At 38.9% G+C, this 60,948-nt stretch overlaps 6 protein-coding genes, 2 long non-coding RNA genes and 1 pseudogene across 25 annotated transcripts; 4 read left to right on the top strand and 5 right to left on the bottom strand.

Moving 5' to 3' along the window:
* The first annotated feature begins 8,618 nt into the window (after positions 1–8,618).
* On the top strand, positions 8,619–11,615 carry LOC112274995 (F-box/kelch-repeat protein At5g15710). Of its 3 annotated transcripts, XM_073530282.2 has the most exons (5): positions 8,619–8,737; positions 8,880–9,138; positions 9,407–9,763; positions 9,883–9,990; positions 10,111–11,615. In XM_073530282.2, exons 3-5 carry the CDS (start codon positions 9,694–9,696, stop codon positions 11,379–11,381), a joined length of 1,449 nt encoding a protein of 482 aa, XP_073386383.1. In that variant the 5' UTR covers positions 8,619–8,737; positions 8,880–9,138; positions 9,407–9,693; the 3' UTR covers positions 11,382–11,615. The 3 variants fall into 3 exon arrangements, with proteins under 3 accessions (XP_073386383.1, XP_073386382.1, XP_024360675.1); XM_073530281.2 differs by lacking the exon at positions 8,619–8,737 and having other exon boundaries at positions 8,822–9,138; XM_024504907.3 differs by lacking the exon at positions 8,619–8,737 and having other exon boundaries at positions 8,822–9,138; positions 10,183–11,615.
* Positions 11,450–17,426, bottom strand: LOC112275108 (uncharacterized). 5 transcript variants are annotated; one of them, XM_024505136.3, is made up of 7 exons: positions 16,238–17,426; positions 15,318–15,527; positions 15,107–15,142; positions 14,761–14,906; positions 13,029–14,655; positions 12,625–12,926; positions 11,450–12,490 (listed from the first exon to the last, which is right to left on the bottom strand). In XM_024505136.3, the coding sequence occupies exons 1-7, from the start codon at positions 16,329–16,331 to the stop codon at positions 12,197–12,199; spliced, it is 2,709 nt and encodes a 902-aa protein (XP_024360904.1). In that variant the 5' UTR covers positions 16,332–17,426; the 3' UTR covers positions 11,450–12,196. The 5 variants fall into 5 exon arrangements, with proteins under 5 accessions (XP_024360904.1, XP_024360905.1, XP_090102218.1 ...); XM_024505137.3 differs by having other exon boundaries at positions 12,625–12,923; positions 16,238–17,412; XM_090246092.1 differs by having other exon boundaries at positions 12,625–12,923; positions 14,761–14,898; positions 16,238–17,403.
* A 7,694-nt stretch (positions 17,427–25,120) lies between these two features.
* Positions 25,121–27,335, bottom strand: LOC149986643 (uncharacterized). Its single transcript, XR_016500082.1, has 2 exons — positions 27,034–27,335; positions 25,121–26,834 (listed from the first exon to the last, which is right to left on the bottom strand). It is a non-coding gene; the product is annotated as an uncharacterized LOC149986643 (long non-coding RNA).
* A 1,151-nt stretch (positions 27,336–28,486) lies between these two features.
* On the bottom strand, positions 28,487–30,236 carry LOC112274901 (uncharacterized). 4 transcript variants are annotated; one of them, XR_012216406.2, is made up of 4 exons: positions 30,057–30,236; positions 29,643–29,715; positions 29,302–29,415; positions 28,487–29,145 (listed from the first exon to the last, which is right to left on the bottom strand). It is a non-coding gene; the product is annotated as an uncharacterized LOC112274901 (long non-coding RNA). The 4 variants fall into 4 exon arrangements; XR_016500081.1 differs by having other exon boundaries at positions 28,487–28,649; positions 28,804–29,145; positions 29,643–30,226; XR_016500080.1 differs by having other exon boundaries at positions 28,487–28,649; positions 28,787–29,145; positions 29,643–30,224.
* Positions 30,237–31,900: 1,664 nt separating this feature from the next.
* On the top strand, positions 31,901–36,776 carry LOC112274996 (conserved oligomeric Golgi complex subunit 1-like; annotated as a pseudogene). The gene is made up of 6 exons (XR_016500027.1): positions 31,901–34,172; positions 34,368–34,624; positions 34,913–35,199; positions 35,395–35,577; positions 35,738–35,918; positions 36,146–36,776. The product of XR_016500027.1 is annotated as a conserved oligomeric Golgi complex subunit 1-like (transcript).
* Positions 36,777–39,824: 3,048 nt separating this feature from the next.
* LOC112274881 (putative xyloglucan 6-xylosyltransferase 3) lies at positions 39,825–42,755 on the top strand. 6 transcript variants are annotated; one of them, XR_002967535.3, is made up of 4 exons: positions 39,825–40,161; positions 40,427–41,410; positions 41,568–42,170; positions 42,533–42,755. XR_002967535.3 is itself a non-coding variant. In XM_024504714.3 (3 exons), the coding sequence occupies exons 2-3, from the start codon at positions 40,534–40,536 to the stop codon at positions 42,098–42,100; spliced, it is 1,410 nt and encodes a 469-aa protein (XP_024360482.1). In that variant the 5' UTR covers positions 39,825–40,161; positions 40,427–40,533; the 3' UTR covers positions 42,101–42,519. The 6 variants fall into 6 exon arrangements, 2 of the variants coding, with proteins under 2 accessions (XP_024360482.1, XP_073386252.1); XR_002967534.3 differs by lacking the exon at positions 42,533–42,755 and adding an exon at positions 42,374–42,519; XR_016500157.1 differs by lacking the exon at positions 42,533–42,755 and adding an exon at positions 42,374–42,519 and having other exon boundaries at positions 39,825–41,410.
* Positions 42,756–43,287: 532 nt separating this feature from the next.
* On the bottom strand, positions 43,288–51,552 carry LOC112274880 (uncharacterized). 2 transcript variants are annotated; one of them, XM_024504713.3, is made up of 17 exons: positions 50,614–51,552; positions 49,651–49,854; positions 49,396–49,541; positions 48,986–49,254; positions 48,802–48,890; positions 48,396–48,543; positions 47,973–48,173; positions 47,494–47,741; positions 47,007–47,267; positions 46,629–46,915; positions 46,172–46,232; positions 45,830–46,069; positions 45,455–45,588; positions 45,202–45,329; positions 44,735–44,842; positions 44,235–44,516; positions 43,288–43,956 (listed from the first exon to the last, which is right to left on the bottom strand). In XM_024504713.3, the coding sequence occupies exons 1-17, from the start codon at positions 50,998–51,000 to the stop codon at positions 43,535–43,537; spliced, it is 3,615 nt and encodes a 1,204-aa protein (XP_024360481.1). In that variant the 5' UTR covers positions 51,001–51,552; the 3' UTR covers positions 43,288–43,534. The 2 variants fall into 2 exon arrangements, with proteins under 2 accessions (XP_024360481.1, XP_024360480.1); XM_024504712.3 differs by having other exon boundaries at positions 43,288–43,962; positions 50,614–51,542.
* Positions 51,553–51,780: 228 nt separating this feature from the next.
* Positions 51,781–54,537, bottom strand: LOC141044753 (uncharacterized). Its single transcript, XM_073530157.2, has 3 exons — positions 54,433–54,537; positions 52,708–52,914; positions 51,781–52,066 (listed from the first exon to the last, which is right to left on the bottom strand). The coding sequence occupies exons 1-3, from the start codon at positions 54,535–54,537 to the stop codon at positions 51,920–51,922; spliced, it is 459 nt and encodes a 152-aa protein (XP_073386258.1). The 3' UTR covers positions 51,781–51,919.
* Positions 54,538–56,448: 1,911 nt separating this feature from the next.
* Positions 56,449–60,309, top strand: LOC112274809 (uncharacterized). Of its 2 annotated transcripts, none has more exons than XM_024504579.3 (6): positions 56,449–56,697; positions 57,074–57,253; positions 57,488–57,754; positions 57,960–58,734; positions 58,984–59,402; positions 59,660–59,831. In XM_024504579.3, the coding sequence occupies exons 2-6, from the start codon at positions 57,077–57,079 to the stop codon at positions 59,681–59,683; spliced, it is 1,662 nt and encodes a 553-aa protein (XP_024360347.1). In that variant the 5' UTR covers positions 56,449–56,697; positions 57,074–57,076; the 3' UTR covers positions 59,684–59,831. The 2 variants fall into 2 exon arrangements, with proteins under 2 accessions (XP_024360347.1, XP_090102391.1); XM_090246265.1 differs by lacking the exon at positions 59,660–59,831 and adding an exon at positions 60,058–60,309 and having other exon boundaries at positions 56,470–56,697.
* Positions 60,310–60,948: the final 639 nt, after the last annotated feature.

Below are 60,948 nucleotides of genomic sequence, written 5' to 3' on the forward strand. Positions count from 1 at the left end.
TATGACATGTGTTTAATTTGTAAGATACATGTCTAATTTATAAAACAAATTTTTGACATGTATGCCATGTAACCAACTTATATTATGACTAAATTTATAATATATAACTAATTTATTGGCCAAGTTGTTAACCTATCAATCACTTATATATATATGTATATATATATATGTATATATATATATATATATATATATATATGTTTAAAGTCTATATAGCTTCAAGGAAGCTTTTTAACAAGATATCAACAATTTAACCTACTTCTATTCATTTCTATATAATTCTCATTATTTAGATAATATATACTAGTAAATATGACAATCCATTATATTACACCCTTGTCTAGATAACAAGTTCTACAAAAAGTTGTATCATTGCTTCATAAGTTGATGAAGTGAAAAATCCAACAAATAGCATTAGCAACAAATTCTAATCTTTGTTTCCCACAAAAGTAGTTAATAAGTGCTTTTAACCATTAATAATATCCCATGTCAAGACAAAAAGACTACAAAGTTATTTGATCATTATTGAAGTCTTCATAGCCATCTTCAAACCATATGTTTTGTATTCCATCAAGTATAGTACTCACCTTTAATAATATCACTAAGCATTAAGATTGTTGTACCAAACATATTATATTTTGCCATCTATTGAAGGTAGAACATATTTCTCTTGAAGATCTTTGACACAATTGCAACGTCATTCATATTTAAACAATCTAAGTACTTCATATAATAATTATACAAGTGACAACTTTTGAAATAATTTACTAGTTATTGATTCTCCATGTTTACAAAAGAATTCTACAAATTGATTCTTGAATTAGTTTCTCTTATATTAATATCATCTTTTTTTCAATAATTCGTTCTTATTTTTTATGGAAGTTGTTGCTAAAAAATAAAGACAAATTTTGATGTGTTTGCTACATTCTTACATGGCTTCCATTAAATTTATTAATATCATATCTTATACATATATTTTTATATTATATAATGTATTTTTTTACTTAAGAATGTATGAGGCACTTGAATATAGAAGATAAATTAAAAATTGTAAAAATAAAAAAAATAAAAAACCTAATAATTCCAATAGAATTCTAAATAAATTTTAATTAAACTTCAATAATTCTAATAAAATCTTAATAAGTAATTTGAATTAAACATTAAAAAAAAATTATTATAAAAGATTTGATTAAATAAAATAGAAATAAAAATAATGACTACTTTTATATCTTAGAATCTATTGAGAATAAGAACTTGAAGAATATAATTAAACAAGTAAAATTTATCTTAAAAAAAGATGACTTAAAAGAAAAGAAAAAGTATTTATATTCAAGAAGAAACTAGAATGGCTATTACCAAAGAAAAAAATGCCATAGATTCTTGAAACTAGACTAAAAGCAAGAAATAAATTAACAAGAGTGGAAAATGCTTTATTCTTGCTTCTATATATACTATCTAACTAAAGAAATATATGGCATTGTTCTACAGGTCATCCAACATGTGTCCAACTTATAAAATTCATGTTTAACTTACAAAGAAAGTTTTCCATAAGTATGCTATATGTCCAACTTGTATAATAAGTAGTCAACATGTGCAACATGTGGCAAACTTGTTGGCATATCAATCACCTATGTAGGAAGTCAAATCCATGTTTTAGAGCTTATAAGGAACTACTCTATAAGATATTATTAAATTTATTTACTTTAATTTTATTTATTTTATCTAAATAAATATTAGAATTAATTTTTATATTTTTAAAAAAATCTTGCTTGTGTATTTTTACTTTATTCTAAAAAAATAGAAATTCATTGGATGAACAAAGAAGCAATTTAGAAAAAAAAATCTTAATAAATATTTAATAATGTTTTATAAATCTTTAAAAAAATGATGTAAAATTTTTGGAATTTTTAAATTTATAATAATTTAGATATTCTTAGAATCTATTTATAGATTTTTATTTGAAATAATCTATTCCAAAAATTCTAGTTGAGTTGTTTAAAAGATACATTTTAATATTTTGGCATATAATCTTGCAACTTTAGGTTTTTACATTACAAGAAAAATATGTTATTCATTTTTTAAAATAAAAAAAATAAAAAAAATTAACTAGATAGCTTATAAAAAAATTATCTAAAAATTCTTAAAATGCATTATTTAATAAATGTTAAAAATCAATCGGAGCACTTGTAAGTCCAAAAGGAATGAAATCGTATTTAATATGGCCATACTTAGTTCAAAAGATAATATTCTATTCATATTTTTTTATAAAAATCTATCAAATTATAGTCTCTTTATCAATTTATTTTAGCATAAATCATAATTTTACTTTGTTAATCAAAGAATTTCAATATTAAAGTCAAAATATAATATTTTTTTATAACCAATATGTTAAGTCCATGATAATCTACATATATTTATAAAGATCCATCTTATTTCTTTATAAAACAAATTTACATATTTGTAAGAGATTTTGAATGTTGAATAAAATTCTTTGTAAGGTTTATATTAATATATTCTTTCAAAACAACAAGTTCACTCTCCAATAAGTTGAAAATTGGTCCAAATGGTAGTTGAGCTCTTTTTTAAAGATCAATTGTACAATCATTAGATTGATATTTTGGCAATATATCAATATTTGTTTTTCAAATGCATCTTATTATTCTTTACATTGATTCAAGATTCAATTGCAAACTTTATTCGTATGAAGACTTGGTACTACAAAAAAAATATGTTGTTATTTTTTGCAACTTGCATAAATACCTTAGCTTCTACAATTAAAGGTCCAAATAGTTAGTTGTTATTAAAATTAGACCTTAAAGTGATCTTTTGTGATTTTGAATTAATATTATAATTAGGTAATTTAAATCATTGAAGACCAATTACTATTAGATTTGAAGGATATTGAATAATATTAAAGATAATATTAGTTATATGATTTTTTTATGTTACTTTTAATAGATTAGTTTCTTCTAAGATGTCTCTAAATACATATGATTGTCTATCAATAACTTCTATTGGAGCTAGTTAGATCTTCTTTGAAAGTACTAATTCTTATTTTAATGCAAAGTCTTTATTCATAAAACATATTAAGACTATAGTGTCTAAAAATGATTAAATTAGAAATTTATGATTTGAAGTTGTAAAAATTATAGGAAGTATAAATCAAGATGTAGGATGTAGTGGTAGTATAAGTTTTATATTTGATAGTTTAAAGTTAACTAACTCTAAGGTCTCTATTGCAATTAGATGTCTTTATTTTCTATCTTTTTTATATTCAACTTTATATTCTTTACTTTGAATCTTATTGATTTGATGCAACAACCTTATACCTTATGACATATTTTTTTATAATTTAAACATAATTTTTTTACAAGAACATCTATCTTTTTTCTTTTTTTTTTCATTCTAACTACTTAAATTGGATTATATCAATTTGCATGGGTTCTAGCTTTGATGAAAAAAAATTAAAAACTTGAGAGTTTTTGTCATGACTCAATTTTTTCTTTTTTTTATCAAATTTTTATTCTTAGCACCTTTCAAAGATATAATTATCCTATAGAATGGCTTGAATAATAAATTATTCCAATGAATTTACTTTTTTTATTATTAATAATAAATCTTTGATATTATCTTTTAATCTATATCAAAAATGATAAATAAGGGTTTTATCATTCTAATCGAAGTCATAAGTAAGGATTTGATGTTTTCCATCATATATAGTAGATTATTTTGATTCTCATCCCAAAAACAAGAATTTTATTTTAAATTATTATTTTTTAATCTATCTTTGAATATTATAGATCATGTAGGAGTTTTAAATTTTTTTCTATTAAAAATTAAAACCAAAAAAAATACTTTCAAATAGAAGTGTACTTATAAATTCAACTTAATTAAATTTTTCATGCTCTTAAAAAATATGTAATCTAAAATAGAGCTTCATTTATTGTAAAAAAACTTCAAATTTTTTATCTTATTCTATTAAACTTCTTTAGCATGGTAATCTTAGATCCTTTTCAAAGATAAGAACTTAAATTTTTTTTTAAATAAACTAAAATATATATCATAGAGAGACAATTAAAAAAAATTAAAAATATTTTAGATTGAAAAAAAACTAAAATGGCTATTTTCAAAGACAACAAGATCAAAGATCCTTAAAACTAAATTAAAAGAAAAAAAGTCTTTGATAGAAGTAAAAAGGCTTCACTCTTATTTCCATATATACAATTGAATTAAAAAAACTATGTAGCAATTTTTTACAGGTCATTCAATATGTGTCTAACTTGCAAAATAAATTTCTGAGATGTATTCTATGTAACCAAATTGTACTACAAGTAGTCAACATATGCAACATGTGGCAAACTTAGTACCCAAGTTTTCAACTTACTAATCACTTTCAAATACTTATAAAATCAAATTTACATTTGTAAAGCTTCTAAGAAGCTACTCACTAAGATATTATCAAATTAATTTACTTTTACATACTTCTATCTAATTCTTCTTATTATCTTAATTATCAATATTAATATTGATGTTTGTGATACCTCCTTCATATTTGTAATAGTAAAAATTTTCGGATTCACTTGTGAAGCTGATCTACTTGCTTATTTCAATTAGATAACTTTTTAGTATATAAAATGGACCTTATTGTTGATTTCTTTTACATACATAAAATCAAGATAGAATTTAATATAAGCATTAAAAAGAATAAAAAATACCTCATTTTTGTCTCCATACATATTATTTTATAAAAAATTATGTGGTCATGTCTTATAGGTGTAAAGGACATGAATCATAAAGAACCAAAAGATCAATACATTCTTATTTTACTAAAAAAGAATAGATAATTATTCAAAAATGATATAATATTAAAATTAGAATGGCTTTTGTCAAAGACAAGAAGAGTAGAGAATCTTTAAACAAGACTAAGCATAAGAAAGGCATTGGCATAAGTAAGAAAGGCCTCACTCTTTCTTCTATATATACTATCTAAATAGGAGCTACGTGCCAATGTTTTATAGTACCTTCAATACATGTCTAACTTGCAAGATAAGTTTCTTATGTATGCACCATATGGCTAATTTGTACCACAAGTCACCAACATGTACAACATGTTGGCTAAGTTTTCAACCTATCAATCACCTATAAAAATATATAAAGTCAAATCCATGTCTTTAAAGCTTCTAAAAAGCTCTTCTATAAGATATTATTAAATTTATTTATTTCTATTTATTTTTATTTAATTCTATATATATATATATATATTCATAACAATAGATCATATAATACATACTTAACTTTAAAAACAAGTTTTTGACTTGTGTTCAATATGACCAATCTATATTGTAAGGGACTAAATGTGCATTATGTACAATATGTGACCAACTTATTGATCTAATTGTCAACCTTTCAATTACTTATTAAAATTAAATGAACTCATGTCGTTCTTGTAGAAAGTTTGATTAAAGAGTTCAAAAGTCAGTGTTGACAAGCGCCATGAACTTATCGTCTAATCATAGTAGATCCTCAGTGGCAGGTTACAGCTCATATTTGTTGCATACTTCCACTTGTAAGTCTTTGTTCGCATGGTACAGGAGATGTTTGTGTTATACTGCGGCATTCAGCATTGCAACTAGAGCTGGGTTGTTTCAGTTTTTCATTGTGCCCATTTGCATGCAGAGGTTACTTCTAGTTTTCGTTTCCTTAATAGCATTGCAATTGGGGCTGAATAGAAAGTTCACCTTCATGTTTCTTTGGTTCAGGCGAAAACTCAACTTACATCTCTCAAGTAATGCTCACTACTTTCACTCTGGAGAATCTCCCTGGAATAATTTGTATCTTGATACAAAATGCCGATGCTTCTCTCACTGATAAGGACGAGAACGTGGACTCGTCCTTGATCTGCCAAATATAGAACGCGGGTTTCAATGAAGGCGATATTGCACCGAAATCCTCAAAATGTCATTACCGAAAGATCACTGCTTGTGAATGCGCAATAGGGAAGAGGTAAGGAAACATTGAACACTTTTCTTGGGGCTATCAAGTAGTTTCAAGGAATTCAGTGCCGATGGCTCGAATAAGCTCTGAACGTGGACACATTGCTTCTATAGATAACATCCAGTCTTCGTAGCAGTATGATAATTTCTGCTAAGATGGTAGTGATCTAAAATAGATTCAAGACAAGAACAAAAAGTTAACGGAAAGAATAGATGAACCATAGGGTATTTGAGAAATATGAACTTTGGTTGAGAAAAGAGCGCCAGAAACAAACCGCCTACATCTCCGCAAAAAATGACACTGCTTCGAGAGCAGGAGGAGATTCTCTCTTCATTTCTCCATATGCACCACACCTCATAGGTTGGCATATGCAACTCCAAACCAAGTCCGTGACTGCACCCAACTTCAACATTGAGGATACAGTGTAGGGCGGGTCTGGTATAATACCCAGCCCACCTCCTGCCAGTCCAGACACTCCAAAGATCTTAGCACATCAAGTGGACCTGGAGCCTCTGCAGCACTCAACCATGTCAGTAGTTGGTTGCGGCATGAGCACCAGTGTCAGCTCCTCAGAAAGCTTCATCGCTTTGACCGGACTCACCACACAAGAGATTCACGACATGCTCTCTGTCTAGAAAAGGGTACGACAGCGAAGGATCGAAGCTGTCGAGATCACAGCGTATCCGAGCATCTAGATCCTGCGACTATGAAGTCATTCCTCCAGCACACACCTGGTGCCAACTGCAAATCCATACTCTCTTCTTGTTTCACAAGCATCGAAGCTGTGGACAGATGTGCACAGCACTGAACAAGGTAGACAACCCATTTCTTATAACTTGAGCATTTCAACGTATTTTTCAACAAATGAAAAAATGTTTTCACACAATTTGGCCTAAAAACGGAATTTGTATAAATGTTTCAGCTGAAGATTCTCTTCGCCCCATTTTGGACATATAGGTCTACCTAATTTTGACCGGTGGTGGATTACAAAACCAATAATCAAACTTTTACAAAACCCTGATGTGTGGCAACTATTAATGCTGTCAAGATAAGTGTGGCACCTAATTATACTATTATTTGACCCCAACCAATCAACAATTGTCACCTATTTATAATTCATGCATATCCATTTCAAGTACGATGAATTTTATTTATTGCTCACAACTTAACATCATTTTAACTAGCCCTTGACCAATTTCAAATCAATAAAATGTCCAATCTAGTCCCCAGACTAATAGAATTAAGTGGGCCCATATGTTGGAAATGTGGGGGGTGGTCAACAATGGGTCGGCTACCTTAGTTTCGACATTGTGTTGTTTTGCTTGCAATACAATACAATGCTTGTCTTGCAATATTTTTTTATATGCCCACTTTGGAGTGCTTGTTTGGACCCTCAATTTTGATACTTTCACTATTTGTTTCCCTTTGGAGTGCTCCAACTAAACATATCAATTTGTAATACACTTTGCAATACAGTAAAAAGAAATAGATAGACAGAGAGAATGTGTGTTAGTATTTTTAGAAAGAAATATGAATATTATATATTATTTTTTCTATTATTATCATTTTCAATCTTCAATTATATTGAATGTATTTTAAAATGAATTTTGTTGGAATAAAAGATTTTGTTGAAGATTTTTTTGTTAAAGTTTTGTTTGTGGGTCCTAAATGTTTTTAGGCAATTATTTCATATTCTTTCTTGCAAATATAGGTAGCACAATGAAAAGAGAAAAATCAAGAAAATAATTGAGAGAAATGAGCATAGAAAGAATAAATTTTTTTTTCAAAGTAGGATGCTATATCAATTTTCTTTTCATGTAAAAATAAATAAATAAAAATAATAGAGTTTAAAAAAAATTAAAAAATAAATTATTCAAGAATAAGTATCATCACTACCTTATTTTAATCTGATTATTATTAAAATTATTTTGGATAATTTTACCTACATTCCTTTTGTAAATATAGTGACAACAAACACTGCCAAAACTATGCAATAAAAATACAAAATTATACAATTAACTGAAAGAGAAAATAGAATATCCTTTGCAGAAATGGTCTATTGAAATGAATAAAAATAAAAGTATTAAAAAATACCCTAATCATGTTCTAAATTTAGAAATAAAATAAAATAAAATAAATCTCTCTCTTTAATGTTACACAAACCAATCCTCACAAGATTATCTTACCAAGTAATAAAACACCTTTCAGAATAACCATATTTTTTAACCAAAAAAACCAACCTACTTGTCACCTACTTAACTATTTAAACATATTTTGTCATGTGTATTTATCATTTTGTACATGTATTTTTTTATCTATATTAAATGAAGTATACAATAGGAATTAATATTTTCTTTTCGTTAAATAAGTAAAAAAACAAGATTAACAATCATACAGATTATGTGTGTGTGAGACTGGGAATGCATATGAACTCAAGTGAACACGCACGAACTCTTGTGAACGCATGTGAACGAATGTAAACTCATATGAACTCATGTGAACTCTTGTGAATGCGTTTGAACTAATGTGAACGAATGTGAACGCATTTGAACGCATGCGAACTCATTTGAACGTCTCGCTCCAACCAACACGTAGAATCTGTGAGTATGAAGCAAAACCCGAAGGGTTGGCTCATGAAGACACTGCATGATGCGAAGCAATTCAAAGCTCCGTGGTGGTGATAAAGGGAATGGAAGCTTGTGTTGTTACAGACAGATGTTGTGGCATGTAAACCACCAGTTCGGTACTGAACCATTCTGAACCGACTTGGTACCGTTTGTGACTCCAGGAAGCCCGGGAGTTATGAGGTGAAGGCTCTTCATCAGCCTCATAAACCCTTCGTTTTGCTGTTTCAGAGATTTCACAGTAATTTTTAATCCTTGCAGGATGAATTACGCTCAATAGAGAGCTCGATTGCAAATTGGTTTTAGAGCCTATTTGAATCCGTGGCTTTCTCGATTGGTCTTCCGTTAGAGGAGACGCTGGACTCATTGCACTTTAGGCGAGAATGCTGATGTTGGAGCCTGATAGGTCCTGTGCAATTCAGTCTTGCAAATTGAGTGAATGGCCGAAAGGTCGTGCTTCTGTTGACATTGTCGTTCGTAGAGGATCCTCCAAAAAGGCTCATCAATACATCCGCTGCAGGTTTTTCCCCTCCGTGCACTCTGATTCATCGTCGGTGACGTGATTGAACTTGCCATCGGCATGCATGTTGGTTGTCTTGTGTTGCTTCTCTTAGGAGACTCACAGCAAGAGATTGGATAGTGTAAGAGGAAATTGAAACCAAGTTTTGGTAAAGACAGTGCAAGCCCTAGAATTGGATGTGTATCGATGGAGCTTCACGATTTACGCAAATTCTCGCTACTTGCGAAACCAAAACCCCAATCCGACAAGGTTTACATGACTTGTGCAGGTCTGGACTCAAATGGAATTTGTAAGGCCGTTAGCTGGTTGAACAAGTTTGTGAGCAAGTGCAGTGACAGGCAAGGCAATTACACAGACCGACAGAATGTACAGCAAGGTTATTGCATCTTGGAACATCGTGAAAGGCCGATTTCAGATGCCGCCATGTATAGAATTTGTTTTCCAAGAAGGTTTGGCAAGGTTGAGCTGCAATGAAGAATATGGATTCGTTCAGCATTAGTCTTCTGGAGCCGGGTGTGAACTTGTCTTTGAGGATCAGACAAGGCGGATGTTACAATGGACCCAAAATATGAGACGGAAAGGTTTACAGCAGCAGAGTCTATGAAAAGTCTCTCTCTTGGAGATGGTACATGATTCATTTTACGTAATCCAGTGTTGAATTGTACACGAGTTCGATCGCGAGATTAATTCATGCGGCATTTTGACTAACCTTGAGTCGTTGCTGGTCGTGGAATGGGCGTTTAGAGGCAGCAGAGCACTCAACCATTGAAGGCCATGATGATGAAATGAGAGAACATTCAAAAAGTGATGAGCATCGACAAAAAGAAACTTCCGAACGAGCAAGGGACACAGGTGACTGATCCTACTTCACTGAAATGTGCACCCAGCTCTAAATTGGAAACATCGAAGTTGCTCAAAACTATTGAATTCTGTGCAGTTCATTTTCTCACCGTGTCATAGTGGATTCAACAGATGCAGCTGCTGCGCTGCATGAAACCAATTCAGAAAACACAATAACCTCGCTAACAATGCTTGCTCCTCCAGCCAGGGCAAGCATACAACAGATAGTCCTCCGGGGGAAGGCGCTCCTGAAGGTGAATGAGGCCCCTGCAAAGGACCTAATCGAGAACATATGGAGCAGGCTGCCGGAAGAGGTGATGGATTTGGTCCTGGCATGGCTCCCTCTCTCTGCATTCTTCCGCATGCGCTGCGTGTGCAAGAAGTGGAATCACATCATCTCCTCCCCAAACTTCCTCAACACATACTCCCGGGTACCATTTCGGACAGCTTTCTTCTTGCACCTGATAAAGTTGAACGGTGTGTTGACGGCGGCGTGCCATGATCCAACCAACAACCGTTGGCAGCGCCTTCCTCTCGATTCCATCCCCGTAAATGCTTATATTCATGGGGGCGCGGGGGGATTGTTCTGTTGCCAACGAGTCGTGAACTCGTTTCTTGTGCTCTCTGTATGCAACCCCTTGACCAAGAAATGGCGGGACCTGCCTCCTATGCCGAACCTCAACGCCTCAACGTGCTTTGTGAAGATGATAGCCAACCCCAGGAACAACACATACAAAATTGTTCGCGTGGGGCAATTGCAGCCCCTGCCAACAGTCCGTAACAACGGCGCGCGCATTGAGCTTTGCACTGAGGTTTACGAATCGGCAACCGATTCATGGGGGACGGTTGAGCACACTCCAACTGACCTCAGGTTCATTCAAGGCAGCTCCATTTGTGATGGCGCTGTCCAATGCCGGACGTCAACAACCAGACGTATGATTGCATTTGACACAGCACGGAAGCGGTGGATTGAAGTATTTGCAAGGAACTTGGGTCCAATCCTTGACTCCAAGCTAGTGGATTGCGATGGCCTACCTCACCTCGTCACACGTGCCTGGAAGGGTGGTCAGATGGAGAGCATTGATGTGTGGAGGCAGAAACCAAGGTTTGCTTCATCCTCAGGAAATGGGGCTGTGGATCCGTTCTCTGACGTGGAGTGGGAAGAAGTTGACAGAATGCCCCCATCCTTGTTCCGGCAATGGTGCTCAATCGCAGGTCCCTTCTACCATGTTGGCGTGGGATGTTACATTTACTCCACATGCTTAGCTCGCAACGATACGAAGCTCGTCACATACAATTTGCTCACAAAAAAATGGCAGCTCGTTGAAGGCTTCCCCGTCAGTCACATCAACACTTTCCTGGGAGGATATGAGTTCCGACCTCGTTTGGACGCAGCAGTTTAAGGCCATATAAACTGCCGTCGTAGGTAAGGTTTTGCAAGACAATCCATTCGTATCCGAAAATGAACAAGTTCGTGAAAATGATAGGGTTGTTTTCATAGATAAGTTACAAACCTTTCGTAGCATACATGTGCGAGCGATGAATATGTTTTGCTTTGGAGTACAGTACAATTCATATCATTTGAAGAATTCACAATTGTCCTACTTAATGACAAATGCGTGAAACTGGGACCAGAAGCTTCGTGAGTCGGCAGCAATACTGAGGTAATACACGTACAGTATCAAACTTGTAATGTCGGCATTAAGATGCCCGGAGAAGAGCCTCTGTCAAATCACTGAAGACAGCCTCTGCATTCTCCATGCTTGAAAAGCACGTTAGAGATTGAACCGCTTCGCAATCAGTATTACGACTTAACAGTAAATCAGGCGATGGCTGAGCATTAACTGCGATGGCAAGCGTTGTCGATCAACATGGATCAATTGACCGCAGCGGGCTCTACACGATTTCACGTGTCGTCAGGCTCGTCCTGGCAGCAGATCCCGCCTTAGCAAGCAAGAAAAGTTGCATTATCAGATATCACGTGATGGACCGCAACGTTCAACCAGCAATCGCCAGCATCTTCTCACTGACAAACCTTGTGACATTGATGGAGTCTTTCCGCGTTTGCCAGAGAGAGAAATTGCTGGACCCAATTCTGACTTGCAGATTGGATTCATGAAGTGTAGAAACTCCGCGGGAAAGGGAACAGAGCAACTGCTGACCATATCTAAGCTTGAATTCTGCTTTCCTGAGGATCAAAGTGAGGGGAGAGCAATTGTTATTTCCGACGCTGAGAGTGCATTCGAAATTCTGCAAGGGAAGCGGCTAATGCAGCCGGAGGAAGCATCTCGCCTCGATCATTCAATATGCCTGACATTCGTAAGGCCATCTCTCCAGGTCCGTCGAAGTAAGGCGTGCTTTGCACTGAGTATGGCTCTCGGACAGGAGGCGACTCGGCATAGGAGGAGGGCAAGCCTGACATGGCGCGACGACACCAGTCCTCCATCTTCCTTTGGAACATAATATCTTTTAACCGATTCCGCATGCCTTTGTAAAATCGGTCCAACTTTACCTGAACAAATTTGAATTTCAAACCTTCAGCAACACGTGACCAGAACTATCGGCTAGAAACTCTTACACTTGCCAAGATGGCTCCGAGCAGCAAACTCAAAAACGTGGGGCAGAAACAGGGCTTTAGCAACTGACCAACTCTTCAAGAGATGCATCCTCGACGTGCTGCTGCCAATCCTGAAGTGCAGAGCTCTTTGTTCCCAACCCGTCTGCTTTCATGCCTTCGACACTGGAGTCATAATTATTTGAACTGTTACCTGGGAGTTGAAGGGTGAACATCTCTTGCCCCCCGTAAACTGCCACATGCAACCTCTCAGCATAGCGACGACACTCGGCCAACTCAAGTTTCAAGGCATTAAGGTCCTCCTCAGTCTGCGGGTCGCCTCCGATCTGATACTTGAAAGCTCTCATGCTTGTGACCGACGGCTCTGTTCCTGCTAGACACTCCATGGCTCAGATAACAGAGCAACTGCTGGCCAGGTAGCCAACGTTCGAAAACCTGAGGAATTCAGAATTTGTGATTGCACATACTGGCATACCTGTGTCTCTATTGAGGCTTCGAATATTCTCCGGCTCTGGCTGCACTGGGGGCCAGAAATGGTCTCCTCTTCTTGAAGATCGTGTTGGGGATTGCATTCCCTGATCTCCTCTTCGTGATGGTCGGCCCGGGGGTTCTATTACTCGTTCAACTCGGACCGACGGTCGACCTGGAGATTCAGCAGCTTTTCTGCTACTTGAAAGACCTCGAGGAGGTCTGTCAGTCTCCACTTCTTGAACTTCACGAACATATTGCTCCACAGGTAATCTAGAGAAAGAATAGCTTCGCGGAGGCTTACTGTCGTCCCCTTCCCGTACATAAGGCCTGATTTCATCACCTCTACCCCGTGAGCCGCCCCTACTTGACGCGCGGCTAGATTTGCGAATATCGTATATACCTTCGGCGTCCAATTCCTTAGCGTTGGAGGGTCGTGACCCCGGAGGCCACAGCACAGGACTTGGAAACCAGCTATCTGAGTTATGTCCTAGGCCAAGAACTCCATTCTTACCGCGACCCCAGGTCCAGAGGTCCTTACCTCCGTTGGACACAGTCACAGTGTGCGCAGCGCCGCACGCAATCCCTTTTGAGCCTGTGACTGGATCACACGTAGCTGACGATTCTCCAAACACTCGCACTGGGGAAAGAGCATCGCCGCTCTTCGACCCTGGGGGTCCAATCCCTGGACATTGCCCAAGGCCCCCCTCCATTCCCCAAACCCAAACATCTCCAGATTCCATGACTACTGCGGTATGAAACAATCCGCAAACTACGGTCTGTATTCTTTCACGCGTGGGCAACGCTTCCACTTCAACTGGAGTGTGTGAGTTTGTGCAAGAACCTACACCTAATTGACCATTCTCATTTTGTCCAAATGTCCAGCAAGTGGACAATCTGCCATCGCCAGCTGCTCCGCTCTCTCTCTTCGGAGCCTGTGGTCTGGCCCCATTCCCCGCCCGGCTCGACATCGAGCTCTGCGAATAAGCCCGGGAGCTGGTATCGCTATGTACACTGTAATAGCTATGATTTCGGGAACCATTGTTCGAAGGTGCGTAAGGATAGCCCTGCTTGGACCGCACCCACGGTGAGGCAAGTGATTCCATGAAGTGTTCAGCTGGTACGCGTTCTCGCATCTTCGGCGACGCCATGGCTTGCTCCATCAGCTGCGGTAAAGACTGGACTTTCCTTCCCATGGAGGAACTCTCGGGGTCCTGCCCCTGATCGTCATCTTGCACGGTGACAATAGCGCTGTGATAGTACCCGCAAGCTAAGTCTACCACAACCCCCACCTGCTGCGCTAATAAGGACATGATCTTCGTAGGAATGACGCGCGGCTCGAAGTCACCGAGACCAAGTTGGCCGAATGCGTTGCCTCCCCAAGCATAGCAATCAACACCATTGCGACTATCTATAAGCGCTAGAATATGGTCACTTCCGCAGGCTATTCGACGCACAGAATGTCCCCTAAGCGCCAAAACGCGCTCTGGCTGGTTGATGTTTGACATCTCGAATGTATCAGATTCAGGTACTCGATCTAATACCGCAGGTTGGGGTACTGCCCCCCAAACCCATAGGCCACCATCTTGATCAATTGCACTCGACATCATACCGCCAGCTTCCACTTGAACAATCTGTACATTGTCAACAACTCCTGGGGAGAGCATTCAGCACATTGCAGAAAAACGGACTAAGATTATGAAGAAAGTAGACTACGAGAACCAAACCAAGGCAATTACCTTAAGATGCCCAGCACCCGGATCCCGGACACCCTGGTTCCAGGATGCAGCATTTTCTCGGTTTTCATCAGAAGAGGAGCTGCTAAGCCTGGGGAAGATAACTGGTGCAGGGTACGATGCGGCCCTTTGACGACCCAGCTGACCGTCCATGTTTCCATTAAGGAGTAGCACTGGGATACAAGAGATGAAGGGACCTAGATTTATGGTGTTTGAACATCTGATGCAGTAGAGTTTCTATATAATTCAGCTCTTGGGACAGTGAAGTTAAAACTGACCGTGAATAAACTCTTGACCAACGATAGATTTCGCAAACAGAAAGAGAAGTAAGAGATAGTGAGAAGGATACAGGCATTGAAACCCCATGACCATACCGTCCCATCACCTGCGGCAATCAATTCCCCTCGAGCACGATCAGTACACATGTAACGATGTTGATTAGACAGACGCAAAATGATCGAGCTTGCTTTCAGAGAATGATGACTACAGGAACAAAATTATACATGGGTCGTGCCAAGCAGTGAAACTGAAGCAATAACTCCCAGGTGGAAAATATTTACCTGCTAGAGCAAGACTGTGATACGCTCCAGCTGCAATCTGTGTAACTCTGGTTCTTTCGGCCGAATCCCGGTCGTCTCTGGCCAGAGGAATGTCTTCTTCGTCCACAATCATTCCTATCTCCACGAGCGTGGGTTCAAGCTCGTCTTGAAAAACCCCCATGCCCATGCGGCCAAACTGCCCTCGACCCCATGTGTAGACGCTGCCATTGGCTGGACACAAAGCATGAGTTTGCAAATGAAACGTGAGACACCCATCTTTAAAACAAAAGATTCTTGGTCAGTAGCCGCGAGTTTCCGCCGAATGTAGGGAGCTCTAGGCGATATACAGACCCGAAAAAACCTTGACCAACTGGTATTTCATCACCATATCTCCCCAAGGTTAGGGCGTTGTTGAGACAACCGCCACAATTATAATTGCAAAAAATTATAGCTAGGGGATATGGTATAGCATTACACGCCTTAATAAAGTTTCAAGCGATAAAGCTCAGAGTGAAGAGTTTGCTGGAAACTTATTAAATGTTGAATAAGCACCCAGCAGACTCGGAACTAGTGAAGAACAGTTCTATAAGAGTACACAATGAAAAAAGGGGGTGGAAAGATTGATCGTGCCAATTCACAACTTTCTAGTTTACCCCTTAGATGTTCGACAGTTTCCACCCAATTAGATGCACAGAATGATACTCCGCTTCCAGAATAAACGTAATAAACCTTATTTCCTCACACTGTAAGTGAACATTCCTACGTTCAATGTATGATCCTAAACCAGACTCGCGGCTCCCCGTAGCTGCGATAAAGCCTGTTGACCTTTGGAAAACTCCTCCAAGAGTTTGTACAAGGGTGTAGTGTATTGAGGCGCGAAAACGAAATAGTTCAGTGTAAGCGGCGGAATTTTCTGAAAGCTGAGAGGAAAAGAACGGCACCTGCAAGAGCAAGCGAGTGTGCCTCTCCTGCAGCAACTTGGACCGCTGTGGAGGCTCCGGAATCGTCATGACTATGATCCAATGCGCGCGCCATCCTTGGACCGCAGTTCCCTCTTTCTGTGCGCTTCCGTTCGCTCGCTCCCTCCCTCTCTCTCCCTATCTCGCTCTCTCCCTCCCTCTCTCCTTCCTCCTCAACAGACCTGCAATTGAATTAATCAGCCCTCACAAATCTCTTCCTGCCGTTTTCAACTATACTACAACCGCCCACCCCTTGTCTCGCCTCTTATTTCACAAGCATCGCAGTCACAGCCCCCAAACTACACCTCCTACCCATGCAGTTGTGCACTCTCTCAATAATAAGTAGATTTCTTCCATCCCTCTGGAATCGGAAGAAAGCAGAAGAAACCCCTCGACCTCCGCGTCTACCGTCTTCACAACCCACCTTCAGAACTCAAACAATATGAATTTCATGGAGCTTCAGAGGCAGCACGCCCCGAAAGCCCGCTCATTCGCTCTCCCACTCTCTCGCTCTCAACGAGCATTGCTCGTTCCAGCAAATGCTAGACAGATGCATTAGGATGAGGTCGAACCTAACGCCCGGCCCCCCTCTCAGGTGATCGAGTCGGATCCAACCATACGAATCGACCATAAAAACTTGCAACCAACGAGTGTGCGCTGGACGAGAGTGGCGAGATCGCAGGAATGCATCACCACCACAATGATCCCACCTCTCTCTCCGCTTCGCCCGTGCTTGGCCCGCATCTTCTGGGCCCCACACCGGAAACGATGCCATGCGAGTGAACTGCCGAAACTATTGGTTGCGGGGCGGGGAGAGGAGGAGATGGGGCAAAAAAGTCGATCGATAAGGGGGCCCTGATGTCAGACTCCAGCGATGCTGTCCAATACGGCTATTGCCTCAAACCGCCAAACTAATCCCTCCTTTTCTTTCCCCAGGTCTGCTCTTCCAGCCAGCGCTATCGATTTCTCCCCGCTACCGAAACTGTTTACCATCCTCTGGTGGGCCCCATAAAGCTACTGACAAGAATCTGCGATTTGCCACTATCTGCGCAGCCATGAGGCAACTCGCAACCCAACCATGGATCATACGAGAAGCGGTCCCTCCAGCGTTGCACCCATCTGCGTGCTCTCACTGCCGCATTCGCTTTCTGATTTCCTGGCTCCCGCAATCGGAGGAAGGCCATCGCGCTACACAGCGACTGCAAAATCATTGCCTAGTTGGGTATTGCGCTTCCAATCATACTGACTGTGAAATGAGCCCCTCAATGCATGTGAAGCTCTGGCTGGAAGGTCTCTCATTGCTGCAGCGACGTCGTCGATGTCTAACTGGTCAAACAATAACCAGCACAAACCAGTCGTCGGCGGCGGCGGCGGCGGCGTCATCGCAGAGGCGTTTTGAGCACTGCCTTCGACCCTTCCAAGGTGTGAGAAAATGAGTTTGAGTTTGAATTTGGATGATACCCCTTTCGAGAGATGAATGAATGTGCCCGGGCGTCATCGGAATGGATGTATAAGTATTATGTACGAAAAGGAATACAATGTGTGAGATATTCGATGCCTCATACTTTTTTTATTTATATTGGAGAATCCATCGTATCTTTTTACTTATTAATGAATATTTTTTTAACTTGCTGAGATAAATTTTATATTTTTGCATATTTGGTAATGTGTTTTTTAGAATAATAATCCATGAATCAAAAAAGTGAACACAAAAATCAAGTTTGTTTCACACATTACTCAAAATTGTATTATTTCAATTATTAGTGATAAAACATTTCAATTATTAGTGATAAAACATTGGTTGTGACTTTTCTTAATAATTATTGCTACATATTCAAAATAGTATAACAAAATAATCAAAATAGCACATTGTTGTTTTGGTGATCATAATATTTTATATAATAATAAAACATTTGATTCTCATCTTATAGCCAAGTTAAATTTAGTTTAGGCTAAAAATAAAATTAATGTTTAAATTCATGGTATGATGTTTTCAACAATATATATATCTTTAGGAATAAAATGTTAAAGAAATAGAGTTCTACATACCTATAAAGGAGGTTAAATTTTGTTTTTATAAAAAAATATTCCTTAAAATAGCATCACAGATAATATAACTAAATTAAAAGAATGTTGTGTGTTTGTTGTAAAGTGGAAAACACACAATATAGTTGAATCCCATGGGGTATAATTTTTTATACCAACCCAAGATGTTGAGTCTTTTTTATTATTTTCTATTTACTTAAACTGAAATAAAGTACAAGTTGACTAATAATTTTAGATAAACTCATAAATAGATAGAAACATTAAGCGATGTAACAGTAATTTAAATAGATGCATAGAGACAAATAGACAAATACTAATATCTTTAAATATGTAAGATACTCAATATATATATATATATATATCATTTAAATACATACACAATAAGAATAATAATAAATTTTATTAGGAATCTTTAATTTAAAAATAAAATAAAATATAAATTGTTTGTAGATATTTCATATATGAAATGAGAAAATAATAAGATTTTTTTTTCCCAAAATATATGTATATAGCTTTGATATAATAATCCAACAAAGAAACATGTAAGAATAATAATCTAAAAAAACAAGAAATATAACAATTACAAGAGAAAAAAGGATATTATGCATCTTTTTATAAATTATTGATAGACATCTAAACATCTATAGACATTACAAATTATACAATATATGGTTTTTTTCTTACAAAATTCAAGTTCATGATTTTATTTTATATATGTTATATCTTTAAAGTATTTTGCAATTGCATATAATTGTAGATTGAAAATAAATGAATAATATATGTTTTCTATAATAAAATAAAATAAAATCCAATCATAACTCATTTTTTACACTAAAATATTGAATATGAAAAACTACCAACCAACTATAAATGGAATACTAAATCAACACAAAGGCTCTACGTTCAAGAACCACTATCACTCTTCAAAACTCAATGTCTAAAAATGCAAACTTGTTTGATTCCAACACTGAACACTAACTTGTCAAGAGCTCAAAATATATAAATATAAATATATGGGAATATTAAATATATTCACATTTGATGAAGAATATGGTAATCATGATGAATGTGGTTGGTTTCTATTAGTTGCAAATCCAATAGGGGAGAAATGAATCTAGAGTTTTTTTTTTTTTTTTTTTTTTTCATGATGATTAGGATGGGTGGTTTGATTTAGTAAAAACTTGGATCTATTTAACATTATCTTATATATACACATACATATCTATTACAGTGGTATTTATAATACATAACCAATTGAAGAATCTTTTTGTTGTAAGTATGTTTTTTTATTATTTGTTAAATAAAATGTTCAAACCAACGTGAATGCAGAAAAAGCAATTGGAGACCGTGTGTTGAAACAAGTAGAAACAAAAGTTCACATTCTTCTTCTGCACTTTTGGGTCCATATATTTCGGTTTTGGAAGTGACCACTTTTAGGGTTTCGAGATGGAGGCAATGGCTCCAAAGAAATCTTGTGACAATACACATAGAACGAAGCCTCACCCAACTCGTCTCTCAAAAAAATAAAAATAAAAATAATTTGAGTTTCGATGCACGTTGACGGTAGGATCACCATGCAACAAGGGATCCACCTCACCCAAAGGCCTCTGCTCTCACAATTATAAGTATTGAGAATGTTTAGAAAGACACAAGAGTAGTAGTAAGTCATATACACACACAAGAGTAGTAATAAGTCATACACACACACAAGAGTAGTAATAAGTCATACAGACATACAAGAGTAGTAGTAAGTCATACACACAAGAGGGTTTCTAAGGAGAGAGAGCTTCACACATAAAAATCTGTTCATTTGATTGTAACTCGTATACAAGAAGAGAAAAGAGGAGAGGATAAATAGTACTTCTCCACTAGACTCTAAATATTGTAGCTATGGTATTTACTGTAGTCTATAGTAAATATTATGGAGAGCGCTAGCTACATTTAATGATCTCAACACTCCTCCTCGCTCATCATAATATTTACATAATATAAAATTTGTATAGAATTATGATCTATACTTTTTTGTGATCTTGCAAGATCAACAATTGTTGCCTCATTAAAACCTTATCTAGAAAAATCTTATTTTATTTAACGATAAAACCATAGATGAAGGAAAAAGAATACAACATCATTTTCTTTAATTATTTAAAGAGCTCATTAACTTTCTTATTCAAAAAGAGCAAGTTGCCGCATACCAATGCCATAAATAAGTCGACGATGGTTGCTTAATGGGAGAGCTTTGGTGAAGACATCAGCAAGGTTATTTGTAGATTCAATTTTCATAATTATAAGTGCTTGATCAGTAATCAAGTCATGGGTATAACTAAAATACTTTGGATCAATATGCTTTGTCTTGTCACCTTTAATGAAACCAACTTGCATTTGTGTAATACAAGCACTATTATCTTTATGCAAGATAGTTGGAGAATCATCATATGAAAATCCACAAGTTGTTTGAATGAATTTATCAATTGATCGCAACTAAATACATTCTCGAGATACTTCAAGTAAGGCAATAATTTCTGCATGATTGGATGAAGTTGCAGTTATTATTTGTTTCACTAATTTCCATGATATTGCAGCTTCATGTCTTAAGAATACATATCCTATTTGAGATTTAGTTGTTGCAATATCAGATTTATATCCTGCATCACAATATCCAACCAATTTTGGATTTGCTGATTGTGTGTAGTATAATCCCAAGTCTTCAGTACCTTTTAAATAATATAATAAATATTTGATGCCATTCCAATGTCATAGTGTTGGACGTGCACTATGTCTTGCAAGAACACTAACTACAAATGTAATATCTGGTCTTGTAGATGTAGCTAAATACAAAAGTGCTCCAACCGCTGCAAGGTATGGATATTGGTCTCCCAATATTTCCTCCTCCTCCTTGCATGGACGGTATGGATCATGACCATCACGACCACGTCCAACCATTGGTGTGGACAATGGATAAGCATCAATCATATTAAATCTTTGCAAGATTTGTCTAATATACATTAGTTGATAGAGAAAAATGCTACCATCTATTAGATGCATAATCTGAAGACCAATGCAGAAAGTTATTTTTTCTAGCATTTTTATCTCAAATTCACATATAAGTAGGTTCGTAGCTGTAACACATGTAGATGTAGTACCTACTAGGTAAAGATCATCAACATATACAACGATGATTACAAAACCAGTTTTATCTCGTTTGATAAACAAACAAGGAATTAATGGATCACTTATAAAATTACTTGTAATTAAATAATCTTGAAGATGTTGATACCACATGCGTGTGGATTGTTTTAAACCATACAAGGCCTTACATAATTTAATACCACGATATTTTCCTAGAGCGGATTGATTTGAAGTTCCTGTTTTTAAGCCAGATAGAACTTTCATATAAACATTTGCATCAAGAGAACCATATAGATATGCAGTTACTACATCCATCACATGCATCTCAAGGGTAGCATGAATTGTCATTCGAATAATATATCAAAATGTAATTGAATCCATGACTGGAGAATATGTAGATTCATAATCAATGTCAAATCATTGAGTAATTCCTTGAGCAACAAGATGAGCTTTATAGTGGATTATTTGGCCTTAAGCATCTCGCTTGCACATTAATACCATTTTATATCCTACAAGTCGAGATGTAAGAGTGTCTACAATTAGACCAAAGACTTTCCTCTTACGCAAAGAAGCATAATCCTCCTCAATAGCAGTTTTTTATTTTAACCAATCTGAGCAACGCATCACCTCTTCGATGGTTTGAGGTTCAAGAACGTCTTCCTTGCAAGAAAGGGCTTCTATAATCATATATTCAAATGATTCATCTACCATAATAGATGGTTTGTCCCAAATATCATCAGTAGCATAATACAAAATAGATAATTCTTTACTCAACTTGTCATAGGATCGGGATTCATTGTACTTTATTTCAAACGTTTCTAGTGCTTCAAATATGAGTACTTTATTTCTTTGTTGATTGGATATTCCTCCTTGAAGAGATAGGAATATATTTTCTTCAAAATGACAATTTTGCAAACGTGTACGTAATAATGTGCTAGTTGATGGATCAACAATACGAATAACGCTTGGTGAATCAAAACCAACATATATGCCTTCTTATCGATGAGCTTCAATAGTACGCCATTGAGGTTCTGGTATTGGAATCCAAGCACGACAACCAAATATTCGCAAGTGAGATACATTTGAAACACGACTCGAAATGAGCTCATGTGGTGAAACAATTTCAAGACAAGAAGGGCGGAGGCGTATTAATGCTGCAGCATGTAAAACTACATGATTCCACATTAATGCAGGTAGATTTGCGTGAAGGAGGAGTAATCAGGTAATGAGTTGTATACGCTTCATAAATGACTCTGCAAGTCCATTTTGAGTATGTTCATATGGAACACAATATGTCAACTCGATTCCTGTTGCAATACAATTATCTTCAAAAGACTTTGATGCAAATTCTTTTGCATTATCCATACACAATGTTTTTATAGGATAATCAGGAGAATGTGCCCAAAATCGAATAAGCATAGATATAAGATTGGCAAACACCATATTTCGAGTTGATAATAATGAAATATGTGATTGTTTACTTGATGCATCAACAAGGACCAAAAAATAACGAAATGGTCCTGATATTGGATTAATAGGACCACAAATATCACCATGCGATCTTTCAAGCATTGGTGGTAATTCTTGTGGAAGTTTCCAAATTGAAGGCCGAGTAATCATTTTACCTTACATGCATGCATGACATAATTCCATAGAGTCTACATTTGAAGGCTTTAAATTGTGCCCAGTTATACATGGAATGATCTTTCTAAATAATGTGGATCTTGGATGTGCCAATTATCCATGCCAAAGAGAATCATGACTCTCTATGATAGATGATGCAAAATTAAATATAATAGGAGGCCGAATTACAATTTGGTATAAACCATTTTCTGTAGCAAAAGCTTTTTCAATAAATTTATGGTTCTTTATAAGAACCAAAACCTCTTTTTTATTTAAAGTGGCAGTCGAGAGGTGATAACCATTAATATGTACATCTCGGTAGGTGATCAGACTCTAAGGTGCTGAGGGTGCAAACATCGCATGTTTACATTTTATGATGGAACCCACAAGTAATTTTACCATCGTTGTGTCCTCTTGGAAACAAAATGCATTTGCTCCAGCCATGGTCATCATATTTTTAGTTTACCAAGTTGAAGATTTTTCAATAAAAAATTGTCTATCTTGCAAGATAGTATGTGTTGTTGCAGAATCAATGAGCGCATCATTTGATTCATCATTAGAGGTTCTATCATTCATATAAGCCTCTAAGTCATCAACACCAATTGAATCCATGGACGCATCCATGGTATGAACTTCACGAGCCTCAACTCGTAATTTCTTATTTTCTTGGAACATTTTAATAAAATATTCTGAAATACGGCACGCATGTGCTAAATGTCCAATCATTCCATACTTATGGCAAGAACGCATCTCTGATTTTTTGTTTTCTACTATAATTAATAGTAGAACGTTTATTCTTTCCATATGGGTAGAAATGGTCTTGACTATGACTACCCTAATACTTATGAGCATGTTTCCTATGTTTGAATAATTTCTTGTTAGACTTTGAAATATTAAGTGCATGAGATTCTGGAACTGTAGTTTCAATAGGACGAGCTTCCGCATTACACAAGAGTAGTTCATTTTGCTTCTCCACAAGAAGTAGATAGGACACGAGATCAGAATGACTCTGAAATTTCATGTTCCTATATTGTTGTATAAGCACTACAGATACAGGAGGAAATGTAGAGAGAGTTTTCTCAATCATTTCTTCTTCAAAAATGCTTTGTCCACATAATCGTAATTGTGAGACAATACTATACATTTTACTATTGAAAGCATTTAAATTTGGAAAATCTGAGACACTTAAATGTGTCCAATTATGATGTGCACATGGAAGAAAAATGGTCTTTTGATGATCAAACTTAGATTTAAGATTCTTCCAAAGTTTTGCAGGATCTTCCATTTCTAAATATTGATGTTGTAATGTAGGTATAAGATGACGACAAAGGAGAAGAAGTGCTTTCCAATGAATAGCAAGAGGTATAAAAATACTTATTGTAGGAGATTCTTCAAACATAATGGCATCCGAGAGTTGTTTTGCAAATAAATTTAGTTTTGCCATTTTTGCCCATAATAGATAGTTGTTTCCATCCACAATGAATGGTGGAAATAAAAGAGCTTGAAAATATTAGGATGCACTGATAATAGTTGGAACCATAGTAGAAGCAGTTGAAGATATTGAAGCACTCATTATAAATAAATCTGTAAAGAAAATAATAGATTAAGTAGAAAAGTTGAATAAAACGTACCTTAAAATATAAAGTAAAATAAAATGATAAACTTGAACTTGAAAAAATAAAATATATATATATATATATATATATATAAAAGAGGTTGTAGATTAAGGCATCAAAATAACAATAAGATGGCTATAGCGGGCAGTGGTAGGGCGGCAGCAGTAGGGCGGCAAGGTGGCAATGGTAGGTGGCAGTGGCGGTAGTGGCAGGTTCGGTGGGGTTCGGTGGCAACTTGGCGGCTGTTCGGCAGTAGGCGCAGGGCATAGGGAGCAAGTTGAGATGAAGTTGGGCTGAAACAAGTATTCTAAGCAAGCAGGGCAGAGAGTGGAACAAGTGCTCTAAGCAAGCAACTAATGTGTGAGGGGCCAGCAAGAAGAACAAAATCATGAGGTAGACACTGAACAAGGGTAGTAACAAGTTTGAAGAGTCAAAGTCTAGAGCAAAAAAATTGTGATAGTGTGTAGAAGAGAGTCGTGTTGATAACATGTTGAGAATGTTTAGAAAGACACAAGAGTAATAGTAAGTCATACACAGAAGAGGGTTTCTAAGGAAAGAGAGCTTCATACATAAAAATCTGTTCATCTGGTTGTGTCTCGTATACAAGAAGAGAAAAGAGGAGAGGATAAATAATACTTCTCCACTAGACTCTATATATTATAGCTATGGTATTTACTGTAGTCTATAGTAAATATTGTGGAGAGCACTGGCTACATTTAATGATCTCAACAATGAGAAATGCACTTGGAGCTTTGATAGTCCCTGCCATGCTCTGGTCCCAGAGACAGAGAAAGAGTTGATGGGCGCGGCAGAAGCCGGGTAGTGCTGCTGCAAAACTCATACTCATCACGAATCAGTAGCCAGCAGTAGACGACGACGATGAAAACGAAGGAGAAGCCCCCACAATCGCCATTATTCGGGGACCAATGCATTCAGCATGCTGGAAAGGGAGACCTGTCAATTTCTCTACGAGAGCATGCCACCTGGGTTCAAGGCTTTGTGTTGGGGGACGTACAGAATATATTGTAACACTAGTCGGTCATGATCGGGTAGGGAACTCAACATCGTTGGAAGAAGAAGAAGAAAGATCCCCTGCAAAAAAAACCCTAAAATCTATGGAAGAAACTGTCTTCCCGGGAATGTTGATGTTGTGGGCAGTTGGAGACAACGAGAACCGTAGAACTTATGGTGTGTCTGTGTACGTATATGTGTTATCTGAATCAACCATTTGTCTCGTTCTGACTACCAAGACTACCATTGCTGTAAAGGAAATGAAAAACATGGGATCATTAATCAGGCTCCGATGGCACTCACTGTTCTGGGTACTTCATTCCGGCCGATGAATCAGCCAACTTCTTTTCAGCCGAAAATGACCAGTGCCAGTTTGTCTCTCACAACTGACGGACCTACCGCCTGATACCCTCCCAAATGGAGGAGGAGGACATCAGGGTATTTGAAGTATTTCAAGAAAAAGAACAAAACTCCTAAGAAACAGAATGCAGAAGAGAAGTAAAGAGGCTGGCAACCAGAGGAGACTCCTTAAAGGAAGACCGCTTCAGAGTACCCCCTCTCTCCGACGATGGAGGTGTCTGCGAGGGCTGTATGCATTCGAGGGCTTTGGATTTAATTGTCAGTGGATCATTGTTGATTCACTCTGCATGGAAGAATCCTGGTGAGAGAGATATATATGGCTCTTCAACATGTAATTCAAAACCACCCCTTGTCCGTGACAGAGTCGATGAACAGTTACCCCCGTGGAATCCGCGCCGAAAACAACCAGTGCCTCCAAATATGGTTCCATCCGTGTCATCAATCAACAAAAAGCCTTTTTATAGGGTTCCATATGAGGACACGATTGAGTTGGTTGGGCTCTTCACCTTCGGCCTCATAGGAAGGCCGTTTCTCTCTCAACCTTACACGGGCCTTGTCCGCCAAAAACCCGCTTTCTAAGTTGCTTCGGTGTCCTTTTCCCCGTTTTTTATATAGTGCAATGCAAGTGGGCATACAGGCTTTCTCCAAAAGATTCCTCCTCCGATATCCGCGTTGTGGCAAATTCGACTCTTCGGACTGGCAGTTCGGAGATACAGAGCACCACATTTGACAATGTTATAGAACACGGCAGCATGTCGTAGCCGGCGTACATCCCATGCTTAGTTTATCCACCACTACAGAGAAACAACCGATGGATCAAAACTTTGAAAGGGACGATAGAAATAGAGGAATGGCACATTTAGATCAACTTACGAAGCAGGTTTATCTTATCATCACTCATGTTCACAAGCTCCCTCTTCGCAGTCAACTAAGATTACGGTTGTTTCATACTGCTGACAAGTATGAAACCAGGTTTAGGGCTTGTGAACGTACAAGTACGTGCAATACATGACACTGCAGTATCTTCATACACATATGGGCGTCGCGTCTTGCAACTTTTGAAACTTTTACACACGAGTACTTTGACGGAGGTGACAGCGTTTCGCTGAGCGAGAGTGTTAAAGACACATTGACGAAAAATCCAAAGACGGGAGAAGCGTTACGACAAAAGAGGCAGTGGGGTGGAAGAGGATTCAACTATGAGCGGTTGACTCCAAGGTAACGAACAGGAAGTGCCTACAACTGGTCGTAAGTATACTGGCAAGGAAAACTCTGCGCAGAATTTAACTTTAGGGAGTAACTGACCAAATTTTCACACTGTTCATGACATAGTGCATGTAAATAATCTGGGGGTTGAATTAAGAATCACGCATCTGACAGGGCAAAGTGTCCAGATTGCACTCATGATAGAACCAAGGCACATCAGGCATGCAGAAGTGTTTCATTTGGATCCATTCAAGTATGCACAGAAGCAAGAAAACAATATTAACCCTCATCCCTTCTTGTTACTCCGCTATCCACTTGGGAGATTCCTGGAAAAAAACACTTCTTCCGAATGTGACCTGGGATCCTGAAGTCGATAAGTTCATTCCGTCCACTTTTCAGCACAATATTCAGATCTGATCCCCTTGATGAGTGTTGTACAATGATGGCAAAACTGAAAGTTCCAAGCACAGGAGTTGCTACAATGAATTCCGTTATTAAGTGGGTAGTACACACCATCACCTTGAAGTGTTGGAGCACGATGGACCATTCAGTGCGAGCTGTCTGGTTCGTAAGAATGGTGATGCCCTTTCTGGAGTCTTTGAGATTGACTCACACGACTTTGACCATCGATCGTCTCAATAACCACGCCGCCATCTCTAGGAGTCAGGCTTCTGACATCTTTTTTCTTTTCAGTTCCAAAAGAATCCCACTTGTCTGCAGCTACGCGTGTGGGAAACCTTGCCGGCAGTCGAAAACAACTCAACTAGTCAAAACTTTGCAGTTTTGCAGAAGACAAGCTGCATCGATCCCAATTCCACACTCAAATAGACGATTTTCATATGGGGTCGGAGGAACCACGTCATGTGTCCAACAGCTAGCAGAGGGCCTTGAACAGCTCAACGTAAATAACTGTTCACTTGCTATGTAATATAAGGCCACCAAAAGTTATCTGTAACATTTAAGGGCTTGATACAAATCACAAACACGGGGAGTAACAAATTTCCCAATGGCTGATATTGGCCAAGTTGTGCCACTTCCTGCCTTCCAATAAAGAACACAATTAACTCATCGACGTCATTCAAGAAAGAGATACTCCAAATGTTTACAAGCCTATAGAGAATGTATTATAGAAGCCCTGATACCTCAGAAGCACCCAACCAGTTAATTGCAGTCTCCGAAGTGAAGGTACAGGAGTCACAATACAAAGGTGCAGGAGAAAGTGGACAACTCTGCATTCCTGTCAACTTGATGTTGAACTCTGTCCATGATAAGACTGTGTAATTCAACATGATTGTACAATGAATTTAAATTCTACCAAAAACTTTACAAATCGTGTTCTCTATTTTCTATTTCTCAACCCGACTTCACTAGACTTCGCAAAGTATATACACTGGTGGCGAGTCCTGCAGTTCAAGTAAACCACAATGAACACACTAGGAAAACGAGATTCACACGGAACAAAAAGACTGGAATAAATAACACACACATGATATGCTAATATTTCATGTGTCGAAGATGTGCAAAGAACTGGAGAACCAACCTCAATGAGAGAAGCACCTGCAAGCAGACTGGAGTTGGAATCACTCTCTCACAACGCATAAAAGGTGCTTAAAAGTCGAAGTGAAGCAGGCAATATAATCCATCAATGATTGATATGACGGTACATCTTTCTTAGTCCCATGGATTTTAACTTCTTGACCATTAGCATATTAAAAAAATTATCAGTAGTAGCTGCCAAACACCACCAGTATGTTCAATAATCTCCAACAATAAAATGCACTTTAGTGTAGGTTTGTATGGTAGTGGAAAAATAGCTTCATCTTGCATGAGCGGCTGGTGCTGTTGGTGTTGTGCCTTAAGGTTATCAGTGTGTGCAAAGTAGGAGATCCTTCCAGTTCACTAAAAGACACAACCATCAAGCGTCAGCTTTGTCATCCATCATATATTAGAACAACTTCTAATTAATTTTTTTCTGAAATTATCCTTCCTTACATCACCCATGTTTGGGACATTTAGTTTGTGTACCAGTGAATGGAAGAGGTCTGCAGTGTGTACCTGAAGGAAAAATTCTGTGCTAAGGTCTTCAATTAAAATGCATAAAAGCTCCACGTTTTGATCAGTTGAGAACAACCCGTGCCCAGTGTTAGAGAAACACTATGGGATGTGCTACTGAAAATCACAATCGAGCACAAAATGAGGGACATCATGCATGCAATACGACCTAAAGTCGGGTATGAACACCAGAAATAAGATCGAGGACCCTAAAAGCAGTGTAACCCCATAACCCAAGAGTTTATGACTTTTAAGCACAATGAATATATATGCTCGTAGCAAGATAATATAAACCACTTGCTTCACCTACACATCTTTCCGACAACTTCGGCTGCGAAACCTACCACCACAGTTTGCAGAGATGAGCCAGAGATGAGCACCTCCTAAGTAAAACTCTAACGCTCAATCCTCGTGAATCTGACCACAAGATACATCCAAATCTAAGACCTCGTCTAGGTGAAGTCCAGAAATCACCACATATGATCATTTCATACACCAACTCCAGGAAGAGCGTCATTCCCTTCTCATACAAAACGAAATAAACCAACACAAAAACACAAACTACAACACATCATAATCCAGTAGCAGTCGTTGGTTTTAGCAGATCCTTTGTGCGCATGTAAAATAGTAAAGAACCAAATTCACAATGCACTAACAAACACCACAGATACAATGCAGATCCTCTCGAGCAAAACACACAAACACAAACTGCGAGAATGTCTGTGAACCGCGTCTAAAGAGGTTCTAAGTAGAGGTACCCAAAAACAACAACAGCAACATCACCAGCAACAACAACAACAACTACTACTACTACAACTCTGTTGCTATTGAAAGACCAATTTGTCAAGCTCCGACGAGCAACATTTCGCAGTTTCGAGATACAGCTTTGACGGCCTTAGCACTGTTTTGACGGCGCTTTGTCTTGCAAAGGTTTATGATAAGTTTAGATTTTGGTTACATTAAACTTAATTAGGTTAATTTTCAATCATACATAAAAATTAAGTCTTTACAGATTATTGACTTGTAATATGTGTTGGGTCTTTAACTACTTTATGTCAAATACAAAATATTTACTTGCTCCAGCATTATCATATGTAAAATATATCAAACAGACTATAACCAATCTATTTGAGTGGATGGATGTTGATTTCCGGTTATAAAATTTGTAATTTATTAAGCACTTGCACTTGATACTAACACATAAATTGAATTGTTTTTTTTTTTTTTTTTTTTTTTTTTTTTGTAAAAACACATTAATTTTTATTCAAAAGAACAAATTATTTTAATCTTGGTAGTAATTTTATTTTTGAAACGTTTTTTTGATTATATATCAGACGAATGCTATTGTGATATAATCAAATTAGGCTCATTTAGTGAGAAACAGAAATAAAACAACGCAAAGAAAACATTTATGAAACAAAAATAAAATGCCACTACCTTAAATAACTCTAAAATTGTTACAAAATTCAATCAAAAAATAAAAATAATATGAAGTTAAATAATTAAGGTGCTTCTAATTTTTAAAATTAAAATGGAACATCAAATAGATAATTTGTGTGGTTAAATATAATTTTAGAATTAATCTTATAAAATAAGAAATATTGGTAGAAATCGGTATAAAATCAAAAAGTGTGAAAGGCATGAAAAAAAATCGATGTATAAATAAATCATAAGTCAATTAAATATATATATATATATATATATGAATGAGCCAAAATTATAAATAAAAATGCATTGGTCATGTAAGATTTGTTTCAATCTATTCTAATTTGTATGCAGCTTGGTCTATGAATACAATGTGAACATTATTGTTTTAAGTATAACTCATTATCAAAGTTATATATATATATATATATATATATATATATTTCCATAAAAATATGATTAAATATAATTATAAATTTATAAAGTTTCCATTAAGATAAACTAAATCTTTAAACTTATTAATAATATCAGTTGTTTTTGTTGAGTTGTATTAGTTTGTGCTTGTTTGAATTTTTTAATATCTTCAACTTACTAATCTAGAGCCTCAGTTTGTTTTGATGTATGTACATGTACATAAAATATTTAAGTAAAAGTTTTTTCTTTTTTCTTTTTCTTATTTTTCTTTTTTCTTTTTCTTATTTTTCTTTTTTAACTTGAGTTATACTAGACATTCTTAAAGTAAAATAGTAATAAATTGAATTCATACAGATTGTGGAAGAATATTCTCCGTGCAAGATGGAAAACTCCCCCCCAAGTGGTTAACACCCTTGGTGTGCCAAATAATAATAATAATAATAATCATAAAAATCATAGTACAAAAAAATAAAATAAAATCTATAGGTACTTTTTTTCTTTTTCTTTTTGTCTTCATGATGGTTAGGATGGGTGGGTTGATTTTGTAAAAACTTGGTCTATTTAACATTCTAGTTAACATTCTCCAAAACACATCTCCTCTTTCCTAACAAGTAAATTAACACAGTAACAACTAATCCTTCCAAAAAGTTAATGAAGAACGAGGAACTGAACTTTGTCATGGGACCAGAGCTTGTATCAATTCTAGTCAAGCATATTATTTCCTCGGACACGAGTAGGCTTTTGGTTCTCAACGCCGCTGCTGATGTTGCTGCGAAGTCTCTACCTCCGCTTCGAACTAAGAAAAGGCAGCGAGCAGTGTTCAAACCCCCAAACCCTAATTAAGCACACACAATCAAACACAAGCACACGGACCTCGACACAACGTGCACAAGGCTCGATGGCAGGAAAGCCGCAGCAGGGGAGAGATCGAAGAGCACGGGACTCTAGCTAGCTCTCGGGGCCTCAGATCACGATGCCCAACTTCGAAGAGCTTCGAATTTTTAGCTTAATCGAAGGCTCTACTCTCTTCATGCAAACCTCGCTTCCTCACGTAATTGAGAGGTTGTAGCAGGTTGTTTGTCTGTGTCCGCTTCGGTAGGCACAATGATGTCGCACCGCGTTTAATTTACTGGTCTAGCTTGAGTTGTGGTGGTGATGGTGGAGTGGGAGAAGGCTATGGTGATGGATCGGTGGTGAGGAGACGGGCGGGCGGGCGGGCTGGCGGGAGAGAGAGAGGGAGAGGAGAGGAGTAGCACCATGAGAGGCGGGAGGTTTCAAGCGAAGAGCAATGAGGATATGAACATGCGCAATGCGGAGACATTGTTCGAGGCGAAGACGGTTGTAAAGAACCGGGAAGTGGAAGTGTACACGCAATATGAGATCGAGGCGAAGAAAGAGGAGCTTCGGCAGTTTGTCGGGGCGAGTTATCGCGATTTGATCGAGTCCGCGGACTCGATCATCCTCATGAAGCAGTCATGTTAGGCGGTGGGGGCCAATGTGGACAAAATGCAGCAGGGTTTCGAGGATTTGAATCGGAGCGTGAGTGTCAGTGTGTCGCCGCCCGCAGCGGATCTTGAGCGCAAGAGGAGAGAGCGGTTGTATGAGGTTGGCTCTAGGGTTAAGTATCTCGTGGATACGGCGGAAAAAATCTGGGGGTGTTTGGATGATCATTTGCACTTGAAGAGCGCGGAACGGTATTTGCGAGTCAAGGAAGTTCACTCACTGTTGACGGAGATCGGAGTCAAAGACGAATTGCTTGGGAGGTTTCCGCTGCTGCGCCAGCAATGGCCCTTGATTGAGAGGTTTAGAGTGCAAATCTCCAAGAGGAGCAAGGACAGATTGCAGGAGCCGGGATTAAGCGTAAGGGATTACGATGTGGCTCTGGCCGGTTGCGGTATTACTGGTGAGCTCAATTGGTCGCAGATCTTCACTCTGTTTCTTGAATCACGCAAGCTGTGGGTGAGGTCGCACCTGCGAGCGTGTGTGCAGGAAAATAATTTTGGAAAAAATGGAGGAGAGGGGAATTCTATGGCGGATGTAGCAGGTTCTATATGTAAGGTTTTGCATATGATTCAGACTTCCCTGTGCCAAGTTGGTTGACGATTGTCTTGAGGCAATGAAACCAGTCGGTCCTGTAGATTACTCTGATGAGAAGCTAGTGCCAAAGGCAGGAGCAAGCGGCAATGTCCTGCAGGAGTTGGATCTCAGTTCTAATGGAAAACTTCAGTTTAAATCTGGAAGTGTAGAGAGTGAGTGGGATGGTGACGCCCGGTTCTTCTTCATACCGGAGGTCACAAATGTGAAAGATAAAGTAGATGAAAGTTTAAATCTGATACTTCGAGACCTATTAAGCTTCTTGCAAGGGTCTCATGTACTGATGAGGACAGATTCACTAGCGCCCTATCTACAGGAGCAGTGCTTTAAGTGGATGGCTGATGTTGTTAAGGTGCTAGAAGCTCGGGTCTTGATGCTTTCGGAGAACATGTCCAAGGCAACTAAGGAAGCTTCAACTCAGACCACAGCAGAGGATCCAAAGCACGCATTGAAATCTAATTCTCAGGGGATACCGGTTAGTAGGGCTGGTTTCGATAGCCATTCATTAAAGTCAGGAAATTTTCCGAGGGTGGTTGAACAAGCTTTGTTTTTGGGGCGATTAACTGCTGCTGTGGGAGAGCATTCTATATCTCTTCCTTTACTTTTAGGGTCCCCCACGTCGTGGACTGCAAACGAAACAGCTCTTCGTCAATCGTCAGTTGAGTGTTCGCCTCATATTTTGCGGCAATCTTTGTGGTCCGAAACAAACTCTAATCTTGAGGGTTCTATAAAATGGTTTTTCAGAAGAAGGAGTGGTAGCTGTCGCAGCGCATAATTCTGATGACGGAGCAACAAAGTTGCGGGAGTTGCAAAGAAGCTTGAGGCAGCAGAGCATTGCTGTCCACCGTATGTGGGTGCGTTGGAGTACTGATTGCTTAGCTAGCACTCTTCTGAGAGATCTGCATCAAGATGAATGCTTGTCTACTCTTACACCACTCAAGGTAAGCCTAATTGTTTTTTTACATTTCTGTGGTATAAACTCGCCTCAGGAATATTTCTGGATTGTTCATTGCTCGTACTGATCTGGAATAAGCGAAGTAGAATTTGAGCTGCATGTGGTGTTAGACTGCCACTTGTTTCCTAGGCCGTGTTTATTGTTTCGAGAATTTGTAGATGAGCTACAGATTTTGTAACGTACAATATCCAAGTCTTTCCACGTCATGATGTCATCTGATTATCTTTTTTCTGTTTCGCTCAAGCGTTGGGAGGAGACTCTAATTAAGACTTGTGGAGAAGATGGTGAAGATATAGAGGCACGCATTTCCGTACCAGCTATGCCGTCACCTTATGTCGTGGCATTTTGTTCGCTGGTCGTCGAGAAATTCATCAGATTGGTGGCCATGTATTAGACAGAGCTGTTTCGGAGATGTTTGTATGGGAACTCCTAGAGAAGGTAAGTTGCTGCTCATCGTTCTCAATTGCTGTAGTTCATTCAGGCTTAAACCTTGCATAACATCTTATATTCAAAACATATAGACAATTATTTCGGTTCGGCCCACAACTGCTGAAATCGTTGCTTACAAGGACGTTTTTGGTTTAATTGGTTCAAAAGCGACGAGTATAGGAAAGGTTGTTGGCAGAATCAGGTTGGTAACTGCATGCTTGGAATTTTACTATTTTAGAGGCGAAGTTTCTGGAAGTGGTGATTACTCCGATTAATCTGTTAATGTTTTGGATTCAGGTCTTATCAATATACGAGAAGTTTATATCTCATCCATCCTTGATGAACTCGCGCGTGTCAGAGAAGGGCGTCCTGCAGCTCCTTTTCGATGTTAAGTTCTTATCGGATGTGCTTTCAGGGGGACAAGAAGTTCATGTCGAAAATATAGATGCAGTAGGAACCGATAATCTTGCTTCTTCCTCCCCGTTAAAGCAAACAACTTTGAAAGCAGCAATCAGCCGAAAAAGGTGGATCCAAAAATTGCTGGATGATTTGCATGGTCATATTGACCCCATTGATTGGGCCACGTAAGTGTTTTATTTGGATTGTTCCAATCCGACCCCCCTCCTCTAGTTTTTTTATTATATATATATATATTGAAAACGTTAGTGTTCCTTTGATAACTCTGGAATAATTGTTTATTTGGAGACTGTCGTGAAATATGATCTGTTAATGTTTCTGGTGATATTCTGTCTTAAGCTCTGAGCCATGTCATTCTGCAGGTATGAATCCTACTTGATGGAGCAGGAGCGGCGGTATTATAAGAGTTGTGCAGTGCTTTTTGGCTCTCTGATCCAGCTGAAACGCGTTCATACCGATGTTGCACTAAAACCTCTATCCACATCAGAAACTAACACCCTCAACATGTCTGCAACAGTTCCACGTTTCACATATCTTCCTATTAGGTCTGTACATGAGACACATTGTCATGTACGACGACAAATTTCTAGATGTTTGTGAAAGAATCAGCATCTTTGAAGGTGTTGCGTGAGTGATTTTTGTTCCTTCATAGGCCTTGTTGAAATGTGTTTCTAATAGATTTGTATCAATGGATTTTTGCTTCAGTGCGCCTTTGTTTTCGGTCACGAAATCATCCCCGCTAAGGTCTCGACGAAGTTCATCACAAGAGAACGATTCTCTCTGGAGGGCATCAATGCATAGTGACGACGCATCTATGTTTTCTTATTCTGAGGCAGCATCTCAGAATTCTCAAGGATCTGCAAAGCTGCTGCAGCAACTTATGGGGGTACGTTTGTATGCCGTGTATGTTTTGTACACATATGGTCATCTGCTAATTTATCTCTGAGTTTTTGAATTTATGGTTTCCACGCATTGAAAATCATCACGATGTGATTGAATCTTACACAATAATTGATGAACAATCGTAATAATTTTGGATACTTAGGTTGATGTCACTCTTCAGATATTTTCCCCTGTGAACGTTTCAATTTAAACTTCCAACGTGATGTGCAGGTCGGAACTAAGTTTGGACAGAGCACATTTGGTAAGCTTCTCAGCGACTCTCAAGTCGGTCGGTTTAAAGACAAGTCTGCTGCAGCTATTTCGACATTTGGTAATATGTTCCCAAAACAAGCAGCTGGGCTTTTCTCCTCCCTTGGGAGTGCAATGAAACATGACTCACGGGACACAGTGTATTATTAAGTTTGACACAAAGTGATGCTTTATGAAGACCAACGCCTCTTTTTGACTTCTATCATAGAGGCTCTTCGCACGGTACTATAAAACGTCTATTCATATTTCGCACCTGCAGTCAGAGTGCGTGTGGAGATGTTCTATGTTAGGATTTGTAGGAGTAAACAAATTTTGAGTGTTCACTTCTTAGTATAAAACATATTTGGTCGGGAGAATGCCTTCCCGGAAGGCTCATGCTGTGCATAAGTTTTCGCGTAGAGTTCATCATGGTGCAGGGTAGAATAATAGTGTTTTTTAGCTAAATATAATTCTTTGGTGGCATCCCATTACAGATGAGGCTGATACTCTTCAGGTGTACACTGCCGAGAATGAGTGGAAGAGGTGTATTTCCTCATGTGCCATTTTCTATGTTTCGTGTAATGCTATTTTGTAGTCTGTAAGTTCTAAGGGATTCATTTCTTGCCACGAAGGCTCACATGCGTGAAAGGTCATTGTAAAGCTTAATCGAGGATGATTCTGGATCTGGTTGCTGTAACAGTCATCTTCGTACTCTGCCTCGAACATGTACTGTGCACCAGAATAACTCGGTCTGTTGTGTTATTCATCGGTAAGAGGAACTCATTGGTATCGCCAACAGCATCACCAAGCAACCACGAGATGGGATGTGCGATTGATGTCGACCTTGGTAGCTTTCATTTCAAAATTGTGTGCTGTACAGTGATGGTAGAAAATCGCACCCAAGTCCCTCGTGAACAGTAACATGTGTACCGCAGGGGTCCAAACCAGATTCTGTCGTGTGCTCCTGGATGAAAGCGTCAGAGCCATCGTTCCTCAGGCCATGGGCGTGATCATTGGGGCTTCATACACAGAGCGCTTGCCTGTGAAGGCGTTGATGGAAGTGGTGGAAGCTGGAAGTGCAGAGTAGTCAACGTGAGCGCTTTCTGGAAGAAACAATTCATTACAAAGTGAAGACGCACTCAGAAACTTGCAGGAAAAGCTGTAGTTTCAGTCACGATAGATTATGAAAATTTATTTCCTTCGTCGGTCAGACGAGATTCCATCATGACCTGCTGCAAAGTTGCATCCCCATCTCACGTGTGAGTATTCCAGGTTTCGATTGCTCAGGGTTAAGAGTAAGATCATGTTGGCTCACTGTTCTGCGGAACAGTTTATGCAACCGTGCTGCACCAGAACTACGCGCATTGCTAAAAATATCCTCCATTATTGTTGGATATACAGGTTCGGCGGTCATTTGTGTTCTGCCCATGAGCTACTTTATTTGTTTTTTTAAACTATCCCTTCTAAACGCCTCGTGCAGTTTAGTCTCTTTATGTATTTTCGTTCATCATTATTTTATTTTGTTTTTTGTCTTTTCACTTAATATGATGTCAATCCATTTTTCATCATGAGAGGAAGGGATGCAAATACTGTTCCGGAGACAATGTGTTTCCCACGGAAGAGCGGTTTGCAAGTTTCAACATGTGGAGATGCTCTTCCACAGCAAAGAGAACCATCATTCGCAAACAACAAAAACCACTGCACCTGTGCCCAGAGTTACGTTATCAAAATTTCCTGCAACGTTTCTATGAACCCCACACTTATGACACCGTATGAATCACTGCATCTTCTTGACAAACATCACAGTAGGGACCTCAGATTAAGGAGCATTATATATTTAGCCTTAACTTTTTAAATGTTTTGATTGGATGAAACTAAAAAGTTCCCGTAAGTTGGCTGTATACTCTGAAAAATAAATCCGAAAATTATATGAGGAAAAATGAGGTGGAATGCACTTTTTTTAAAGAAAAAATTGAGAAGTGTAAAATAATTATTAAGATAACCAGTAAAATCCATCAAAGTTTTATTTTTATTTTTATTTTTAACTTCTCATAATTTTTTGAATCAAGATGTGAGTTTACATATTCAAACTTGTAATAAATAGTTAAAATTGATTCATTTAATGGTCACTTCTCTCTTTATACTATATCTAAATGACAATGCTTTGAAAAGGGAATCTTTCTTCACTATGCAAGCAAATATGGTAAAACTTTTGAAAAATGGCCTTTCCCAAAGAGGGTTTCTAAATATAAAAATGCTCCCAATCACCCATGATTATACAAGTTCCTAATCAAAATCAAGTCGATATTTTGGGTACCACAACCCTAATGGAGGAGTTGCATTCTCGGCACCTTGGAACCATCTAGTGAAGGAAGAGCTTGTGAGTGTGTGTGCAAGACATTTCTCACTGTTCAACATCAAAGCCTCTGCCATGGGAGGAGTGATTTCGAAGCTCACACTGGTACTCCGACGATCAGTGCAACTTGCACATCATCAAGACATTCGAATGGTCGGTGGGGTCCGTTTTATTGCTCGGCGTACAGAGATTGATGAGATTGAGGTCAGAATTCATGCATTTTGGACTTTCTTGTGTTTTTGTTCGTTTAGTTTTATGATTGTTTGTTTTGTATTCTTTATCTCGTTTTCTTTGGCACGTTGATGCTTGACTTTTAGTTTCTGAGGGTTGTAAAGTGTCACAGTATCGATCAAACGTCTGGACCAGTTATTGTAATACTGGTGAAACGAGTCTAATCTTGTAGATTAAAAAGTGATTAATACCATCCTTAGAATGGTGTTAAATGGATTCAGCGTGTTCCTTATATATATATATATATATATATATAGATAAATATGTTTTTAATTTATGGATGTGTAGGCGGTTTTTATGGGTTGTTGTTGCCTTCAAGAACAAACAAAAATAAAAAGGAGTTCAAGAGCTGGGTCTAGTAAATTTATTTTCAGCGATTAGAAGAAAAAAGGAAGTTAGTATCAAGTTTTTCTGCTTTAGTATATCATTCTTAGGCGGTTATTTTTTGGCGGACAAATATGCAGACAAATATGGCGGACAGATAGTCATTTTGAATCAGAATCAAATGGATTCAGGATCCAGGGTTTGTGGCTCATCAACTTGACTTATTGTTACGAAATGCTAATTAAATAAAAACAATGCGATATCCAAATGAAGACATGTTATTTTTTTTTGCATTGATCACAAACTATTCAATCCCCAAATAATATTATCCAGACAAAAATTATGTATATATATATATATATATATATATATTCATATATATCACAACCAGTGAAACACGATCAAACTTCTATAAATTCAAAACTATTCTTTATTATCCTCAACGCACTACCCTACACATGCACAATATGTGAAGCCGTAGTGCACTTTAAAAATAATTCCTATATTTGTACTCTCAAAAGCCATGAAATAAAAGTAGCCTTTTAAAGTATAAAAAGTAATAAAACTAGCTTTTTAAGACTCAATCAACAATGAAGGATTTCAAATCATGGTCGTTATCAGAAGAGGGCAGGCCAGTCCCCCCCCCCCCGCCCTCTCAATCTCGCTGCCCGTGGAGAAAAAATATTCTCCGCTGCCCGCAACGAGGCACTTCGTTGCCTAGTTCTAGGGCACTTGAGTAAGTGTGTGAGCTCAGCCATCGCCGAGCTCCGCCTCCTCCTCATCCTCACAGAGCTTGGCTGCGTCCATGCTCACGATGCTTTCCACCCGATCACTCGTGCTTGTGATCGGAGCTTCGAAACCAACAGGGACTGCGATTCTCTCGAGCTGAGATCTGTGTACTTGGATTCAATTACTGGGATCTGGCGCTGATAACTGGGATTTTGGACATTAGATCTGGTCTGTGTGTTGGCTTGTGTGTTTGGGAGTGTTTGCTCCTGTAGGCTTGGCGGCGGTTGAATTGAATTTCAGCGCGGTTTGTAGACTGCGAGGAGTGCCGAAGATGGAAATGTCTCTTGTGACGACGACGGTTTGTGCTCTTTCGACAGGCTACGCTTCGAGTTTCGAGTTTATGATTTTTTGAGAGTGGCGTAGGATTGGTTTGTTGATTTTTGTTTTTATTCTTCGTGTTTTTCATATTGAGCATGTCTGCGTTGTGAGAATATCTGTTTTTTTTTAACTTAATTCGATGCATGATCGAGTGAGATATTGCATTTATTTATTTATTTATTTTTTTAGAGGTTTCCTGATTGTTACTAATTTGTGGTTTTGTCGTTGTGCCCTTCGGCACGCAGTGGAGGAGCATGTAAAGAGATAATTTAGGGAAGGATTTCCTCATGAGCTTCTTTCAGCTGAGTTCGGAAGCGTTTGATTAGTTTATTATTGGTGTCAGCTGGACACTATGACTTGCGAGATTTTGGTCAGGATGGGTGGTTCTTCTGTGATATTTTCAAAGATTCGCGGAGTAGTGCAAGCTGTGAATTCTTACAAGGTCACTCTTGCGTGTGGTTTTATTACTATACTGCTTGTGCAAACAGCCTTAGTGCATTACAAAGCAGATGACCAGATCTCGGGCGACATTGAGGGCATGGCTTCGTGGACTCCTGTGGAGACCAATCGACATGGACGTAAGCTGGCCCAGGACACTGTGTCATCTGATCCTGAGAAGCCGGATCCAGTGACGGCCAGTAAATTTGTAGAGGAGGAGAAATGGGACCCTAGTACACCTTACACCCTGGGTCCAAAAATCTCCAACTGGGACATGCAGCGAGTGTTGTGGAATCAGAAAAACCCAGGCAGGAACAGGACTCGCAATGGCAAACCAAAAACCATGCTCGTGTCGGGGTCGCAGCCCGGCCCCTGCAGCAACCCGATGGGTGACTTCTACCATTTGAAGTTTGTCAAGAACAGGCTCGACTACGCTCGCCTTCATGGACTCGAGTTTTTCTACAACATGGCGACGTACTCGAAGGAGATGACTTCGTTCTGGGCTAAGCTGCCGCTGCTGAGGAAGATCATGGTGAACCACCCTGACATCGAGTGGATATGGTGGATGGACAGTGACGCGATCTTCACGGACATGACCTTTGAGATGCCCATGGAAAAATACGAGGGGAAGAACCTGGTTGTGCATGGGTTTCATAATTTGTTGTTTGAGCAGCATCGTTGGATAGGTTTGAATACCGGCAGCTTCCTCATCAGAAATTGTCAGTGGTCACTGGATCTGCTTGATGCTTGGGCTGTTTTTGGGCCGGAAGGAGAAACTAGGGTCAACGCAGGTACCGATCCCTTTTTTCGCCTTTTCATGCTGCCTGAAGTTGACTTGTGCATTGCTGCATTTTCCAGATGTATTATGCAATAGTTGTATTTGAATTGGGAGTTACATTTTGAGATTTTCATTTCGCACTTCTTATCCCCCTTGTATACCTGTTGCAGGTAAAATGTTGACAGCTAAGTTGGTTGAGCGTCCCACTTTTGAAGCCGATGATCAGTCCGCCCTCGTGTATCTTATGCTCTTTGACGACCCTAAATGGAAGCTGAAGACGCACATTGAGTGGGAGTTTTATCTCCACGGCTACTGGAAGTACTTGGTGTACAAGTACGAAGAATTGATGGCGAAGAGTCACCCTGGTTTCGGAGACGAACGATGGCCTTTCGTGACACACTTCGTGGGGTGCAAGCCCTGCCAACTGTCTGTAACTCCAGAGGTGGAAGAATGTTTCTTGCAAATGGAGCGAGCTTTCAATTTTGCAGATAACCAGGTGCTGGAAAAGTATGGTTATGCCCACAGGGCCCTAGCATCTTTCAAGACGCAACGCATTCGCAAGGACACTGCAGATCCGCTAGGTTTACTGGAGGAGCGCAAACCAAAACCCGAAGATGAAACGGCTTCTCTCACCTTCCAGGAGAAGCAGTTTTTGCATAACAAGGAACTCGCGGAGCAGGCAGAAATTTGGGGACGAACTTAGATGTTATTTACTATATCCACTGCATTAATCTACTCAGAGATGGCCTGATCCATTCTTCTTCGGCATTAAGGTGACCTCTAACTACCACGTCCTCTCGCACAGATTTATCAGTTTCCTTCATTGTCCTCAATCATTGAGCCTAGTGTACAAGTACCTCAAACCAAGATCAGGTCTGACTTGGGTCGGGTCTGCCGGATTTGAGCCATGTGCAAAGAAGCGTATTTTATCAAATTCTCAGAAATGGGGCTCATGCACTGGCTTGTGGGTATGCAGTGACTTAGATATCCTTTTAAAGTGTGGCAATGCTTGGTCTCAAGGATTGATGAAAGCCCACTGAGCTTAGTCTGTACAGTACTATCAAGCAGTTGGTATTTGTATTGAATTTGAAGAAATTCGAAATTGAATCAACTCTTGCGTGATTCTTGCGTCCAGAGCTCCTTGGAATTCGAATCCTAACTAGACCTTCCTGCTACAAAAGCTGCTGGTGCCCTGGAATGGAATTATCATCTCTTTGCAGTTAGGAGAAGTTGTGCGCAGATAATTCTGGCGTTGTTTTCATGTCCCATCAGCACTTTTAGAGCCTGAAGCTGCTGAAACATACTTGATTATTGTTCAGCAAATTTTGAATTCTTTAAGCAAAGCCATTGGTCATAAATACTGCGTAAGGATGCAATCAATGTATGATGAACATCTCTCAAATTTTCCGCTGAAGCAATATGATGTGTGTGGAAGACAAGAGTGAAAAACGATATTAGTGAGCAGATGTTGCAAGCTGGAAAGTGGAATCTAACATCGATAAATGTGTGTAAGAGCGGCCAAATAGCAAATGTTGCCACATACATGAAATGGAGTAAAATGATATTCATCATATATTCAACCAATTCTCTAACCCAAATTCCACTTTCGTCTAACCGTAACGAAAGAAAACCACAGCCTATTATGCAGTGACAGCTTGCTGATCTTTCTTAAAATATCACTTCTCATTCACTCATGTTACTCCATTTTTGCCTCGAAGTGGACATAATAATTTTTAATTGGTATTATAATTTTCTTATTTAGTCTTGCAGATATACAACCGGCTTAATTAAAAGAACGGCGGCAATTCAACAAGTAGGGGTAGAAAAGTTTGTATAATATTTTACATATTCCTTACTCCAAATTTCGTAAATAATATATCGGATAAGCTATTTAAGAAAATGAAGACAGTATTTAAACCACTTTAATTTCAGCATACTATTCCAACATTACATTCCAAAGAAGATATTTTCAAAATCAACAGGGAGAAGTTGATTGCTAAGTGGCCAACATTAAGAAACAGACCTGCTAGGTAGAATTTCGAGGGGAAATAACTAACTAGTATTGAAAATGACCATAATGACGTTTACCTTCGTTGAGTCAAAATATACAGTCCACGTTGAATGCGGAGTTAATATATCACTTCCAGGCCGTGCGTGCACGCGTAGTCGGTCCCTTGGCCGCAGCCACGCTCTTTTTCTCACCCTTCTTAGGTAATCGTTTGAAATCAGGGTCGTTGTCACCGGACTCTTGTGCAACAGCCTGCTTAGATAGGGCTGCTTTGCTGTTGCCAGAATCGGCTTCATCTTCCGTTGTAATGCTTAGGGTTTGGCCACTCACTCCAGAACTCTGTGAGGCGGACATTGACACTTGGCGTCTAGTTCTAGGTCGAGCAGGCAATGAGACTTCATTCTTTGTTTTTGCTGCAGTCCTGTTACGAGTGATTCTCTTAGATTCGGCTTCGACCAGGGTCGTTGCACGACTACTTCGTTTAGAACGCCTTGGTTCTAAAATTGCATTCTCCTCATCAGCAGATTCTACACTTGATGCGTCGCTTAAGGCTGCAACTAATAAAAGAGCACAATTAGGATAAGCTGCATGCGCTTGCGACATACTGGTACAATCATATCAATGGTCGTTTCCTCTAAATATCCGAAATGCGACTGGTGCATGTACTTCAGTGCATTACAGTTCACATGAGACCTTGTCTTATTTTGCATCAAACAAACATTGGCTTTCCGATAAGTGCAAGGATAAGTACCTTCGTTCTTCAAGCTCAGGTTTGGGCAATAAGGAACTTGGCACCATGACTAAGAAATAAACTGCATGCAGAACTTACCTCCTGACGTTTCAGCCGACGTTGAATGAACTGCTATTTCTTGGACTACCAGCTGTTTTAAATCAGAGTTGGTAGTTAGTTTCAAATCTACCACCTCAGGGCACGCGTCATCATCCTCTTCGGGTTCACTTCTGAAATCGTCGGAATCATCCGATTCATCTGATCGTTGCTTTGCCGCTGAGAAGGAGAGTCGTTGCAGAGCTTCAGATTTGCTCTGACGAGGAGAGCGAGAGATCCCAACGATCACTGGTGATTCTACAACTGCTGGAGTTTTCCTTATACCTGCAAATTCGGATGCTTCAGACTTACTACGTTCCATAATTTAACAGAAGAAAAGAACCCAATTAGCCAGCACATATTATTCTGTTCCGCAGTTTTGAGTTGTTTCTTCATAAATATAGATACAGTCCCTTATTTTTTTTAAATAGCAAAACATACGTAAATTCCAAAAAGAGTAGGAGGGTCTGCAATTCGTGCATCTAGAATTTGATATTACACACGTTTTGTAGTAGATTGTCTTTTTGGAGTTGTTCTGGACTTTGCTGCAGGAGTGACGGCTAGCTCCTCGTCCTTGTAATCTCCTGATGGAAGATTCAGCCCAAATTTAGCTGCACATGCCAAATACGAATTGATCAATTGGCAACATACAAGAACGCAGGTGGACCCTTGTGGATGGTAATCTGAGCTAAAATAACTCAAGAACAGAACACTTGTTTCAGCGGGAAAATAAAAGCTTCGCGCATCGCTTGAGTACAAACTAAAGATAGTTGGGAAAGGTGCAGGCGATTGAAAGTCAACGTGCTAAGAAAAAGATTCACACGCTGCCCATTACAATAAAAAGTGATATTTTGTGCGTTTCCGTCACTGAAAACAACCCCCCACCCCCTCTCTCCAAATTTACAATCATAGGGGTCCTACAGCATAAATCGAAGAGCATCATCACATCGACTGGAAGAACGAAGCTTACCGAGAAAGTTTTGAAACTGTTCATCCGAAAGGGATTGCTCTGGGTTACAATCCATAGATTTTAAGTGCCTGAGCAATTCTTTAAGTTCTTTATGCAGTAGCTTGTCACCAGCAACCGCATCCATCATACTGCAACCACAGAAAGCACTCCATGACCGACGGAAAAGATAAACAAGAGACGCATGCTCTACATGGTAATGTATAGTAATGAATCTTAAACAATTCAGCTGCATAGAAAATGGGAGACGACTCACGGGCCAAGAAGCTGAATCATGCACTTAATTTCATCCTGGGCTGAGGGTCGGAACTCTAATGCAGCAGCAATCCTTGCTATAGCCACCATGTAAGCTTTACCAGCAGCACTACTATCTGCAGATAATCGAGTGACCTGTTCATAGAACTCAGTATGAGCAAGCAACTCCACTAGGTAAAGCAGCCACAGCCTACATACTAGCAACATTGAAAAGGAAGTGCAAGTTCTCACCAGCAGGTTGTGAAATACTCTCCCTAAAGGAAGCCAATGGGTTTTATCTCTCTTCCAAATACTGTTTTTAGTAAGGGAGACAAGGACTGTTCGTGCAACATTCCACGAGGAATACGCAATAACGTGCATATTATTGCAGTCGTACCTCCACGGCGATGTTAATAGCCAGCCTCTCAAGGCCTACGTCAAGCAAACTGCTGCTAGTATTTCCATCTATTTGCTGGGAAGTCACCAGCAACGGATTTTGCAAAAGCTGCAGCATAAACCGAGATAACTGTGTTGCCCTCTTTTTGGCTGAAACCAAGGCTGTTGCTATTCCTTTATTGCCATACACTCCAGGCCACTCAGCCCGCATCACAGGAATGAATGTTTTGGCGATACATTTCTGAGAGAGGACCCAAAATACAGATCAGATACAACTCGGAGGAGTACCAATAACTGACAGATCAATAAACCATTCAAGCAGACCAAATCAAAACACACATACCTTGTTCTCAGCGGACAACACAGAGTAATTGTTGAAGAATACTGACAAACATTGTTGTAGTCTGCCAGATAAAATTGAGCAGAGATGAGAGTCAGTTTGCTGGCAAAGTAGCCAGGGTGGGGTACTACGAGGTACTTCACCAATAAATAAACAGGCAAAGTCGCAGCAAGCGTCCAGCACGGGTCATATTACAGTGGAAGTGCCCGACTTAATAATTCAATTGAATTTAAATAAAGTCAATTAAAAAAAACAAAAACAAAAACAAAAACAAAAAACTTAACTTACGATAGGATTCTAAATTGAGTCCTGCAAGTATCTTAATACAAGAAGGGCCATCAGTACTGAGGTTAAGGCCGATGACGCCACGCATGACTGTAAGAACCAACTACACGAACTGTATATGCAAACATCTGACGATGAGAATGCGCAAGAACATTACTCTAGCTTCTTCACTAACCTGAGTGATATTTCCAAATCATCGTTGAAGTACAACCGCAGAAGTTTTGCTAGTACAGAATCTTCAATAGCCTGAATATCTTTGAACAGCTTACTCTGCAGCAACAACTTTGCAAATCCTTCCGCACCCAAGCTTCTTGAAGTCTCCAGTTCTTCAGCAGAATCCTCCTCCATTTCCTCATAAATGGTTTCAGAGTCTAACAACGACATCAACAGCTCTAGTAGGGGCTTACGCATAGCAGTGGCTACGTCTTCTTCGAGACCATATTCAGCATTTCCTGCAGGGAGCTGAAGCCAATACGGTCCTAATTAAAAGAAAAGTCACATAAACAACATAATAGCATGCCTGCTGATGCAGGATAGAGAGAATCACAAGTACCTTCGTTTCCAGTTGGTAAGGCTCAGGAACAGGCCCCCGATTACAGTCAATACCAATGGCTTGATCCAAAGTTGTGGCTCCATGGCATAATATTAGATCGAACAGAGCCTTGATAGCCATATTCTGAACAATTGAAATACCACTCGAAAAAGATAGTCGTAGTTGCCTGATCACAGTTGGGGTAGCTTTTGTTGACAACTGACCAAACAGGCCTAAGCATCGAACGCCAGCCTTTTGCACCTCAGGGTGGACGTGCTTTACCTGAAATTCAAGTAAAATACAAGATAAGCCTGGAAGATTGGTGGGTCTTTAAGCCCCCAGAACCGTATATATATATATATATATATATATATATGTGTGTGTGTGTGTAAGTATGTATATGTATATATATTCCTGCAGCAATACGAGAAGGAAACTATTTCCGAGCCGATTCGAAGACAAATCCTAGAACACGCAAATCGAGAGGAAGTTGATATACACCACTTACAGCTGGAACAAGAAGGGCGTCAACGATTTCTTGACTTCCAATTGCACATCCTGCAAGTTGACGTAACGACTTGATCCTTTCTAGCAAAAGACTTGTCACAGCAAGACAATGCAACCACTGGCTAGCTTCAGCCCCTCCATCACGACAAGGTTGACCCAATCGTAAAATAGCATCGGCAAGTACTTTCGCATACTCTCCTTGCTCAGAGTAGACTTTCACTGCAAGCTCTGCAACTGCTGCAGCCCATTCTGTGTTCCCAAAGCAAATGCACAGCTTAAAGCCAACACGTCTCCAAAACGAATTGATCATCAGAAAGCTCAGAGGATAAACCAAGGATGAGACTCCAAAGGTAATCTTTGAATCACGGGAAAGGTTTGTACTAAATACCAAGAATTTCCCTATTGATCTCATGAGGCGGAGCATGATAAATCCATTATGACTGAAAAGCTTCAGGAGAAGTTATGAGCCAAGAAGGCTACCTTGATCACCTCCGAGGCTCAGCCCGTCACCTACAAACACTTCGGAGTTGATTTCATGAACTACATCTTGACTGTCAGGAGCCTCGGCTAGCAAGAGAGTCTTGACAAGGGTTCCGGCAACCTTCCGATTAGTACTGTCACTGAAGTCCAGAACTGTGGCTAAAAGCACTAGCTGCCGTGCCGCGAATCGGTGTCTTGGCCCTATCACAGAATATAGCACAACCAAATTTCGACTTCATAAGAATCGAAAGGTCAGGACTGCAGAATCCTACGAACATGAGACTATCTATTTCATCGCTTGCGGTAGTATTGCCAGACCTGCAAAGTATTTAAAATACGTATAAGCTACTGAATGTAACTTTATATGAAGACTGATAAATCGAGTACAAGGACGTGTGATAAAGGCTAGTTTGTCCCTGATACCTGCATTTAAGTGAGCAGTGACGAGTTCAACATATGATGCGACGGTCGGAGGTAGGATGGAATCGAGTAATTCATTGACATCAGCAGCAGTTGCTGCATTGAGTGCAGCCTGTGCGCCTCCAGTATTAGCGGCTTCGTTCCCCTTCGCCTGCACATATGTCACCAACATGTTTCAAGAGGAATTGGGAACGATTTTCTGCTCAAAACATCCAAATGTAAAACTCTCCGTTCCAGGCAAGACAATCATGCATAACGATTGAAGACGCATAGAGAAGCATGCTTATGATGAAATTGACATCGGCAGAAGTATACACGTGTACTGGATCCAATTGATACTCCGTTTCAGGATCATAGAGTGGTCCCACACAGGAAAATAACAAGAAATAAAAAACAGTATTCTTAATACCTGTGCCTGTGCATGTAAATTGGTGCATACAACACGCCAATATAGGGCTTGCTCTGCACCCATCAGCTGTGCTTCGTAGTCTCCATGTTCTGCAACGACACACTTAGAAAACTTCAGTGACTAACTCTTTTGTACCAAATAAAAAATATAGTAGCAATTGATAAGGATTTTTCTTCGTATAGACCTGCGGCATTTGATGTCAAAGGAAGGAGAAATTGCCGCAGTCCCTCTCTTTCATTGGGTTTGATGGCATCGTGCTTCAAGAGTTCATTCAAGACTAACTCGCCCACTTTCTCATTCGTTTCAACATCCAGATAGCGGAGCAGGGCAATAACATCTCCATCACAATCCCGATTCAACCACGACGACTTGAGCATATTCATACACTCAGCTTGAACGGCTGGTACACGATCGGCCAAACCTCGTTGGAGGACCTTCGCCCTTTGCATGATGCTGCAAATTCAAAAAAGCCATCCAACATTTTCAGTGTATATACCTTTTGATTATTAAATCCTCTTCGTTGAAGGGAGTTACATGCAAACATGATAACCACTCCCCAAATCCCAAAGAGTATAGAGAAGGAAAGTACTTTACCTCAACATGTTGAGGGGAAGCTTGCTTGCAAAGAACAAGTACACCGCTTTCCGAACGCTATCACTAACGTCCATGGTGCGTTCAAAAATTGGTACAATCGTAGAATTTACAGCTGGAATGGACAGAACAACCATTTTGCGTACATCCTGCACACAACAGAGTGTTCTTAAACCAGTGAAGTTAAATTCAGTAGCCGACTCTAGCTTGCTGCGGGCCTTAGCAAAAGTACAGAACGTGATTAAGAGAGAGTGTTACCGCACTACGGTCCGTTTCTAATGATTGTAGATAAGCAGCCACGGTGGAATCGTTCTCGTCGCCAGATACCAATCGAGCCAGGGCCCGAGCTGCGTTCACGCGCACTGCAGGCACTTTGTCCTGCATACGCGTCTGCATGCTTCCAATTAATTCCTCCCATAGCTCATCACTGACCTCCACGTCATCTGCTAACCGTGTCATAACCTGTGTACGTTCACAGTATAGCCTCAATACTTGTCCAACCTCAGGACGTGAAAATCTGGCCTCAACGGGCTTTATGTTACAATCAAAGAACCCCATGGATGATAAGGAGCAAGAGACCTGGATTTCCCTAGAAATGAAATCATACCAAAAATCTTACTGCAAAGAGAGGAGTCATCATGCATCACGCAGTCATTACCTTCCAACCAGCAAAAAAAATGAGCATCTCATGCACCGCGTAAGTGCAAGTACAAATCACAATCCTTTCCCTGGACTGTAAGCTAAATGGTTGACAAAGGCCTAGCAGAAATATAGCGATGTAAAGTGCTTTGTTATTGAGTAACTCAAATTATGAACGACAAGTAACGCTTATTATTTCACCGGAATAAGGCCCAGCTATTTCACAACTTGACATTTCAGAATTGCAACATTCCAATTAGCCAAACACATGCTGCGGTGTGGAGTTGACAGCTCTACTTAAGTCACATGTGTTCCTCCAAGCCATCCTACCATTGTCTAAAGGGATTAGCATCGATGAGTACTAGAAGATGTAGACAAATATTCTCTTCTAAATGAGACAAGGAGAAACATGTAGAAAACCCAATATTGACGAAGAGTAAGCTTCATTCGACCTTCAAAACTTGTCATGAAAGATAGGTAAGATACAGAAATTGAACCCAGATGACTGTAAATTCCTATTACATGAAATGCGGTGCAGTGAAATAACTCAGTGTTGGTCACATTTGGAAGAGAATATTTCACCTCTGCAATCAACTGAGAAGCCCGAAAGCGAACAGTCTTGTTAGCAGCATCTACTAGCACCAACAAATACTTCAGAAACTCCTCCACAAACAAGTTGCAATCCTCCTCGTGCTCCTCATCACGATATGCTGAAAATGCGGACACATACTTCACAACTCTCTCCACGCTTGGCTCCTTCTCTTGAATCAGAAGAATCGGGCGCAAGGAGTTACACAGAACGGAGAAAAAAGTCTCGCGATGCTCTGCCCGGCATTTCACAAGCTCCTTTATGGTACGCAGGTGTGGAGTCTGCGTGTGTTGGCATTCGTTCAGAATCCGTGGGATTAGGACTTCGGGACGCTCACTCGGCTGAGGAGCACGGCGCTTGCCAGCCGCCCCTTGGCACATGGCGCCTAGCGCTACTTTTCCTTCTCCCTTCTCAAAACTCCAATGTTCACAATAAAATGAACCACAGGTCAAGTTTGAAATTCGAAAACGTCAATTGAGCAAGGTATTTATCAGCTAAGCAGAGGAACAGCCGTGACAGATGCGAAATCCGACATCCGCAGAAAGCTCTACTCAATTGACTAGCGTCTCAACCCCTCGAAACACGATAATGAAATTGCCAAGGTCTTTCACTCGTCTCGTAAACAACCTACGATTTCAACATCCTTCTGCTTCTCCTGCTTCTGATACTCCAGACTGCCCCAAATCAAATACCTAATCCTTCATCTCCCAAAATGCCGCACGAGAATCAATAAGTAAACCACACCCTCCAACGAACCAACACTCCCAGTGCTTTCAATGCTTCATGCTCAACTGCACTATTCCCTGTTCCACTAAATTTTTCAAGAATTTCGATACGTCATAGGCCAAGTATGATAACGACATCCTTACATCGACAAACTTCAATCACGTCGAAATTTCAAAACCATAAACAAGAGCAGATGAAAGCAAAAAAAGACGAGCACACTCAACTACACAAGAGATCGACAAACCCGAAGAAGACGACGAAGGTTTGAATTCTGCGCGGGAGATACGTGGATGAAAACCTGCGTTTGTTGCTGAAAACCAGCGGCGAGCAACAAAGGAACGAATGAACTCAACGGTTCACATGAGCGTCATCCATCCCAGGGATTCGACGAATGTAATCTCCTTCCATTAAAAGTCGTATTCTTCTCTCCCCATACGTAGTTTTATATAATATACGAATTTGTCGTCGCTCCTTCCAGATCGTCCTCCTAATTGAGATCATCGTTCCTTGAGCTGTTGAGCTTCTCGAAGTTCATATGAACATAGACAACCTCAAGATCCAGATGATTCTTCATTAATTCGGCAACAACATCCACCCCTGCCAGCGGTAGGCGCCATCATACTTCTTCGTCCAAAGATTTTCACAGTTTGGACAACGGGTCAACAGGATGGGAGTGCCTGAGTTCTCTGTAGCACAGCCAAACTGCTTGCAACGCTGGGCCTTCACCATTGTTGCAAGTTTGAAATCAGTCTCGGAGAGCTGAACACACTGTGCGAAAACCCTCATTCCTGGAGGGAAAAAATACTGTTCAACTTCGCATCAGCAGACGGCCGCGGGGCCTACCGTCACACTGAATAATTCGAAAGTATTGGTTGGAGGTTGTTGCTTGCATGACACGTATCCTTGCAAAAATATTTCTACAGACTTTGAAATGACAAGGGAGCTGTGGAAAGGAACACGCATGCGGGGCTGGTGCAAATAGATTACAAATGTGTCGTTTCCTATCTGAAAAGGTAATCGCTGCTTGTTAATCAAAGAAAAGAAAAAAGCGGCGGAAGAAGAAGTAAAAAAAGAAGAAAATGAGAGAAATAGATAGAGAATTATCTGCGGTGTTCGATCGAACAAACTAAGATTACATCAGTCACAATGGTGTTCATAGAGTGGCGAGTGTAAACGTCCAATATGAAGCGAGTTGCTCGAGGGTCTACCGTCAATTTTATTCACGCACATGACGGAATGCAATGTAAACCAGAACTGTCCAATCGAACAGCAGAACAAATCCACTATCACACTCAATTTCGACAGTTGAGTTTTGTTCGTTGAAATTGCGGATAGCTTGCGATCATGGGAAGATCATTCACCTTTTCAACAATGCGATGACGGACTTCCATCCTCCTCCAAGCCTGCTGCTGCTGCTGCACACTCCACAACTCTCCAGCCCATTCCGCATGCAGCGACAGACTAATCGATCGATCGACCGTCGGGGGAATAGAATCGATGTCAACAACTCTGGCCGTGAATAATGCTACCTCGCCTCTCTGTGGCACACACAACCCGTCTCCATTCGCCTATGAAAAAGTGGGCCTTCCAAAATCGAACTAAAAAATCTATTCATTGTGGCTTTTGATGGCAACAATCCAATATAGAACATGATAATGAACAAATTAATTAAGTAATTAATTAATTATTAATAAATTACTTTCTAAGATTTTTGAAATTGAACAATGTAAACAATAATATAGATGTTGAATATTTTATGAACAGTGATTTCCTTTTTTATTTTCATTTTACTTTTCTTTTACTTTTTACTTTAATACATGTATTCATTGATCCTTAAAATGATCATTTAACATTAGGAAAAATGTTAAATTTTTGAAATCATAAAACTCAAATCAAATTGATTTTAATGCACTTTTTCTTATTTTTCTTTATTTTTCTTTTACCATAGGATTGATCCTAATTAATTTAAGTAGGGTTAAAAACCTTAAAACATGGATCAATGTAATTATATGTCCAAATTCGAGCCTAGGTAACATCTCTAAAACATCCAAATTAACATTTGACATTTAAATATGCAATAAATGTGCAAATTAAGTTCAAAATCTAAGTAAAGAATTTACATGAATTTCAAATGATTATTTTCATTCAACAAGACTGTCATTTATTTTTGTCCAAATTATTTTCCATGAAAAAAATTAAATTAATGTTTCTTATTTTTTTTATTATTGAATATCATATTAGGTTTGTTTGTAGATTATAGATTTGTGTTCCTTGACTACCACCTACCCCTACATTATTAATTCTATAACAAAATATTGTTGGAATATATGATCTAGATTTAAATGAGATGATAGTTGATTTGTTGAAAGATTTCAAAAGAATTGAATATATTTCAATATTAGATTCAGGTACAATAATAATATTTAAATACATATCTTATGTATATTGTGATATAATTCATCAATATATATATATATATACTCAAATTCTAGCAGCTACTGTAATGTTAGACGGAAAAAAGTCATACCTGTTTAACAATGCCTCACAAACGTATGTAGGCGAGAATCTTCTACTTAAATGTCTTCATTTCAAAAAATGTAAGAACTTCAACTCAAGAGTAAAAAACTCACTATGCAGTGCATCTCAATTAGTGTACAGAGCACTAATCATTTTATTTCTCTCGTGAAGTCATTAAGGAAACAAAAAATAACCACAAATAAGGATATTCGTTATAAAACATGATGTTATTTGTAAATTTTTTACTTGGTTATTTGTTTTATGTTAACATTAAAATATTTACAAATAATATAATAAAGCATTTACAATTATAATGATATTGTATGGAAATTCATATTGTTGGATGGTGATTCAAATTACTACAAATACAATGATATTTTGTAATCTCCATCCAACAATCTACTTTGTCAACTGTTATCTTTAAAACTGCAAAACAACTGTAAATAGTCCTCACAAAAAAAAAAACAAAAAACAAAAAACAAAAAAAAAACAAATAACTAAATAAATAAAGTGAACCAATGGATGAATGTTTGGATAAATTTGGATGACGATTCCTGGATGCATGAAACCACTGTCTGGAATGGCATCTTCATCAACAAAGTGTCCACGTCAGCACACGTCAGGCGCATCCTTGTCAGCACCCTTCTCCCTGCTGGACTCAGATGACGTGGCATGGTTCAGTCTTCCCTTTCTCCGTGTCTCCCTCACGACAGGGCAATTTTATGGGTTCTCGAGGCGGTTGATGGGTCTATTACCACGCCTCCGATGGACCCTCGGCTATCTGCGCGGTGATAGGCCTCATACAGACTCCATTCAACTAATAACCGCCGCGAGCACCGTCACTGGTCGCCAAACCGTCAAGCGGATTCCAAAAGAATTGACCTTCACGTTTCATCCACTAATCCTCGTTCATCTGGTCAGTATCATCCATTCCACGACAGTATCAAGATGGATGATAGAATGGTGTTCATCCATGAATGCCAGCGTGGAAATTCGTTCGTCGGACGTCTTCACGTGGTTCCTCGTTCATCATGCCACGTTTCGTCACGCATGGTGTGGATCGTTGCCTTGTTGCTGACATTCCCGATGTGGTGCTTGCTTCGTTGCGAACCAATGGATGAAAATCCTTAGGTTTTGATTACTCGCTAAGTTGTTGACCAACTATAGTACTTTCATCCATGCCAATTTTTTCTCGAATTTGAGTGTAACATAGTGTGCGTTGATTTAGATTATTTGGTTTTTTTACATTGGTAATCATGTTAAATATAGTTTTGATACCCTTTCAATCAAACACCCATTTCAAATCATAAATGGATAAAGTTTACAAACATTATGATAAATTTGTAGTAGGAAGTATAGTGCATAATATTTCAGGGATTTTTTCATTGATAAATTTTCCTTTGAAATAAAAATAAATTAAAAATTGAAAATTATAATTCAATCATGTTCCTCAAGAATTAATAGTAATAATGTTACATGTTGGTTTATATTCATGTTTGCATCATAAAAATGAAGAATCTAACATTACTGAAATCGGAATATGTAAGAAAAATTAGTATGAAACCGTTGTGTATCTTAAACAGTTATAGAAATTAAATCTCTGCTTCACAAGCGTTGCTTAGTTTTATAGCTTCTTGATCAGTCTTTTTATAAATATTTCCCAATAGATTAAAAAAAAAAACAATGATAAAAGTTTGTTTATTTATTATTCATTTTCCACTCATCTTCTTTGGCGATTTTTTTCTTTTTTACCTTACTAAAAACCAGTCCTAACAAAATTTTCAACCTTTCTAATTATCATACAAACAAGTGTTAACTGTTAAATGCTGCTTGGGAAAGCATTGTTCATAAAAGTGTGAATTGTTATATCTCATCTGATTCCACACCCCAATCCAACATTTTTATAATTGTTAGCTAAATCGGACCTGGATGTGCATGAAAATAGTAAAGATAATAACTTGTACTTTTATTTAGAGCTACGAGAAACTTAACTTGAAAGTTTACCCAGTATTATTTATTTATTTATTTTTCATGAAATGAAAATTATATTTCATTTGTTTTATTTCACTAATCTCACATGAAAAACTTCAATAAATATCAACCCATGAAATTTGCATATGTGAGTGCATTCTTTTCCAACATGAGCAACCCAAGTACATACATACACATATATTATTTAAGGATAATGTTAAACTGTTTGCAACACTTCCCAGCACCAGCATTGAACATCTGCATATCGTGCTAAAATACTCTTCGAGAAGCAATGAACTTTCAACCCGGAATTAGAATTGCAGTTATAATGGTCAATCTAGACCCATACACGGGAGTAGGAGGAGACGCGCTCATAGGCTCTGCATCAGCACAACTCGATCTGTGGCTTTGGAATTAGTCTCGTGCATTTTAATTCCATGTTCACATAACAACCGTGCATTCATCTACCTGTACTCCCCCCCCCCCAATCCGCTGATCCTGAACCGATTTTGCCACAGAAATCATCCTAATTGTCATTCATCCAATTATCCTCATTCATCTGTCTCGGGTCTCCTCCTTTCCCGACTTCGTTCCTTTGTCGCTGGACTCGTTTCGACGGTTTCCTGCCTGCTCTCGGTTTTGCTTGCCCTGGCACGCTCATACTCTCACGGGACATAGCTTGCTGTCCCTCAGATGCGTCTTCTGGGCTTGAAGCTACTCACTCATGTTCGTAGTCCGGATTTCTAGGTCCATGTAGTACTAGAAATTTTCCGATTTGGTGCGGTGTAGCGATGGCGGGGCGTGAGCGAGTTGGGAGCAGGGTTGCCGTTGTGGAGTTCGTTGCGGTGTGAGATGTTTTCGTGGTGGGTTACGATGCGCGACGAGAAATGATGCTAGATCCTTAAATAGAAACTTTTATTTAAAGCGTGGATTAGTGTGGAAGAGTTTGGGGGAGTTTGGAGGGGTGGTTGTGTGTACTCGGTGGTTTGATGAATGTGTCTAGCTGGGGGTTGATTTTGGCGATTTAGATTGCATGTTGGAGTGATACTCATCAGAATTTGGATAGGCGCGGTGTTTTAATGTGATGGCGTCTATAGGAGCACTGTTCGTGTGTGTAGAGAGTTGGCGGTAAGGTGGTGTGTTTTGGCTTTCTCTGCTTCGGGAGGCGTAATATGTGATGTAAATTGTGGAGTATGGTGAAATGTTAAGGTTAATGGGGATCTCGAAATGGAACTGTAGATTATGGCAGCAATGGCGGAGACAGTAGGAGAAAGGAAGGTGGCGGACGGGCAAGCCCCCTTTTTGGACCAGCTGTCCGCTCGAGGTTTCAATGCTGAAGCTTCGGATGTCGCGGATTCTTCTAAACCAGCAGTACATGATTTGCCAAAATTGCAACCCTGTGGAACTCCCAAGGAACAGGTATGTTTTAGATTTGAAGCAGAGTTTGCTGACCTGTTTTAATTTTGTACATGTGTTTCCATTTAATTACTTTGAAACCTGTCTGGAATTTTGTCTTGCTAGCTTGGGAGAGCCGCTTACTTTTAGACTGTCTTTGTCGGCGTGGACAATCATGAGAACTAATGCAAAGTCAAACCGATAGATCGAGCAGATGCATGACTAGGTTTTTTAAGCAATTTGAACTCTTCTTCGCAGGACAATTCAGCAATGCAGATTTCCATAGCCGCTGCTGACAGTGTAGAGATGAAGGCACTACAGCATGTTGTGGAGTCTCTCGAGACTAGACTACAAGATGCATTGATGCAGGCGATATTGCAAGTTTTGGAGTCTTTAGGAAAGGAAGCAGCTGCCCGAGTGATCATGGCTGAACGCAAGGCATCAATTATGGAGCAGGAGCACATCAGCACTAAACAGCAGGCTCTTGCGATGATACTTCGTATGAAACACAGTTCCGATTCGATGGTCTGTTATTCATGCTTGCAAATAGCATGTCCTCCCTTTCAACATCTTTGCGCGTCATTATCCTCTCATGTTCAGGGCCATGTTTCTTATTTGTTTTTAGGTTGGAGGTGCTGATACGTGAGTACCTTAGACTCTGATTTTCTGCATAATCTAAATGTTTCCTCACAAATGGGGCCTTGACGTTATACTATATGTGTGTTTGCAGCTTATTGATGCTGAGAAGAGATTACGTTCAGAACAAAGACGATCGCAAGAATTGGATGCTAAAGTTAGCACTCTGCAAGACAAAATTAGACGGATGCAAGCAGAATTGAAGAGAAAGGGGGACATTCTGGAGGAGATTCAAAGACATTCAGACGTTGGGATCAGATCAGGGATGACGAGTCCTAGCGAAGGAGTTTCCAAGAAGCGAAAAGGAAATCCTCTCGTCAGGCCCATTGAGGTGAAAGCCAGTCAACGATGCGATGAATTTGTTGAGGACGAGTGTGACGATACTGCCACCGTTTTGACACCATCAACTGAACAACCCAATTCAGTTCTTAGTCAGGATATAGTTCAGACCACCCCCCGGAACTCGTCTGTGCAGGAATGTTCTCGGGCTGTTCCAATGATCAGCATGCAAAGGTCACCAACATCGTTGCGAAGACATGGTGATGATGGAAATGTACCAAAATTTGTTGACAAGGAATTCAATTCTCAAGCCGGTAGTACTGTGGAGCAAACGAAGACTTTAGTCGAGTCTAAGGGCACTCGCGGAAAATGTAGAGACGTTGAGGAAGATTTAGATTCAAGTGATCAGCATGACAGCAGTATGGAGGGCCCATCCCAAAATGCTGAAAAGAAGGCTCGTCTCACACATGATTCTTCAGCTAACGGTGAAGAGATGGAAGTCATGGCTGATGGCTTTCTAGGGCTTATTGCTTTGCAAGGAGCCCCACCAATGAGCACGCCTGAATTGCAAAATGGCGGTAGTGTTTCAGGTAGTGCTCTGGGAATAAGATCTGCTGCATGCTTGAGAGTCGTCCTCAATTTTTGAATCATCACATTTGGCAACTTAGGAGCTATTAAACAATCATCGAATTCAATCTCCCTTATGGTAGGGGAGTGACATTTATGTTATGAGATGCTCTAAATCTTCATTTTGATTGTGATTTGCCTTTTCATTAGTAACTTGGAATGTCGTCTTTTTTTTCAGAAGGATAAATCACAAGTATCTAACTTGGTTGCAGGACTCAAGTTAGAGCAACAAGCTGAGACAGACACTAACTCTTCGACTGATGATGAAGATGAATACCAATCCAAGCAGGGAAATGCGGATCAGAATATGCAACTCAAATCTGACGAAGTTTCTGTTCACCACAAGGTTCCAGGGTATACGAGTGAGAGATTGTCAAAAAGTATCTTAATTGAACCGACGATGGTACTCAGACGCAGCTCTACTGGGAGGAATAGGGGTAAACAATCATTATCCCCTGAGAAACCAGGAGTTCTTGCGGTGAAAGAGAAGGAATTGAAGACACCTGGAGACACGAAAGGAGTCGAAAGTACTGTATCGGCAAAATCAAAAGGTGGTGTAGTGCATGGTTCCAGCAATTTAGTGGTGGAGTCTTCACGAGACAGCCGGCGTCTGATGCAAGGTGCCCGCCAGGTGGGTACAATTTCCCTTATACCGCAGCTACTTCAAGAGCTCATCACACAGTAGTTGTAGATCTGTCACACATCTCTATTGAGTTAGTCTTGTATATTGCCTTTGAGTTGCGAAGTTATGCAAACTTTCCTTAAATGTTATAGACCCATTTAGAGGAGCACGGTGTAGTAAGGAATCTTGAAGAAGCTTAATGGGCTAATTTCTTGTCGGTTCTTGGTTATCGTGTTTCCTAACTAATTATTTTGGATTTGTTGCAGTTGCTATCTCTGCGGAAACTTTGAAAGGCTGGAAAATAGATTCCTTATTGGCAGTGATAATTTTGAGTGTTGATAATTAGAAGATGAGCCTTGTGAATATGCGAATTGTACATCTCCAGTTTCTATTTATCTACATTAATCTCAAATTTAAGTTTGTTCAGCTTTCTTTCAACACAGGAGTTTTGGATATAGCAACTTCGCACTTCAATAAATTCATGGCAGATTGCATGAGTGCACAGTTGCCATGCCTTATTGCATTTTAGTAGTGTTTTTTTTTTTTTTTTTTTTTTTTTTTTGTTAATTTTTATATTTAGTATAGGATCACTAGAATTGGAATTAGATGGTGCACAAAACATCGTTGATTGTTAGTTGACATTTAGCATTAGTTGGGTGTGCAGATTGTGCTTCTGGTACACAACAATCGACCGGAGGCTAGACTGAACATTAACATGGCTAAACTTTTATCTTTTATGCTCATACGTGTAGAACTGGAGAAGCTATTAGAGGTTAAGTGCCGGTGTGCAAATGTACATTGGGTGGAAATATTTGTGATATTATTTATTTATTGTAACTTGATTATATTTTGTTCATATTTTGCTGTATTGCCACTCAATTAGTCTTCATCTAAAATGATTTAATGGTTCAATGGTGTAAGTTTAAAATTATTTATAGTAACAAAGCAAAATATTCATATTTATTCAAAATTTAAGATATTTTCAAGTATATTGTTATCCTATTATTTCATAATTATGCAAAAGTTTACTAATAGTAAGACTAACATACGTGCTATTCTATTATATGATTTATATAAGTGTTTTTGGAAATTTTATCAAAATAAAATCAATATTTTTTATGATGTCTTTTGATGTCTATGACAATTATCTTTATTCCTTCTTTCTAAGAATTTTTTAGAAAGTTTCAAAGATTAATTGTTGTTATTAATTTAAAATATATTTTTTTAATTCTCTATGAAATGATTTATTATAAGGTAATTATTTGTAAGTATAATAAAGTAATCGTTTGTAAGTTTAAACATACAATAATTTATAATGTCTATTTAAATTTTTTACACTTTTGTAATATTAATTCCAACTTGTTTTAAAATATTGTTATTTTTGATAGTATAAAAATTTATTATTGTTACCTCTTAATAAAAAATTCTGTGTTGTATAAGATTTAATATTTTTGTGTCTTTTATATCACTAAATTGCTACAAGCATTGAATAATTTAAGATACAAATACTACTTAACTCCATTGACTTTGATTGATGCAATTATCTCCCACTACA

This window comes from Physcomitrium patens, chromosome 22 (assembly GCF_059467195.1).
Source record: "Physcomitrium patens ecotype Gransden chromosome 22, ASM5946719v1, whole genome shotgun sequence".
NCBI classification, from domain to species: domain Eukaryota; kingdom Viridiplantae; phylum Streptophyta; class Bryopsida; order Funariales; family Funariaceae; genus Physcomitrium; species Physcomitrium patens.

Bases quoted from the DNA above. Each gene is read 5' to 3' on its own strand.
- LOC112274995 (XM_073530282.2), top strand. From the start codon at position 9,694: ATGGACCCAAAATATGAGACGGAAAGGTTTACAGCAGCAGAGTCTATG. The intron at 9,764-9,882 runs GTACATGATTCA...ATGGGCGTTTAG, and splicing joins AAGTCTCTCTCTTGGAGATG to AGGCAGCAGAGCACTCAACC. The intron at 9,991-10,110 runs GTGACTGATCCT...TGGATTCAACAG, and splicing joins CGAACGAGCAAGGGACACAG to ATGCAGCTGCTGCGCTGCAT.
- LOC112275108 (XM_024505136.3), bottom strand. From the start codon at position 16,331: ATGGCGCGCGCATTGGATCATAGTCATGACGATTCCGGAGCCTCCACA. The intron at 15,528-16,237 runs GTGCCGTTCTTT...CTTTGTGTCCAG, and splicing joins ACACTCGCTTGCTCTTGCAG to CCAATGGCAGCGTCTACACA. The intron at 12,927-13,028 runs GTATGCCAGTAT...TGGAGTGTCTAG, and splicing joins AAGCCTCAATAGAGACACAG to CAGGAACAGAGCCGTCGGTC.
- LOC112274881 (XM_073530151.2), top strand. From the start codon at position 40,534: ATGACTTGCGAGATTTTGGTCAGGATGGGTGGTTCTTCTGTGATATTT. The intron at 41,411-41,567 runs GTACCGATCCCT...TACCTGTTGCAG, and splicing joins AGAAACTAGGGTCAACGCAG to GTAAAATGTTGACAGCTAAG.
- LOC112274880 (XM_024504712.3), bottom strand. From the start codon at position 51,000: ATGTGCCAAGGGGCGGCTGGCAAGCGCCGTGCTCCTCAGCCGAGTGAG. The intron at 49,542-49,650 runs GTAACACTCTCT...TGTTGTGTGCAG, and splicing joins TAGAAACGGACCGTAGTGCG to GATGTACGCAAAATGGTTGT. The intron at 46,233-46,628 runs GTTAGTGAAGAA...TTTATCTGGCAG, and splicing joins GATTTGGAAATATCACTCAG to ACTACAACAATGTTTGTCAG.
- LOC141044753 (XM_073530157.2), bottom strand. From the start codon at position 54,537: ATGCCACGTCATCTGAGTCCAGCAGGGAGAAGGGTGCTGACAAGGATG. The intron at 52,915-54,432 runs GTTTCATGCATC...ACTTTTTCATAG, and splicing joins AGATGCCATTCCAGACAGTG to GCGAATGGAGACGGGTTGTG. The intron at 52,067-52,707 runs GTGAATGATCTT...ACAATGGTGAAG, and splicing joins GTCATCGCATTGTTGAAAAG to GCCCAGCGTTGCAAGCAGTT.
- LOC112274809 (XM_090246265.1), top strand. From the start codon at position 57,077: ATGGCAGCAATGGCGGAGACAGTAGGAGAAAGGAAGGTGGCGGACGGG. The intron at 57,755-57,959 runs GTCTGTTATTCA...GTGTGTTTGCAG, and splicing joins AACACAGTTCCGATTCGATG to CTTATTGATGCTGAGAAGAG. The intron at 59,403-60,057 runs GTGGGTACAATT...TTGGGTGTGCAG, and splicing joins TGATGCAAGGTGCCCGCCAG to ATTGTGCTTCTGGTACACAA.